The sequence below is a fragment of the Lygodium microphyllum genome, chromosome 9 (genome assembly GCF_053477565.2).
Source record: "Lygodium microphyllum isolate KBCC chromosome 9, Lygodium_microphyllum_v1.1.10, whole genome shotgun sequence".
Classification (NCBI taxonomy): domain Eukaryota; kingdom Viridiplantae; phylum Streptophyta; class Polypodiopsida; order Schizaeales; family Lygodiaceae; genus Lygodium; species Lygodium microphyllum.
In genome coordinates this window covers 74,732,146-74,804,234 of record NC_141143.1, presented here as the reverse complement: position 1 = coordinate 74,804,234, position 72,089 = coordinate 74,732,146, and the positions used below count along the sequence as shown (strand labels likewise).

At 38.8% G+C, this 72,089-nt stretch overlaps 1 protein-coding gene across 3 annotated transcripts; it reads right to left on the bottom strand.

Moving 5' to 3' along the window:
• Nucleotides 1-47,194: 47,194 nt before the first annotated feature.
• LOC148031186 (uncharacterized) lies at nt 47,195-57,158 on the bottom strand. Of its 3 annotated transcripts, none has more exons than XM_087684718.1 (7): nt 55,970-57,158; nt 55,298-55,599; nt 54,872-55,080; nt 54,391-54,592; nt 49,660-49,730; nt 49,178-49,313; nt 47,195-47,915 (listed from the first exon to the last, which is right to left on the bottom strand). In XM_087684718.1, the coding sequence occupies exons 1-7, from the start codon at nt 56,541-56,543 to the stop codon at nt 47,457-47,459; spliced, it is 1,953 nt and encodes a 650-aa protein (XP_087540844.1). In that variant the 5' UTR covers nt 56,544-57,158; the 3' UTR covers nt 47,195-47,456. The 3 variants fall into 3 exon arrangements, with proteins under 3 accessions (XP_087540844.1, XP_087540843.1, XP_087540845.1); XM_087684717.1 differs by having other exon boundaries at nt 48,893-49,313; nt 55,970-57,156; XM_087684719.1 differs by lacking the exons at nt 49,178-49,313; nt 49,660-49,730 and having other exon boundaries at nt 55,970-57,157.
• Nucleotides 57,159-72,089: the final 14,931 nt, after the last annotated feature.

The window sequence follows — 72,089 nt, the reverse complement described above, 5'->3', positions numbered from 1 at the left end:
TGTTATCAAATACTCATGAGGTGAACCAAATAGCATCTTAGCCTGAGAAGCACTAGCAAGAGGTTCAAACTAACTCCCTACCATTTAGGATCCGCAAGTGCCAAAAGATATAACTACTAAGCCAAATATCTCATTTATGAATTTGTTCACTAGTCCATCACATGCATACATACATACATACATACATACATACATACATACATACATACATACATACATACATACATACATACATACATACATACATACATACATACATACATACATACATACATACATACATACATACATACATAGATACATAGTTTCTTTTCTTAGTGGGGATGGCTCAACAACCATTTCTTTAGTTGTAGTGCCCTGAGGAGATCAAGGCATTAGTTCCAGGTCTAAGTCCAACCCAAGAACCTAGTAGAATCTCACAACACTACATACAAATTTTATGATTTTTTTCCATTTCTACTTAAAGCATCATGGCTAGGTTTCATCCCAAAGACGACAAGACATCATCGCTAGGCCTATCTCAAACCCAAGAATCTACCAAGCCCTTGCAAGGTAACAAGTATATTCTAGCACTCTTTTTTTCATGATGGAACTTGCAACAAATTTCAATCCATAGGCTAGGACTAAAGTCCCAAGTCCTTACTCATTAGGGGACTTTATCATGATAGAAAATCAAATTGCACACTCTTATCTAGGCTAGCTTTCTTATAGAAGAAACAAGGCCCCCTATTGACCATCAACCTGATAAGAATGACACCCAACATTATCATGTGAGCATTCGTAAGCAAGAAACTAGCAATCAAGACTTCCACCCACAGCAAGATCACTCAATTCCTAGCCCAAGTTCTAGCCTCAAATCCATGGAAAATGATACATAAGTGATCCTACCCCTTCCACTCAAATCATAAAGCAGTAACCAATAAGAAATAAGGTGATAGAGACACTTGATATTAAAGAAGGATCTATGCTATCATGCAAAACACCTTCCTTGACCAAAATACAACGTATAGACTAATGCTTCCCCATAGACTAGCTTAAATGGAAGTGGCATATTGCTCTTTTGAATGTTGTGTTGTAGGCTCAAATAGTCATGTACAGCTTCTTATCTCAATCTGGTGCGCAGATCGGACGCAGGTAGCTCACGTAGTGAATTCCCAAAGATCCCCAAGAACAAAGCACTCTACTTTTTAGCACAAAAATCAATGTAAAAACAAGCACGACATGAGACAAGAGACAAATTGGGTTGAATCTCCCCCATGCCTTGTGTGAGCGCTTCACAAAGCATGTATTTAATGTATATTTCCAATCTTTTTGCTCAAAAATAGCCCAATTACAAAAATATGACAAGCTTTTAGCTTTTGAGTTTGCTTTCTACCAAAAATAGGAAAATAAAGCTAATGGACGGTGCCCAAAGAGTCTGGCACGCCCAATCTCAATGTCCAAATAAAAATAACATATCCAGGCGCATAAGCGCATACAAAATAATAATAAATAATCGATGTCTCTATAGACATAATCAAAATATAGGCGTGGCGCCTATCAAAATATAGTCCAAAGGTCGAAAACCCGCTAGACTCCAATGCTTTCCTCCGCCACTGCTGCTATCTCTACACATCAACTGAAGCATTCACAATCGTTAGTAAAATAACACAATTAAACCGACAAAAGTGAATACCTAGCAGTCTTCAGCTACATAAATAAATCAACTGGTTAGAAATAAATCCTAACCTTAATTTATTACGAGTGCGCACTCTAAACTCATAAACGTTTATTAATTTAATATGCATTTTGCGGAATCACCCGCTATGGAATCACCCATGTACACACTAAATTAATAAAACGCCCGAAAAGGACAGGCATCCCCATCAACTTCTCGCACAAAGAATCCTCTTTGCGTATGAGCCCCGGTCATCTAAGTTTACGGAATCCACCGTAAAACCTCACGGAATCCACCGTGGAATATGCCTCCTGGCATCATACCCCCGGGGTGGGATAGCAATTGACCTCAATTGCTATTAGCTCAATGTGGAGCTAACAGAGTGGGGAAAGCATTTAGGTCTCTAGCGTGCATCCATTGTGCTTCTTCTACAGGATGATTCTTAAATTTCACGAGATATCTAGAGTACCTTCGGCCAGTTCTAGTGGTCATGTAATCAGTGTCTATGATGGCTTCTGGTTCAAGTATTTCAGTCTCTTCTTCTAGTAAAGGTGGGTTTTCATATACAGGGTGGATAGGTAATTGTCCTCTAAATGGTCTCAATAAACTAATATGAAAGGTATTATGAATTTTCCAATGTGATGGCAGTTCTAACTTGAATGCATTGTCATTAATCTTATGAATTATTCTAAATGGTCCGTAGAATCTAGGGGCTAATTTGACAACTGGATGTCTATCTACACTTTGCAGTCTACGCTTTTCTATTCTAAGCCAAACATAATCATCAACTTTGAAATTCATGGCTTGTCTTTTCTTGTTGGCTTGTTTAGTATATGATTGTTGGGCTTTAGCAATCATATCCTTTACCTCATCAAAAATAGTGTTATGCATAACAGCAATATCATCGGCACTTTGTATTCTATTAGACAAAGATGCAACAGGTGTAGATAATCTATGTCCATAAATAACTTCAAAAGGTGCTTTCTTTGTAGATGTGTGCGGTGTATTGTTGTATGCAAACTGTAATAAATGTAAGTGAGTGTCCCATGTCTGAGGTTTAGAGATAGTGTATGCACGTAAAAGATCTAGAATGGTGCTATTTGTGGCTTCTGTTTGTCCATTTGTTTCTGGATGAAATGCAGATGAGAAATCAATCTTTGTGCCTAGATTTGCAAACAGTGTAATCCAGAAATTATTACAAAATCTAGAATCTCTATCTGAAATAATCACTTTCGGCAATCCATGGTTAGTAAAAACAGTTTTCAAAAATAACTGTGTTGCTTGTGATGCTGTTAAAGTTTTCTTACATGCAATGAAATATGCTTGCTTACTAAATCTATCTACAATTGTCCAAATCATGTCATGGTTAGATTTAGTATTTGGTAAGCCAGTAATGAAATCCATAGATATATGTTCCCAAGGTTTAGATGGAATAGACAAAGGCATTAATAATCCATACTGTTTACCATGATGTCTCTTTATTCTTTGACAAATCAAACATTCAGAAACAAAATTAGACACATCTGCATCCATATGCGGCCAATAAAAATCTTCAGTTAACATGCGTAATGTAGAAATGATACCTCTATGACCTTGATATGGGGGACAATGAATTTCATTTAAAATAAAAGATCGGAATGGAATAGTAACACACAGTCTCTTTTCAAAGAACATGAATCCATCATTATATGACAATGAATCAACAGGAATGAAATTATTTTGAACTAATTTTTGCCAATCAGAATGAAAAGTAATATCCTGGTGATATGTGTCTTTCATAGCAATCAAAGAATCAAAAGATATAATAGAAATGTTATGAATTGCAGGTCTTCTACTTAATGCATCGGCAACTACATTTTCTTTTCCAGGTTGGTATTGAATGATAGGATGGAAACTTTGAATGAATGAAGCCCATTTGATATGGCGGTCAGAAATTTGGGGTTGGCTAAGTAGATGTCTAATGCTTTGCTGGTCGGTCTTTATCATGAATTCCGAACCCATTAAATAATGTTTCCATTGTTTCAATGCTTGTACAACTGCTAAGAGTTCCTTGTCATAAGTGGAATATTTAAGCTCAGAGGGTTTCAGCTTAGAACTAGAATATGCTATTGGATGGTTGTCTTGCATTAACACGGCTCCTATTCCTGATCCGCTAGCATCAGTCACAACTAAAAAGAATGGTCGGTTAAAGTCAGGCAATTGTAGGACAGGGGCATTGGTCAATGCACGTTTAAGTAAATCAAAGGATTTCTGCTGGTTTTCAGTCCATTGATAAACAATGCCTTTCTTAAGAAGTTTGGTCAGTGGTAAAGCAAGTAATGAGAAATTACGTACAAACTTCCTATAGAAACTAGCAAGACCAAGGAATGAGCGTAATTCATGTACATTTTTAGGAATAGGCCAATGCAATATTGCGTCAATTTTCTTAGGATCAACTTTTATTCCTTCTTCTGATACAATATGACCTAGATATTCTATTTCTGTCTTAAAGAATTCACTCTTGTCAGGATTTGCAAACAATTGATTTTCTTTCAGTAATTGAAAAACTAATGATAAATGCTCATAATGCTCTTTTTCACTTTGACTGAATACTAAAATATCATCAAAGAAAACAATCACACAATATTGATATTTTAGAAAAATACGGTTCATCATTCTACTGAAAGTGGCAGGTGCATTAGTTAATCCAAATGGCATAACTAAGAATTCGTAATGACCAAACTGTGTCCTGAATGCAGTCTTAAATATGTCAGATCTATCTAACCTCACCTGATGATATCCAGATTTAAGGTCAATTTTACTAAATATAGAAGATCCTTGCAGTTTGTCCATAAGGTCGTCAACTCTAGGTATAGGATACCTATTCTTTACAGTGATCTTGTTTAATGCTCGGTAGTCAATACACATCCGATAAGTATTATTCTTTTTCTTGACTAAGAGCACAGGTGCACCGAATGGGGAACTGCTAGGTCGAATTAAACCTCTATTTAGTAATTCTTCTACTTGAGTCTGGATTTCTTTTTGCTCTATTTGATTGTGCCTATATGGGGCTTTGCAAGGTGGTTGTGTGCCAGGTATTAGGTCAATCTTATGGTCTTCTGGACGTGATGGAGGTAAACCTGGTGGTAGGTCTTCTGCAAAACAATCCTTAAAATATGCAAGAAATTCCTTATGTCTAGGGTGTATATGAGTTTCTTTTGCGTGCAATTCATTCACCCAAATGAGATATGATTTAGTGTTCTTGCGTAGTGCACGTTTTGCTTGAGTATGCGAAAGCAGTGGAAACATATGAGATGCATGCATACCAGATAATGTAATAGATTTTCCTTGAAAATTTATATTCATTGTGTGTGTGGAATAATCTATATTGGGATTATGTTGGTGTCTCCATGGCATTCCTAGAATAATGTCGCTAGACTGTAATGGGACAACTAAGAAATTTCTTCTTTCAATATATGGACCAATTTGAATTTCTAAATTTTGAACTTCTTGTGTGCCATTGTACCTAGTACCTAAAAATGCAGCTTTTATGCGATAGTGCGTAGGTACTGTATGCAATTTCAATTCCTTTACCAATTTTGCTGAAATAAAGTCATGCGTACTACCGTCGTCATGTAATAAAGTTCTTTCTTTTCCATGCACCATACATTTCATAGTCAACAATGAATGTAAAGTAGGCATACCTGGTAAAGTGTCTGAAGTAGTAGTAGGATCATCTTCTTCTTCAGTGAAATCCGGCATATACTCATGCTCGTCCTCGTCCATAGCTCCAAGGTAGTTGATATGTGCTGATGGCTTCTTTGAATGACAATTTGCTGCGAGATGGCCTGGCTGGTGGCACTTGTAGCATACGATAGGCTTGGCTTTGGTCACATTATTTGCAATGGCTGGGAGTCTGGGTATATTCGGATTTGCTTGTTGGATAGGCTTAGGATTTGGATTGACAGTGGATGGTAATGCGGGTGGTTTAGGCCAATTCTTGCGGAAAGATGGTGATGAAAAACGACCTGAATTAAACCTTCTGAAATTTGAATTGAATTGTTTAGATCCATAATTACCGTTTGCTTGGAATGGCTGTGGTCGTCGATCTCTTCCACGTAACTTATCTTCAGTGTCGTGAGCTAAGGAGATGGCATCTTCAAGAGTAGCAGGCTTGAACATATTCACCTCAGCGTAGTAATGTCCAAGAAGTCCAGACATGTACTTCCGCTTATGTGTCGTCTCTGGTACGTCTTCAAGCATGCGTAGCTGTAGAAGTGCATTCCAAAAACGCTCTGTATATTGTGGAATAGGCTCACGGTCGCGTTGTTGAAGTAAATCCCATTGCTTGATAGCCTTCTCATGAAATTGCGGTGGAAGGAAATTTTGCATGAACTTCTTCTTGAAATCTTCCCATGTAGCAGGACATTCTATGCTCTTGCGGACGACAGTCCACCAAAGTGATGCTCTATCTATCAGATGATTAGTAACACACTTGATTTTATCTTTCTCAGGATAAGTTTCCTCATGGAAATAGTCATCAAATTGGCTAATGAATGATAAAACAGTCTTTCCTTCTCTTATGCCATTGAAAGTGCGAAACTTGAAACTTCGTTTACTTATCTTGGATTCCTTGCGAATGGTTTGTGCTTCAAGAGTGGCGTCGATGGTACGGCGAATCAGATCTTCAGCTTGGGGTTCTTCTTTATCAGTGGACGCTCCTTGTAGCTTTGTCAATTGCACTTGCAAGGCTTGCCTAGCTCTTCGCTCTTCGTCCAATTGTAACATGATAAGATCCAGCTTTTGTTCCATGGTAGGCTCGGGTAGGTCGTCTTCAGCCATAGGATCATCCATATGTGGGGTAGTCATCCTGTAAAACTCAACAAACCTTTCTCACTCAAAATCAGTTAGCGGGATGAGCGTAGCTCAAATTTGGGGTTACAAGGCTATGTATTTTTGGGTATTTTCTTCTTCAATTTTTAGAAATTCTGAAATATTTCTGTCTCCGTTTGCTGAAAGTACTTCAACGAACTTGTAGATAGGTAAAACAGCTTGCTGCGAACAACTTTCCAGTTCTGAGTTTTTGCAAACGAACAAGTCTTCTAGGAGTTTCGAGCGTTAGTCAGTTCTGATTTAGTCTGACTTGCAGAGTTGCAGACTTAACAGACTTGCAGGGTTGTAGACTTGCTGGACTTAGTCGACTTGCAGAACTTGCAGGACTTGATTAGTGTCGACTTGCGAAACTTGTCTTCTGGAGTGCGTGACCCGGAGTATGTCGACTTTGTTGCTCTGTGTGACTTGCAGAGTATGAAGGGTCTTAAGCTTAATTAGTTAAGCTTAAGCTAATAAGCTTAATTGCTTAAGCTTACTAAGGAGGAAATAACGACTCAAAATCAGCGTGATCCGTGGAGGACGAGAGGAGGTATTTGTTGACGTCGCGGATTTCTCGGACGTCCTCAGATACCTCGTGGAGAAGTTTCGTGGAGTTTCCCCCAATCTCTTAAGCTTTTAACTTCAACATTAAGCTTTTTGAAGCAAAAGTTATGGCTTCTTACTGTATTATCCACGATTTTAGTGAAGAAGATGATTGCATGGTCCTCCGCCGACAGAGAGTGGTCCTTCGCGATCTGAGAGTGGAAACAGGGGTTCTTGATCGCCAGAAGTCTGCCTGTATCGACGGTTCGCGACGAGATTGACTGTAGAGGCCGTTTGTTCCTAGAGCTCCGTCTTCGCCCGAGATTGGTAGCGATTGGAAGCCCTTGATCTCTGCTCTGCTCTGATACCACTGGTGCGCAGATCGGACGCAGGTAGCTCACGTAGTGAATTCCCAAAGGTCCCCAAGAACAAAGCACTCTACTTTTTAGCACAAAAATCAATGTAAAAACAAGCACGACATGAGACAAGAGACAAATTGGGTTGAATCTCCCCCATGCCTTGTGTGAGCGCTTCACAAAGCATGTATTTAATGTATATTTCCAATCTTTTTGCTCAAAAATAGCCCAATTACAAAAATATGACAAGCTTTTAGCTTTTGAGTTTACTTTCTACCAAAAATAGGAAAATAAAGCTAATGGACGGTGCCCAAGGAGTCTGGCACGCCCAATCTCAATGTCCAAATAAAAATAACATATCCAGGCGCATAAGCGCATACAAAATAATAATAAATAATCGATGTCTCTATAGACATAATCAAAATATAGGCGTGGCGCCTATCAAAATATAGTCCAAAGGTCGAAAACCCGCTAGACTCCAATGCTTTCCTCCGCCATTGCTGCTATCTCTACACATCAACTGAAGCATTCACAATCGTTAGTAAAATAACACAATTAAACCGACAAAAGTGAATACCTAGCAGTCTTCAGCTACATAAATAAATCAACTGGTTAGAAATAAATCCTAACCTTAATTTATTACGAGTGCGCACTCTAAACTCATAAACGTTTATTAATTTAATATGCATTTTGCGGAATCACCCGCTATGGAATCACCCATGTACACACTAAATTAATAAAACGCCCGAAAAGGACAGGCGTCCCCATCAACTTCTCGCACAAAGAATCCTCTTTGCGTATGAGCCCCGGTCATCTAAGTTTACGGAATCCACCGTAAAACCTCACGGAATCCACCGTGGAATATGCCTCCTGGCAAACGCCCGAAAAGGACAGGCGTCCCCATCAACTTCTCGCACAAAGAATCCTCTTTGCGTATGAGCCCCGGTCATCTAAGTTTACGGAATCCACCGTAAAACCTCACGGAATCCACCGTGGAATATGCCTCCTGGCATCACAATCACACTTGCATGTTGCTAATATACTATTAGATAAAATTCCCACAAGTTGTTTATTAGTACTCTCTACCTACCCATTTTCTTGGGGATTCTTCTTGTGCTTTATTTTTAGAGCTTCAATAAATGCTATAATCTTATCCAAGAAATGTGTCCCATGGTTAGATAAAAGCTCTTTGGCTGGACCAAAATGGCAAATAATTTTCTCAAGAATGAAATTAGTAGTTTTATTGGCCTTATCCTTCATTGTCTGTCGCCATAATAATATATCGCTTCCATGTTGTAGAAAAATGATGTACATGCCTAACGAAATAAATACCCCATTTTTTAAAGGGTAGCGTCACCAAAATGGTATTAAGTGGGATTAAGCAATCACTTATGCTTTTCCCTAGCATCAAGCCTCTGACAGACATCACAAGGCTTTACATAGTTAAAACCATATTGGAAAATTGTTGGCCACCAATATCCCATAAACAAAGCCTTTTGGGAAGTAAGTTGTCTAGTAAAATGATCCCCACATGTTGAATTGTGGCACTCTTCTAAAATAAATGGCACCCCTTTAGGCATCATGCAATGATGGTATATCTCATCCACTCCCTTTCTACTAGATTACTAGTAGATAGATCCTATATGATAGAAGCATACAATGATAGGATTGAGATTGCATCAATCTTACATAGATCCTCGTCCACTGATATTAGCCCACTCTTCCTTAGGCTTACCGCAATTTACTAAACATTCAAAAATTTCTTGCAATTTCAGTGGCTTGCTTCAAACCTCATAATCAAACTCTTAAAAGATATTAACCACTTGGCTAGGTGATTAGGGGGTTGAAGCATATTCAACAATAAGCGTAGCCCCTCAACCTTGGTGAAAAACATCACCTTATTCATAAAGAATATAATGCCTAAACTTCTTGTTTGTGAATACCATAGCCAAGAACAATTTCTCTAAATAAATGTAGCAAAGCTATGAAATACTAACTTTTGATTTAAGTAGTCAAATGATAAAGTTATGCTTCCCAAATCTGGGATAGGCAACAACTAATGCTATGCCTTGTTGTAACTATGATAGAAAAAATGTCTCCTTTTTAAAGCCTTTAATATCAATGTTTTAGATGATTCCATCTTGACATCCTCAAACACTACTTTGCATCGGTTAGTCTCCTGAAAAACATGGCGACAAAAGATTTGTCAAGGATATTCAATACTCAACCGATGCATTGATGAACCTCCTATAATAATCCATAAATGAAACAAAATTATGGACTTCTCTAGGGTTTGTGGGTGGGCTCATTTCCTATAACATTTATCCTTTCAGGATCAGTAGCAATTCTTGCTACACTCACAACATAACCCAACAGTTAATCATAAGGTACCCCAAATACACACTTTTGAGGATTTACCACTATAAATACGCATAGCAATGCTCACAGCACTTATGTAAGACAATAATCTATCTATCAAGGATCATAGTATCCCCCAAATCATCTATAAAGACCCTAAGTTCCTCAAGGGAGACATTGGCAAATATAAAGACCCTAATTTTTTCAGGGGGAGATATTAGCAAATGTCTTATAAATTGTCCTCTGAGGTGGTCCAATAGCATTATACAAACCAAAAGTCATGCAATGGTATGCAAAAGTACTAAATATTGCAATGAATGTTGATTTGAGCTTATCTTTTTTAGATGTGGCTATTTGATTATAGCCTATAAAACAATCCATAAAAGAATATATCTCTTGCCCTACCACAGATCAAGAATTTGATCGAAAAAGGGCAAAGGATAGTAATCCTTGGATGTCTATTTGTTTAGCTCCTTGAAATCCACACATAAGTGGATTTAATTATTTTCTTCTTTCTAATCAACTAGTGAGTACCATTCAGTATGTTCAATGAAAAAGATCAACCATGCTTTTTTAAGATACAACTCCTCAAAAAGAGGCTCCCTTAGCTCAAAAGGCATTTGTTTAACCTTCTACCTTATAGGCTTGTTGCCTTCTTTCAACTGAATAGTATGCACGACAAGAATAAGAGAAATCCCCTTCAATTCATCATAGCTCCATGCAAATACATCCCTAAAATCCAATAGGAGTTTCACATAAAGCTTGCGTGCTCATCATCGGTGGATAATATAATGCTGAGTTTAATTGGGCAAGATCACCAAGAGTCCTTGATCACTCTTCATGATCCTCTCGTTAGATACGAGATATTTTCAATATTGTTTCTTATTCTTGCCTCAGCAGTTCTCTCTCCACTCTTCTGAATAAAGAGACATACACTCTAGAATTGATTTTTAGGCCCTAATTAGGAATCCTAGAGGACTCTCAGCAAATGCACCACCTCTTGAGACCTAAAATGGATCCAACAGTGGCTCTCCCTCTAAGCTCGCTATTGAACCTCAACCAACCAACCCCCATGGCCCTACAACCAAAAGTGACTAGTGAGATAAGCTAGAAGACCTTACTTGACACTATAACATTGTGTTATGTAGTCCATGTCCCAAACTCTAACCTGGAGTGCCCACAATAAAGAGGTGTCTAGTACACCACACATGTCATATAGACGCCTCCCCATAGCTGAGCATTGTGGCCTCTAATAATGAGCGTACTACACATGACCCATCAGCCCTTATATTGTTTCATTTATTCCACTTTTTCTCACGTTAAATCCTTTATGGCCCTTGCAACCTAGATGGCTTGGATATACCTCACACATTTGGTCAAAGAAAAACAATTGTAATGCAACGATGTGTGCAAAAGGATGCTAAAATGCATAATGTGAATGAAGTGCACTCAAATATATTTAATGATAAAAACAAAGTGCATGTGCAACAAATATTCCTTTCACTTTTTCCATGAGTTTTATCTAATTGTTGTGGCATTGTTCCACAAACCCAAAGAGGTGCTAAGTCTTCCTAACTCATGCTATTTTTGAGCGTATACACAGCATATAAATGTCTTACTTATGACATGCATAAAGAATAAGTTTTTTTAAACAAGATTTATGAGATTTATGACTCATAGATTCATTTAGATTATGAGGAGTTGCAACACCAAGGTCAACCTTGTGCTATTGAAACGCCTGATTTGAGCATGAAAATCTTAGTTTTTGTGAATTTTGAAGTTGCATATGAAATGCTTTTGTATTTTCTAAAACTTTATGATATTTTTAGTTTCAATTAATATTTTTCTATCATTTTAACTATTTTTATTTATTTAAATATAAAATTAAAAATTAAAAATTAAGCATTTAAGGTGTTAAAAATTAAGTATTAGTTTTCATTTTCTTTCTTTTAAAATAATTTTTATTTCATTATCATTTGCTACAAAAATTAACACACTTGTAGACTGCTTCCACACTATGATATGTGTATTACCCCATGTGAGAACCAAGGCTGATGACGCTCATACAAGCTACTAATGCTCTAAAAAACACTCCCACACACTTCAACAATGCATCCTAATCATTCTTTATCGCACCCCATTCATCTCTTCCACTCGCATTCCCATCCCCCTTTTCTCATGAAAACAAGCATTAAGGTGTATGATGGCATTCATATTCTAATGTTATATCTCTACATTTTTCCTCTTTTTTGGCTTCTAAAGACTATCTCTTTTGATATTTGGACATGTAACCCCCTTTAAAATTGGGCATTTATTGACCATGTATTGGGTCCCCACCCTTTTCTCCTTAAGCTACGGTCATATTACATGAATTTGATATCTAAATATGGAAATTTTATGTGAATATCATGGCTAGATACTTTCTTGTTGCTACCCAAACTCAACTTTGCACTTTGCTTAACCTTTGGCTATAAAATATCACATGCCTTGAACCTCAATCGCCTTGCAAAACAACAGACTAGATGTGAGACTTCTTTATGTATTTTTGGGCTTTAAATCTTCAAAAACTACTCTCGACTCTTGTAAAATGACTTGAAGTTTTCTCTTAAAATTGCCTCCTACTTTGCTCTGTCAACTTTATTGTACATATATTTAAATATCATTTTTTCTTGTTTTTTCTTCTAGGTGATTGTGGGAGGAAAGAGATGATCACAAAAGGGAGGGAAAATTTGTCACAACAAGGGAAACATAAAGAGACTAGTAGATACTCAAAGGATTAGTTTATTTTTGGTTGGAATGTATGCAACTCAATTTAAAGTGGCATATTTTTTTTTGGCAGGTGTTGATCACATTGTGTAGCCTTCGATAGAGAGACCTCTTTCACCTCCTAGGGTTGACAACGAGGAGGATAGTATGGAGAGTAACCAAGAGGATAAGATCTATGGGTGCCTTTTGATTAGTATGACTCACTCTTTAGAATGATTAAATTTCTCAATTTATGGTATTTTTTGGTTTATGCTATTCTTAACAACATCGCTATCTAATATTTGAATGACTTTTTTGCATGCATTGCACAATTTCTTATTTGTATGAAAATGCAAAATCTCATCCATAGATATATTTTATTATGGATGCTATTTTTACAACAAGAAATTTGCTTTGGCAGTGGTACAAGGTTTAACACTTAGAAAACTTTGCCAATATTCCTATAGTACATTGCTTTGCTATGCCAAGACAGTTGTGACCATCATGAGCATGGATGCATGCTATGACATAGTCCAACTGAGATCTAGAAGCAAATGCAAGCTAGGCCGAATGTATATAGCCGATGAGAGCAAGGAGGGTTCCTCTCATTACCATACTATTAAAGAAAATAATCTTACATCAAGTTGGATCACAAAACCATGTTGATATGTAATAATCTTTGCAACAAATAGTATCTACTAATTCTACATTATATTTGCATTTATCTTGTTTTAATACTTCTACATTTATCCTTCTATCTACAATGGTCTTCAAATTTTAAAAAATTTCTCAATTTCTTCCTTTGCTCGATTGCACAATGCTCAATTTAAAGTTAAACTCATTCAAGAATATTTATTATAGTTGTAGGTACTCTCTCAATCATTTGAGATCTTGACAAGATTGATTTCAAGGTAGGATTACTAGTGGATATCAAGGTCGCAAGAACATTAGAAGGTTCTTCACCTATTGAGCTATTCAAGAAGGTCTTTTTGCTTAAAGCATTTGCCGCTACCACATTATCTTTGCTTGGATGGTACTTAATTTCAAAATTAAACTCTTGTAGGATCTATATCTACCTCCTTTGCCTCATGTGTTGAGATTGGGTTGGGTGAATATCCACTTTAGGCTCTTGTGATTTATTTACCAACATGAACTTGTTTCCAAGGTTATGACCTCAAACTCCTTAGTGATATCTCGCAACTTCAAGATAGGAAGAAATAATTAAGCACTCCTTTAGCTTGTCAAAGATCTCTTGCTCCTTGAGAATCTAGTTAATTTGGGCTTGCTTTTTTAGTAGATCATTGAGTGGGGTGGAAATTAGGGCATAGTCCTTGACAAAGATTCACTTCCACCTTCTAAGACTAAGGAACCCATAAATTTCCTTAAACTTTTGAGGTAATGGAGGATCATGTACATATGGATCTATCACTATTCCTTCTTTAGAGGCTATGAAGCCCAAATATTTGATCTTCCTTTGGAAGAAGGTTACACTCTCTCTTCTTGGCATAGAACTTGTTAGCTGTAAGGGTGTTCAAGACAATACATAGTGGATAGGGCTCTTCATTCTTATTTTAGCATTAAGATGTCATCAAAGAAGATATGCAATGATTCATTTAGGTATGGCTTGAATATAGCTTGTGCTAATGTGTTAAAGGTGGCTAGAGCATTTGTTAGAGAAAAATAAGTAACTGGAAACACAGAGTACCCATATTTCATGCTGGAATGCGATTTTTGAGATACCTTGTTTCTTGATTTGGAGTTGCTAGTACAAAGATATCATATTGCTCTTAGAAAAGACCTAAGTGCCTTGAAGACAATCCAAGAGCTCATTGACCTTGGTGGGAATAGGATATTTGTTATTATGGTAACTTGGTTTAGGCCTCTCTAGTCAATACATAGCCTAAGTGATCCCATCATTTTTCTTGTGGAAAATGACACAAGCACCCCATGGAGAGTTGCTAAGGGTGTAGTTCAACAACTACATTGGTTGTTTCTTTTGCTCAATCACTTAGGAATCAAAATCTTGCAAGGTCTCTTGTTAACAAGTCCAAGCCCTAGTAGTAGATTATTTTTGTGTTCCACTTTTTGCTTTGGTAGCTTTGTTAGCTCCAAGAGGACATCATCATAGTCTCTCATCCATGGTGAGTCATTTTCATTAGTTGATTGTTAACATATCCTTTCATCCATGATGGCTCATTTTCAATGATTGATTTCTCCAACTTGTTTAACTTGATTACGTGAATTGGAAGTCCTTTTCTAAGTTATTAGGAAATCTTACTTGTTTTTGCTAGTTGGATATTCAACTTTCCAAAGTTGTCTTTATTTTTATATTAGGCCACCATGAAGGTTCCAAAATGTGCCTAATTGGTATCATAATGAATACTGGCATCACTAGGGATAGGCCAATCCATTTCTAGTAGGAAATCATAAACTCCTAGAAACATCACTATAAATTTTGTCCCTGTTAGATCATCCCTAGCTTGAGTCCTTTTACTTTATTTTCTAGTTTGAAAGAATCGCTTTCCCATTTTCCATTTGAACTAAAAATTTTCCTATCAATTCTACTTCAAATTACAACTTTTGAGCACTTCTTAGAACATTTAATTGAAATAAATGAAAGCTTAATTTTAAAATAAATGAGAGTTTTGAAGGGTGTACCTTTATGCTTTGCAATAACTTGAATCATAGGAAATTTTCAACTTGCCCCCAATCTACATGCTGCCACCCTCCTTGACCTCATCCTTGAGTGAGGGGTCAACTTCCTCCTTCTCAATGTTGATATTTACATGGGCTACAACTATGTATCCCTTAAGAGCACCCATGGTCCCCATTATTATAGAAAAGGTTTCCTTCATTCTCTATTACATTTGCCTCCTCTTGATTGGTGATAATTTCTATATCTTCTCTTCATAATCTCTCAATGTGTAGTTTTGTTGCCTCCCTATTGTGTGCTAGTATTGGGTGTATCTTTTCCGCTATATCTTGGACTTCATCCTCCTCTCTAACAATTTTTAATGCTATCTCAACCTCTTCTTTATCATTTGGCCTTTTATTCTCACCTTCGTAACATGCAAGTAATAGAGAAGGGGATGATGATATTCCGCTAATTTGCAGACAAAATTGTGATGCACACACTGAGCCTTGACATATACATTGTTTGGTGGTTCATTTGTTTAGGACATTATTTAGAAACTTCTTTTGTAATTGTGTGTAACATCTATGATAGGTGAGCACTGATTTTAACTGGTTTTGTTTCATCCAAACCAAGATAAACTGTGGTAAGAGCATCCTCCTTGACTCAGGTGATATTATACATTTGAGCTTCAAATTCTCTTTCTTATTAGAACACATCCAAAATTTTGGAATCGGCTATAGTTCTAGCTTGAACCTCTTCCACCTCATTGTTTGGGTCATCATAATTTTTCTTGTGGATTGAGTTGGGCTACTAGGCATGATTGAGTGGGGATTGCAAATCCAAGTATTGTTGGATGATTTGAAGTACATCAAAAGCCATAATGACCAGTAGTACCACAAGCAACTAGCAAGGTAGCCATAATGACTGATAGCACCGCAAGCAACTAGCAAGGTAGCTTAAAGGAAGTCCAAATGCAGATGATAGTTGTGTTATTAGACCTACTGGTAGCAAATGCAAAAGTTAGAGAATAAGTCAATAACTCCTTCGACTAGCCCAGCTGTTGGGAAACCAATTTTAACAAATATGTTGGGACTCTTGTAAACAAGTCCCCATGATCATGGCAGATGTTGCCAGGCTTATGGAAGTGGATGCCAGGCTGAGGCAGCAATTGGAAGGCTCCAGAAATTGAGATGTCCTCTATGTAGGAGTGTGGATACTAGTGGAGAGTGCTAAGAAGTGAATTGATCTGAAGAGGAATGAATAGGGGGTTTAATGAATGCCCACAACCACGGGGGGTCCACTAGGGTTTACCGTATGGTACGACGTGAGTGCAAGGGAGGGGGGTTATTTAAGGAAAGGAAGGTACATTTTATAAGGTAAGGTCCCATAAATAGGGGGTAGACAAGGGGTATTTTCATATATTTCTTGCACGCAGGTGAGGTCTCCTTATTACTATTGGTGACTCATGCCCACAACATGCCCAATTTATAGAGGATTTTGGAGAAGTTTTCCTACCATGTGAAATGAGAAAACTAAAATACATATAAAAGCCTCAATGATTCCAAATGGGCTACCATGAATGCAACTTCCTTACCATCAGCTACACATCCATCATATTGACAACCTCTGTTGACCATTAGTCATACAACATGCTATTGATGGAGGTGAAATCTTGTTTAGAAAGACTCGAATTTTATTGTGATCTCAGTGTATCATCACCTACTTATAATCTCAATTGTGATTGATCCATACTTACCATAACCAAGATTGTTCGAGCAAGAGACAATAATCTTCACCTCATGCCCCATGTTGAGAACTACTAGAAAGATTAGGAACAACACTATAGCAACCTCCATTGACTAAGTGAATGATGGTGAGTGGCCATACTTGCTATTGGTTTGCCATGTGGACTAGGAATGGGGTTGGGTCCTAGTCCATCAGCCCAAAATCTATGCAAGTGACCACTGTAATAATGTTGACTTGAGACACACTATCCACCACGACATTGTTGATGACTTGATTTTAGAATTTAAGAGGGATGACTAGAATGGTAGGGTTAGACAGTGGTCCTAAAGGGATGGTGCACCTTCCGAACATCTTCTTCCAATGTGGATGCAGTCACTACTGCTATCTCTAGATATGGTAAAACGGGCTAATTTGGTTGGATTATCTTTAGCAAGTGATCCTTTAATGCAGGGACCAAACTTAATAAATCCTTTAGTGGGATTATAATGGTAATGGGACCCCATGAATTCTAGACGTCTACTGCCTTTGAAACCACTTGGGTAGAGATTGAAGCCTCGTCTTTGTGGGTAGGTTGGTTTCCTTCCACCCTCATAGGTTTGGTTGATTCAAGAGTCAGTGCTGGGTGTGGCATCACAGTCAATACTTCAATGGTGGTGCTTCCTATCTTGGAGGTGTAGGTGTAGAATCCAAAACTGATGGCATTCTCTACTGCAGTGCTAATGTTCCTACAGTCCCTTTCACTCCTATGGGTTCTGAGACCGGTATTGGCAACAGTTGTAGATCTTATAGCACTATTGGTTCTTTTGCCATCCATGCCATCACTTGGTGATAGACCTTCTCTTGTCCAACCTAAGAGATAGGTGCCATGCTAGGACTTTGTATTACCCATCTAATTGTGGACATTATACCAATAACAAAAATTAGTGTTGTGAATAGATGTGTGATAGATGCCAGACCACCACTGATTGAGAGTGCACTCAATTATCAAGTGACTTGATTTACTATACTTGGTATACCAGAGAGTTTTGATCGCAGTTTTTTGAGCACTCTATGAAGGGCTTGCCCTTTCTCTTGGACTTTGTTGGCTTCCAGCATTCCTCTTCTTCAAATTCTACCTCATCATTGCTATGTACTTCCTCTATGTCCAAATCTGTATCAGAGTCACTAGGTTCCATTCAACAGGGTTTGCCAGTAGGTTTGATCAACTTTCTACCTTTTTTGGTCTTGTCCTCAACTAAAAATATCTCTACAATTAATGTGAAGTGCACATTGGTAGAAATAATCTAAGTCCTGATTGGAGAGGTCTTCTATAGCTAAGGCTTTATGGATTTCCCTATTCAACCCTTGCACATACATGGGGTGCACTGGGTGGATGGGGACATTTGTCTTCTCAAGACTTTAAATCAAGCTATATAGCTATGGACTATGGCTATATTTTGTCCTATGCAGTCATTCAAGTTTTTGGGTATTGGTCCTACTCTAGCTAGAATTGTGAATGGAATGCCATTCGGGCATTGTTAAACTTTGCCCAATTAAATTTTTCCCCCACAAGCCAAGCCACTGCCTCTTTCTATAATGATGACTCAAATATGGCCGCCTTGTGGGCGGGATCTACTTGGGTAGAAATATTGACCGTGTGTGCCACTTCAAATTGCCAAAGGAAGGCATCTAGATCCTTATCTATTGAGCGAATAAAATTTAAAAATGAAGCCCTAGATGAGTAGCCATTCGAGTCTTAACTGGGATATCACATGGCAGAATGGGTAAAACCACTATTGGATTAGTTGACACAAATAATTACCTTGTGAGCTTTAACAACGTGACAGGGGTCATTGGTGGACCTGGATGGATATCTCAAGGTTGAGGGATAGAGCATTGGGCTGGTTGATGCAAACAATTACCCTGCAAGTTTTAATGATGTGATAGGGGTCATTGGTGGACCAAGGTGGACATCTCAAGGTCAAGGGAGGGAGCATGAGCACTATTTCTTGGGTTGCAAAGTGGACTATTCCACTCAAAAATCATCATCTCACTAAGAAAGGAAGTTCCCTCAAGAGACAAAATATGACACCACTACTCATGCCTAGATCACTGTGAGAACATAGAGTGGATGTCCTCTGGTGGACCTTACAAGCACATGTGCATATAGAGTGGCATGTGTAGGAAAGATCAGTGTGGTTGCCATGAGTAATCGGGTTCAAATTCTATGTGTGATCGCTAGGCGTAAACCGGTTACACTAGCTCTATGCAATAGCAAAACCTTTCCATACCCAGACTCAACATAGAGGTATGCTGACATTTTTTACTTAACTACAAGGTATACCAACAATAATAAACACCATTTTGAGCTACAAACAATTCAAGTAGAAAATGTATGCTCATATATTCCATAAATATGTATACAAAGGTGGGAATAGAAACATTGGAATATGGAATACATCTCAGAAGTTAACTACTCAAAAGCAATACATATCAATAGAGTGAGTTAACTTGTCTATTCTTAGTAGAGTTGCACTATGGGTGGAAGGTATTGGGAAAATTATTAGGTTTCAAAAAAGGTTAAGACCCAAACAACAAGTCGAAAGAGGAAGTAAAGATGAAGGTAGATGGATACAAAGTCAAGTGAAAAGAGACGAGCTAGGAGTATCCATGGGAGGACAATTGGAGGAGTAGTGGAAACAGCCAAAGAAGGCAAAGGGATAGGAGTGGTTGAAAGAGGGGATCCAACCAAAGAGGCACATCGCTTATTCCTTCATTATTATATAGCTTGTGGTACCCTTGTTACCATAAAATCATCCTAACATAATCCTTGGCTAATTTATTGCCTTGCATTACTATGCCACTACTGCCAAAGTTAATACCTCTTTTTGCTACCTTCCATGAATGTTATTTTAGGCTGCCCTACACTTGACAGGGCAAGGAGTGCCATCCACTAGGGGCCCTATTGCTTGTTGACTTTTGGGAAACCACAATACGAATCCTTGAAATGTTATTTCAAGCTGCCACTCAAGTTGTGCTACACTTGACATGGCAAGGAGTGCCATCCACTAGGGACCCTATTGCTTGTTGACTTGTGGGAAACTATGACATGGATCCTCCTGGCATAATCCTTAGCTAATCCATCACCTTGCATTATTGTGCTACTATCACCAAATTTAATGACCTCTTTTTGCCACCTTCCATGAATACTATTTTGGGCTACCACTCTGGCCACCTTGCACTTGATAGGGCGAGGAGTGTCATCCACTAGGGACCCTATTGCTTATTGACTTGTGGAAAACCATGACATAGATCCTTGAGATGCCCATAGAAGTTAGAGTAAGCCAAGAGAAACGAAATGGATTAGTGTTTTCTAGAATGCAAAATCACACATATGTAACCCAGTTATCCACAGTGCAAGGCAAGCAGTAGCAAGGCCATTGTGCCTTTAGTATCATTAAGTGTATTTGCAGTGGAGATGATTAATTATGAAGATAGTATGCCCATTATAGCACACATAATCACTCATGCACAAAGCAAAGTAGGGGGAGTTAGCATTGAAGGCCCTGTGACAAATGAATGACTCAGTGATGGCAAGAAGAGTGCCATGAAAAGAGAAAGAGGTTTAGACTCGAGCTTAAGAGCAAAGGAATCTCTTCGATTCCACAAACTACCTTGTCTCTAATGCAGAAAGTGTGACAACAACAGCATAAATCACAAAAGAGACTATTGCCAAGGATCATGCCTATCTTTACCTAGTATAATAGGTAGTTTCCATTGATAAAGTCAAGGAACGGGTAAAAGCAACACAAGATGAGTCACACAAACAACAAGCTAATGAGATGATTAGAGGCCATAACATATGTCACATGCTAAATGCATCAATTCTAGAAGGGAGATGGCAATAAGATGAGATCATAACTAAGCCATCAACTAATACACAACTTGTGGAACAAGAGGTTTCTTTCATTCTTGACACAAGTCAATCATAGTACATATAACATTGAACCAACTAGTATACAACCCATGCAACAAGAGAGTTCCCTCATTCTTAATACAAATTTATCGCAATACATTTATGAGAACATTAAACCTTTGGTAATTCTAGCCTTACATCAATCAAAGTCACCATTCCATTCAGGTACTTACTTAAAGGTAGCCCTATGATCTATCAAGGATCAAAAGTATGGGTAGAAGGCACAACAATCCCACCCCTTTCCAAAATGTGGCTTTAGTGTACCTCTAACATTAAGTGCTTTAGGGGTCAACACATTCTAGGAAGGAGCTGAGCAACATGTAATACTTCTCATGGAAAACCTTGGAGACTCCACATGTTGAGGCATTGTAGACAAAGAGCTAGTGTGAGCATAGTTAACCATAGTTGCTTGGGATAATCCACCCGTTGAACCAATGCACTTCAACCTGACCATAGCCGATGGATTCAAAGTTCAATCATTGGGAATACTAAGAGATAGGCTAGTCCAAATTGCAGGAGTGCTATTCAAGGTTAACTTATACATCTTGATATTTCTTTCACAATTCTACAAGCCATGCTTCATCCTCTTCACTGAGGTCCTTAGGAATGGGGATTGCACTAGCTAAGGGATATTTACTTCTTTGACCTTTCTTGGTCCCTCAACAATTTCATTGGATGTACCCTCATATTTAGACCCAAGTAATACGACTACTCGATCACTTTTTTAAAAATTTGTGAAGCCAGCTAGTAGATCATGTGGTTTATTTTGACTCCAAGATTCTAATTCAACACTACTTGTGTCATGTTTTAAGTGTTTTCTCCTCAAATGGATTGGAAGTTTAGTTTTGGACTTTAGAGATTGAGATAATCAAGGAATTTCTAGGTCAAAATCATGATCTTCTTCTTATTAGAGTTAGAGCTTCATAGTGTCCTCTTGGACATTGTCTTGGTCTTTCTTGGCTAAGAATACCTCTGGGCCAAGGTGGCACAGATCATCGATCTAATGCATGGTTTCTTGGTAATCAAGAATATTGAGATACTCAACCAATCCAATTTAGACGTGACTTTGACAAGCCCAACATCAATAATTAAACTCTTAGATTGTAAGGATTTTGGGTCCAAGCATATTTTCTCAATGGTGTGGCAATCAATCATGAAGCAACAACCCTACCCCATGCTATGACCATCATGTCAGGAAAAAGATTGAGAAACTGCAAGAAGAAAGATTAATCTATGAAATTCAATATACTAACTAGGTATCTCTAATTGTTTGGTACTCAAAAAGAAAAAAATCTGAGTATACATAAACTACAAGAAATTGAATGCCACAACCTTGAGAGACCATTATCCTCTACCCTATATAGATCATACAACTTTTTAGATGAATTTTCAAGGTATAATCAAGTACAAGTCTATTTGAATGATAGACCAAAAACTACTTTTTCCAATGAGTGAGGAGTCATTGCATAAATTCTCATGCCATTTTGGGCTAACTAATGCACATGGAACTTTCCAAAGGCTCATGCATACTATCTTTAAGGATATGCTTCAAACGTGGCTTGAGGTGTTCATAGACAACCTATGCATCCATTCTAGTTGAGAGGAGCACCTTGAGAAATTTCGACTCGTATTTGAGAGATGTCAGGAATATCACTTATCTCTGAATCATCTAAAATAACAATTTTAGGGTAAAGCATGGCATCATCTTGGATCATGCTATATCCAAAAATGGAATTGCCACCCAACACAGCCAAGATCAAGGTTATTAAGAATCTCTCTCCCCCCACCAATCCAAAGGGGATACAATCTTTTCTTGGCTATACTAGGTACTATTATCGCTTTGTGCTTAATTATGTAGCAATTTCTTGACCATTTTATAAGCTACTAGTCACCTAGCAAAGCCTCCTGCAAATCATTAAAATAGGTTCTAATGACCATAACTATTTTAAGAGCCCCAAAGTGGAAAATTATGTTCCACATACACAACACTTCCAAGATTACAATTAGAGCAATGTTGTGCTAGCCTAGTGAATATAACATAGATTTCTTAGTGAGTTTCACTAGTGGGGGCAACTAAGTGAGGCCAAAATGAATTATTCAACCATAAAATACAAAGGCTTGGGAATGTTTTATGCTATGAAGAAACCTTTCACTTTCTTTGTATACCATCAAGTGTTACTTCATTTTGTAAACAAGTTTTGTGCTACCAAATGCAATGCTTGTTGACTTCTCTTATGATTAAAATTTAATTTTCTTATTGTTGTGCATAAGGGAAAACAGCACTTCATTGTGGATTACTTGTCACAAGTGACTGATGGTGCAAAGGCCATGGGAGTTGATAACCAACTCCCAGATACTCACCTATTCCACATTCATATGGAATCTTAACTTTTCAAGGCTAACTTGATACCTCAATGGGCAGATGGCATAGCCCATGTCCTTTGAGAAAGGTCTACTAGAATGACCAATCGAGAAAGCATAACTCACACATCTCTTAATTGAAACCCAACCATACCAAGTGATCGCTAATCAATTGTATCGTCTGAGGCAAGACGATCTTCTTAGAAATGCATATGTGAACATGAGATTGAGGCTATATTACGAGAAGTGCATGGTGGCATTGCCAGAGGACACTTCAATGCAACCGCCATAGCCAGAAAAGTGTTTCAATCATAGTTATGGTGGCCCATGCTATTTAAAGATGCTGCTCAATTTGTCAAGCATTGTGCAATAAACAAAGTTGTATATCAGAAATGATAAAATGGAACTCCCACCAATGATTTCCTATCAATCCTTTGATAAGTGGGACATAGACCTTATGGGACATATCAATCCTGCCACTCAATATTCACATGCTCGATACATTATCATGGCCATGGATTACATGACTGAATGGATAGAGACTAGGGCTACTAAAAAACATGACATAAGAACCACTCCTCAATTTCTCTAGGGTCTTTGGATGCCCCATTGAGATCATCAGTGATTGAGGCACCCACTTCATTAATCAAGTGATTTAGCACCTCCTACCCACATTCTTGGTCATCCATAAAAGTCCAACTGGTAGGCTTATAGACAAAGTTCTTGTTAGTGTCTTTGATAAAAAACCATCTTATCATCATGCTCAGATTTAAATCACAAACTCACGATAGCTCTTTGAGCCTATCGCATATCTTGTAAGATTGCTACATGCCAAACTCCATTCCAACTTACTTACAGCACTAATGATAACATGCGAGTAGAATTTTTTATTCCTAGTATTTGCATCACTAACCAAGAATGGTAGGAAGGCACTAAGGTATAGCAACATTGCTTGAAAGAGATGGAGCATTCAACAAAATTTGATTACTAGCCCCTTATGCTCTAGTTGTAGAAAAGACTTGATGTAAGTATTGGTTTGACAAGCATATCAAACAAAGGTCCTTCACTCAAGAGGATCTTATTTTACTCTATTCAATTAAAGGCCATAAGCAAAAAGTAAAATTAAGAGGCGTTAGACCATTTTGTATCTATATTGATTGTAGGACGACAAAGGAATGTTGAGCCAGAAAGTTTGGATGGCCAACCCATTGGCCATTTCAATGGTAGCAAGATTAACAAATTCTATCCACCTAGGCACCCCTTGCACGAACCATTCATGGTGAATCCAAATAGTCCCTTGTTGTGAATAGAGCAAACTTTCTACAAGTAGTTAAGTAATACCAACATTGCCCTTCCTTACCACCATCCAAAACTTTCCCTTACCTTCCTCTTTGCCTCACTGTAGCTAGAATCCTTACCATTGTTGCAGTGATAGATGAGGACTCTGATTAAAATATTCTTTCATCCTAATATTGGAGAAAACTAGGGTAGGCGCATAATTGCACCCCATCGAGGTTGGCATAATTGCACTCCATCGATGCAAAGGTAAACCCATATAGAGGACATCTAGTTTCCTTACTAGGTAAGTGCAAATTGATAGTAATATGTAAAGAAGCTTTGAAAGTTTCAAAGCTTACTTGGAGTTATAGGGATAGAGTTGAACTTGAGGGGGAGTGTTGAGATGGCAAGCTCAACACGTGCGGACATTGATGATGACGGACCGCTTGGCTAGATGGGTCCGCACATCTACACTTAGCACGTAGGTGGTCATTATGATTCTCATATGGCCATTGACTTATCAATTACTATATTTAGGTTGTTGCACCTACCTACACTTGGCATACTTATAGTGTCAATCGATTAGTATAGTCAATTATGAACTATTTGACTTAGTAGGCCACTTTTATTTATATTGTATCTTATTTATACTTTGTGTACATTGTATTGTATGTGAAAGAAGAAGAAAAAACTAGCAAGAGAACGTTTTGGTCTCCATCTCTCTTCTTGTATTCTTGAGCGAGCTTCCTCTTGTGTGTATAGTGTATGTTTGGCATAATAAGTCAAGCAAGTCTCCTTACCACGTGATTCTTGACATATGTGTATATCATGAAGCTATTAGTTGCATGTATACATAAGTTATATCGAATTTGTCTTAGATAGGCTATGGATTGTTTGGGGGTTGGTTTGGCCTAGTCTTGTTGGTTTGCATTATTTCCTACTTTTCTCTCAATAGTGGTGGTCTACCATGAAAATTTGCTCTTTTGTGCCTTCGAGGTCTTTATGCGCATTAAATCGGGCTCCAAAAATCCGCTCTCATTGGTGACCACTAGATAGGATGACTCAGCCTGTCGAATCCATGAATTGATTTGCACATAAAGAACCTATCAAGAGTAGCAATTAGCTACAAAAAAGAATACACAATAAAGTACACAAACAGCTCTCACCCTACCCCCTAACAAGATCAAGGCATGAAAACCACGAGATATAGGCGAAGTATGATCTGAAAAAAATCTAGAGCTAGTCACTAACCAACTGCTCCAACTCAAACAAGATGAAAATAACTATCAAAGAGTTCTAATTCATTACTCGTTGAATGGTTTAGGACTTGACACTCAGGCATGTAAAAAGGAGGAAGCTAAGCATAGTGACCTAAGGAGAATAGGGCATCGGCCTTAGGTCTTGACTCGGTACCCAAGTACCTAACAAGCTTTTGCAAGGCGACACTAAATGCTTCTTCCTTTCGCTCACTTTTATTTTCACTCCAATCTTCCTTATCTATTTTTTCGGCTAGATATCATCCCCAAAAAGACAAGGCCTTGGCTGCCTCAGGGGTTTGACTCATCCCTAGGAACCTAATAAGCCCTCGCAAGGTGATGATAATCCACTCTTTGATTTTTCTTTAGTTTTTTCTCTTTTCCTTTTGTTTAGGAGTTAGAACCCCTTTTTACACATCTCCGTATACTATAGTCTTCAAATATATGTATTATTTCTTATCTTTCTTTTATTTGGCAGGCTTCTCTATCTACCTCACAACTAATAGAAACTCCTAGAAACAACTGCCTTGCAGGCTAGCAAAATAGGGTCACTAGGACTACCTTCAAAAACAGTTTGTAGAGGGCTCGACAATGTCATCACAAGAGGCAAACAATTGATGGGACCTCCCCATACACACCTAACCTAAACTTTGGAACTTCATGCCTCGATCGCCAGTCCGTAACAAAAGAAAGAAAAATCCCCACATACACATATACATATACAACACAAAGGAAAAGAAGTCATAAAGTAAGGATACCACCTGGACTTAGCCACAAGAAGCATCGACGTAGCAAAAGGCTCACTCTAGGCACTCCATCAGACCTATTTGGTATAACACTAAAACAAAAAACCATTAAATGTACCCGCATCAAAAAGATACATGGCCCTCTTGGCCTAATGTGAAATTACATTTCACAACAGATGAGTTGGCCCTCTTGGCCTAATGTAATATAACGTTTCACAATAGACGAGCTGGCCCTCTTGGCTTAATGAAATATAGTATTGTGCATCCAAAACAATTCTCCCTCTTGGCCTAATGAAAAAAAACAATACAGCTTATACACATCCCTCCTTGGAATAGTATCGACATTCAACAAGATGCTCCATATGCATAAAATGTTGTTTGACCACCCTATGGGTCTAAGATAATAACTGTAAATGGGTCTCAGCTACTCTTTGCATTACCCATACTAACCATCGCCTGCCATATAAAGCACGTTTTGATAAAATTCCCCATAATCGACTAGGTCTTGTCTCATTATCAATGGAGATATCTAAACAAGGATCACAATTGAAAAAGAGGTCTTCCTCATAAGCATAATTTGCTAAGGAATTGGCAAACCGATTCCAATATTGTGGAACCAGCTGAAGAGACACTCTCAAACTCATCAATCTAGTTCATAGCATCGTGGTAATACATACGAAGAATGGGATTCTGTACTATGTACATCCCATTCAATTGATTGAAAACCAATTGGAAATCACCTTTTACTAATAGCTGGTGAATACGGCCTTTCTTAGCAATATTCAATCCCATTATCATGGCTTTATATTCAACCATATTATTAGTAAATCCTATCCCAATATAGGTAGCTAATTTCATAGTGATTCTATGGTAAGGATCTCTAATGACTACCCTAATACTCCCTTTCTTATTGGGACTCCTGGATGCTCCATCAAAATATAATGCATATATCCATAAAAGATTCATGCATCCGGCCATCGTCGGCTCCTTTATTTGTAACTATGATAGTCAAAATTTAGCATATTCAGAGGATGAACCAAAGGCTCTATCCCACCTTCTTCATTGAATCCAATAGGGATGCTCGTTAAAATCCTTAAGCAGTGATGGTAGAAGACTTTGATCTCCCAAACAAATGTCATGTCCTCTTGCTCTATCACTTTATAACCTTTGCTCCACCAAACAAGTCTTCCGTGATAGTATCTTTGCACCACATATGGGCATTCTAAGTAGGGAATTAGCCACCTCATCAACCAACTTGTAGCCTCTCTTGTAGGTTTCAAATCAGTCCGACCTTGACCTACAAGACATGTATCTCCTTATTATGCCTAAAGATAATATGGTTTAATATTATTTATATTAACCTTTTTTTAAAACTCCACTCCTTGCAAATCTAGTAGTAATGTGGTGGACTTATTTTTCCTGATTCTAACTATGTTGTAGGGACCATCCCACTTCGACTCTAATTTCCTAGGAAACGGCTCCCTATATGCATAATATAAAACTATCTACCCTTCTTGAAGGTATACTTCTTTGCTTTTAAATCATGAAGCTGCTTCATTCGACGCTTAGCTACTTCCTAATAACAAACTCTACAATTTGAGTTCATCAAGGTGTGCTAAAGTTGTAAAGTGCTCAAAGAGTGTATCTTCATTCCCTAAAGAATGGTTAATTGCAAATCTTATAGTTGGTAACTCGATCTCTAGGGATAGTATGCACTCCTTGCTATAAACTAACTTGAATGGGGTGTGACCAATAGCTTGCTTAAAGGTCATATTATATGCCCACACCGCCACATATCACTTCTTATCCCAATCTTGTTTCTTCTCTGATACTATCATTGATAGAATACCACAAGCTATTTATTGGTACTTTCAACTTGCACATTCACATGTGGATTATAAGGTGTCATTTTATTGTGTTTAATTTGCCATAATTCAATCAGGCTCTTAATCACCTTAATATACTAACTCCTTTGGTGGACCAAATCCGCAGATAATCTACTCAAGCAAGAAGCTAATAGTATCCTTTGCATCATCCTTCATCGTCGCTCGTACTTTTGACCACTTTGTAAAATAATCAATTGCCACTATGATATACCTCTTCTGTGCAGAGAATGACATGGTAATATGCCTCTAGGGTCTTTTTGCGCATTACATCAGGCTCCAAAAATCCACTCTCATATGCCTATTGTTTTTACTAGTTCTCTTTCTACATTACTTTCTTGTACCAATCTATTTGCAGCATAATGGGATGGGAAACTAAATCCTAAAACTCTGTCATTTTTCAATATTATATTATTTGGGCCCATGCTTTCATAGATGGTCTCCAATGTCTAGGCAATACTAGAAACATTAATGACTTCTTCTCTCCAAGCTATGTATATAGAAGTTTATACATCTTTGCAAGAAAATGTGAATTCATTGACTATTTAGTTAAGTAAATCTTTGGAGGATTTAGTATCAGAAAAAGATTCTCTTAGTGATGTCACAAAAAGAAATGACCAAAGGTATGTAGTTGTTGCTGTAGATGTTCAAGCCTCCTTGGCACAAGACTGTGATTCTGGTCTCTCTGAGATTGGGGTTTTAGCTTCTAAGCTAGGTACTTGTGAGGGTGAGTTGCAGCTTTCCAATGAAATTATTGTAGCACTTTTTATTCTCCCCCTTCTCCTGTAGTCTCTTTTGTTCAATCTTCCATAGAGGAGCTAGAAAGCCTAAAGTAGCAAGCCAAGTTAAGTGATGCTCTTTCTCCTAAGGTGAACTGTATTCGAACTGTATTCAATAGTGTATTGATTATTTGTATCAAGACTTCCTTCACTTTGCTAATCTTATATATTTTCCACCTATCTTTTGGATTAAATACCAACAATAGAAGTTTTCCTTGTATATGTCTCTTAGCACTATTCACTTAGAGGTACCAGAAGAAGGGTGGCATAACCTTTATTCTATTGATTTATTGAAATCACTATTTGATTGTGCTCTTGAGGATCTAGTTTGCCATGAGGCATAGTTATTGCCATTCATGTATATCATAGGAGACTTACAGATTCCTGATGAGAAGGACATCAATCTTTATGTGGGAGATTCAATGGAGCTTAGTCTTTCAAATGGATTGTAGACCTCTATGTCCAATGGACTTCATGGTGTAAAGGTTATGCTTGGCATCCACCTTTAGAGAAGGATATGCTAGTTCAGCGAGATGGTGGAGTACATTTTTAAAATCTAAAATTCAACCCTTATGCTCACAAGTCCTTTCTTACATTGGAGAACATGCTTTATTCACAAATGTTTTCTTTCAAGCCTTTACCTATCAATCTTTTGTTTATTTGACTACTCATGTTGATCTCCTTTCTTATCAAAAGATTTCTCAGTGCCTTCCTATTTATATCTCCCTTCTTAACACTAATCCCCATTCCATTCCTGTGCTTACTTTTCACCGTGCATTATCTCCCCATATCCTTGTATTTACCCCTTGGTCCTTTATGAGTAAACCTATTGTTATGCTTATTTCTTCTGACCCTCCTGCTGCTTAGCCTATTCCATCTACTTTTTATATTCCTATCTTCAGTTTTCTCACTCAAAAGACGTTTTGTGAGGCTAGCTACTCACTTCTATTGGTAATTAGATTTTATGCATTAGTAGTTGTACCTAAATACAAAAAAGTCTATCCCTCCTTTTCTTATCAATCCTAATGAGGATATATCAGGAGCTCAGATAGATGTATTGTACTATTTTGCTCAAATTTTTTCTACTAGATTTGTTATCCTGATGGAAAGGATGTATTGTCTCTAATTCCTTCATAATGTTCGTATCTATTTTGTGGATGAAAGCAGATTATTAGAGATACTGAAGCTTAGCATGAATTTTAAAAAGAAATATATTCATCCTCACAAGAAAGTGGATTAACTTTTTGATATATCTTGATTTTTAATGAACAACCCTCTTTTTCCTCTCCTCTTTTGGGAGTATATGGTACTCATACTACATTATCTTGTGAATGTGAGTTCAATGTTTTTGGATGTTTTGCCTATGTGAGTTATGTATGTGTATATGAGTTATCCTTATCATGAGGAGATGAAGTTGGAGTTGAAGATTATCAAAATTGGATGTTGAATGAAGATAATGCTATAGATTTGGCGTAAATGAGAAAGAAAAGCTACTATATCCTTTAATAGTTTACTGGATTATCTTTTGCTAAGTTAAAAGATTGATTAATATTGGGTTAATATGGTTTTTCTTTCGTATATTTGTTTAGATTCAAGTTAATTTGTGGCCTGGATGAAATAACATCTAATAGGTTGAAGCTAATGATTGGAGTGATTGGTTTTTTAAAGCTTTTATTATTCTTTTTCTAAGGCCTCAAGGACGCTTCCTTAGCTAAGTGTGGGAATATGTTGAGTGTTGAAATGACTGTATTTTTAACTTTTTTTGTTGGATTTAGGGTGATTTTTGTTTGATTTTGTGGTTTACTGATTGTTTTTTGGATAGTTTGGAAGTGTTTCGGAGTGTGTTGGAATGGGTTGAGTAGGTTTGAGAAGCTCATGATGATTTTGATTGAGTTATGATGTACTATTTACTTTTATGGTGTGTCTATTTGGTTTTTATGGGTCTGTCTTGCTTCTACTTTGATTTTTTTTCCTGTTTGAGAGGTTATGATTGTGAATGAGTGGTTTGAAGAATGATTAAGAGTGAGTTGAATGGTTTAGTTTGGTTTTAGTCTTTGAGCTGAACGGCTTTTTGTACTTCCTATTGACCTCTGTTGTTAAGCTTCTGTAGATCTTTTGTTGTCTTCTATATGCTCATGTGAGTGTTTTGTTTGTTTGATATTTCTCTTGGGGGAATTTTTTAATCTTGAAAATGAAATAACATTAGCTGAAAAGAGTTCAAAGAAGCAAATAAAATAGCTATTGAAGACTTGAACTGAAGAAGGCTGAAGTGATAGTGATAGTAGTGAGCCTTGAGAGGTCATTGTAGTGTCTCTTCACATCAAACATACCTCTTGGGAGGTGTATCCATAACCAAGAGAGCATTCTTGAGTGTGATTCTTTGTTATTCTCATATACTATTGAGAGAGAGCATGTGTGAGACATAGTGTATGAGAGATAGCCAATTTATATGAAGAAACGTTGTATCTACACGAGAGAGATTGAGAGAAAGACTATGAACACTATGAAGATGATGAAATATGGATACTATGTGATAAATTCCATTCAGAGTTGATCGTTTCTTTGTGTTCCTTTAGTTCTTTGATGGTTTCTATGAAGAATATGAAGAATATGTCAAAGTTTTGTTGTGATAATCCATGGAAGATTAATTATATGATGTGACATACAAAGTTCCTTTGTTCTTGGTGTTCTTTTTCCTTCCTATGGTTTCTACAATATAAAGAATATGCATGTTGGTGAGACAAGATAGATTTTCTTACAGTAGTTTACCTATTTTCTTGGTATATCTCTTGGGGCTCCATGCCTAGAGTCTCATGATGAAATTATCTTTGTTACTTTGAAGTAAGATATCAACAGATAGAAGCTTAGCATAAGAAGAGGAAAAAGTCTACTCCAAATACTCATCAAATTTTCCATTAAAAGATTGTCATTCTATGGCAAATGACGCCTAGATCAAGCTCGAGAAGGTCGTTTATTTCCTAAAGGAAAAGAGAGAAAAATTTAAATTGATTTCTCCACCTACTTTCTAAGCTTTTGGAGCTTGATGACTACTTCAAAACCTTGAGTCTTGAAGATTGGTGATAAATCTCTTTTGTAGGTAGGCCTCCAAAGCAAGAAATGAAGTCTTCTTTAAGAAATTGTAAACTTAAACCAAGAATTTATGGCAGTCCCTACCCTATCACATCTAGGGTTTCAAGAGAATGGAATGCTGAGAGATCCCTATGATTAGTAAGATGTGATTGATGAAGCTTAGTACTTGAAATAGAACTCATGAGCCATATCAAGAAATTTAGTGGTGGCTAATTTTTATAGGAATTTGCTTTGGAGAACAACACCAACAGCTTGAACCTTGCAAACTACTCACATGGTCTGATGCTTATTAAAATGGTTCTCTACATAATCATTATGGTGCCAAGAAGATCTCTCAAGAGTCCAATGATGAGCATAGATGAAGATCAAAGAGGTAAAAATAGATTTCTTGCTTTAGAGTTATAGATTTCTTGTTCTAGGTTTCATGGAACGTTAAGAGAATGAAGATAAAGAAGTGCTCTTCAAAAAGTAACTACAGTTAAAACCCTTTCTAAGTCTTGTAAACCTTCTTTAACCAAGATACCTCCAAAATTTACATGAAATTTCATAGATGAGGTATAAAATGGCATGGTTACCCCCAAATATGTCCAATCCTCTTGTGACAAACTTCAAAAAAGCTAGCCAAATACTTGTAGAAGGTCTACTATCTCCCATAGTACTCCTACACTTGTATCTTGTATACCTATTTGAAATAGAATTTTTGATTGAAAATGAGGCTAGATATGAAGAAAATGAAAGAATAATGGATCAAAGGCTGAAGCTCTAATACCATTTGTCATAGAGTGAACTGAGAGGAGAAAGAAAATAGGAAGAAGACATAAATAGAGTGCAAAGGAGAGAGAAGACTATAGAGAAGAGAGAAAAAGATGATAGAGGTGAGAGAAATGAAGGATAGCCATGAAAGCTATGTAGAGAGTTCAAAGAGTTGAAGATGATGAAAGAGTCTTTGTGTTATCAATCACTGGTATTTGAAAAATGACCCTTACACCTTTTATACTTGGGCCAATGTAGCAACAAGCATTATTAAAATAGCCCTAAAATATATGCCCCATGCTTACTTCATTATAATAACTTTTTCTCGAATGTGTGATTTTCACCTCTCCTCAAAGGGATTGTGGGTTATTGGCCATGATGTTGTGAATCTCAATTTGTGTCCATCTATATAGGCAAAACATTTGTTGCATACCGTATTGCATCATGGCATTACATGCACCCCTCAATGGACGGAAGCTTGTTCGAAACTGAGTGGTCAGTTGGAGACTATTGGCCCCATAAGAGGCATTGGCAAAAATTTTCAAGCGCTTAAGAGTGGCAGCCACTATGTGGAGGAGAAATTTTAGCCAAGGAAGACATGCCAAGAATCTTGAAAATCAATCCTATCAAAGAGACAAGGGGATGAGCCTTGCCACACTCTAGGTTACATTTGTACCCAACTCATCCTTCCATTCCCTTAAGGTTACTTTCAAACACCATGTGATTAGTTTTCAAAAAAATCCTCTAAATATTGTCTTTTTCTCCAATTATATATCCTAACCTTTCTTGTAATAGAGATACTTTTATGAATGAGAGTGCTACCTCACCGTATTTATAAATCTTTATATTAATTCTTAATATGAAAATGGTACACATATTGTTTCCATACATCCATTTGCAAGAGGGACTGTGAGGGAGGACGAGAGTGTGAATCATAATGCAAGTGTCTATGTTATTAAAACATCATGTATGCATTTTGATGGCAAATTTTTTATGCAATGCTTTGCAATTGTTTGTTCTTTGAACTCTTTATGGTGCAAGGCAAAACCCAAAATACATTCTACAATGCTCATTTTTTCTAATTCGGATACTAATATATGGCTCTATACATTTGGAAAATATCCAAAATTTAGGAGAAAGAAGACAAGGCTATCATTGTATATTTCACGAACAAGTGAACAAATTATGATAAAGCAAAGCTAGAGCCATATATGTTATTGTATGACATTGCTAAAGCTTTCTATACAATTATGATTCCGACGAATGAATTAACAACAAATGTGGATAGTGTAGGGAGTAGCTAGCATTTTTTGCACCATGTATCCTTTTTCTTTGATTGTATAGAGTGCATACATTATACTTTTTGGGCTACCTTTGATGCCCTAGGATAAGGGGATTGATAAGCTGATGGCTCCCCATGTTTGTTTTGTCACTTTCTCATCCTTGGTTGTTACCCAAAAATTTTACAAAGCATCTCCTAACAAATAACCATGATTTGTGTTGGCAAACATTTCTAAGCATCCTTATGGATGGAAAAGTTGCATCCTCATTCATGTCCTTGTTGTGCTTATGATAATCTTTTTTTTGTCACTCTAATGGCCCCCTTACCCTATGCATATTAAAGATGAAGTGTTTAATAATACCAAAATGCATTATTCTCATCTTGAACATGATGAGTTATGCCAAGGTGATTTATGCAAGAGATGGGACATGAAAAAATAAACCTGAACTTAAATTGACTTGGATCCTCACAAAGCTAGAATCTTCTATGTTGAAGATGTCTTTCTTTCCTATTGGGCATGAGATGTTAGGAATTGTCACTCTGAACCCATGAATGTTAAGGATAGATATACGAAAGTTGATCCTTGTAGATCTATGGTTTGGACATGTGAGGTTTAGTTTAACTATAAGATCCTTCAATCATAGTGATAATGTCTATATTATTGCATATTCCATGAATAAATTATTTAGAGGTGTGCATTGGGGATTCCAAACCAACCAAAAGACCCCCAAGCTTATGTGGCATAAGAAAGAGAAGTTTGGTATTCAAGAAATAAAGATGACTTTTTCTTGAAGGGTAAGTGGGGGTTATGATCTCTCTCTCTCTCTCTCTCTCTCTCTCTCTCTCTCTCTCTCTCTCTCTCTCTCTCTCTCTCTCTCTCTCTCTCTCTCTCTCTCTCTCTCTCTCTCTCTCTCTCTCTCTCTCTCTCTCTCTCAATACATGCATGTATATGTGCACACATGTGTGCAAACACATATGCACATATATGCATATATACGCACATGTATGCATATGCGTATACATGCTCATACACACATATACACATGAGAGTGAGAGAGAGAGAGAGAACAAATGAAAGAGAATGGATACACACATAACATATGCACTTAGAAAGATGCACATATGCACATAAGTAAACACACACACAAACACACACACACACACACACACACACACAGAACTATATTAGGCCACATTCTATGATTCTTTTTCCTTTACAATTTCTTTTCTTAAGATTAGTATTTTGAATATTTATTATACATATAAAACCAAGTTTTGTTGAAATTTTTGGAACTTGTTGGCTCGAGTATTACAACATTGTAAGGGGTAGGTAGTAGGATGATCAGAGGGTTTCAAAGAAAGAAAATACATTTTGACTTATCTCAAACACCTATTATTATAGTAAACTAGAAAAAAAGGCCATAGCTATTGAAACCTCCTATCACTAAGATCAGTGAATCCATGTAAGATAATAATGGAATCTCCACCCTTTAAAAATTGAATGAGATTTAGGTCCTTCCATTAGATATAAATAGGGGACATCATTAGGCGAACAACTACAAAACTACATTGATTATAACATAGAAAAAACAAGATGTAAAAAGAAAAAAAAAATATATATATGTGTATCATTCATTCATATATACATGTGTGTGTGTGTGTGTGTGTGTGTGTGTGAAGAAGAAGAAGAAGAAAAATAAGACAATGAAGAAGATAGATAAGAGAGGGAAAAGAAAGGAGAGACAAGAGAGAGAAAAAAGAGAGAGGAGAGAGAACGAATACACATTATAAAATACACACACTTTCAAACATGCATACACCTACATATGCAAACACACACATCCACACAAATATATATATCTATATACACATACAATATATAGACACATATGCATACATATATACATATATGTGTATGACATGCACACATTACGAGATGAAGAAAGATGAGAGAAAAGAGGAAGAAAATGAAAGGAGAGAGAATAAAAATGATGAGAGCAAGAGAGGAGATACAGAATTATGAGACCACACAAATAGGCGCACATGTATTGAAGACACATATGTATACATACACACATATATACACATATATATGCACACAAAGACATATATGTATAGAGAGAGAGAGAGAGAGAGAGAGAGAGAGAGAGAGAGAGAGAGAGAGAATACAAAAACTAAGAAGAGAAAAAAGGAAAAATATGCGTGCATGTTTAATTCATTTATTAATACACACAAATATACATATATGAACATGTATGTATTATTCATACACACACACACACACACACACACACACACACACACATATATAAAATTAGAATGTAATAAGAATATCTATAAAATATATCACAATAACACATGTAGTTATAAATATATTTATTATTATATTAAATATGTATAATATTAAATAATAATGATAATATATATGATATACTTGTATGTTAATTTAAATAATATATATTAGATATAATTATTAAATATTAATATATTTATTACTTATTAATAAAATTTATAATATATATAAATCTTATGCATGATGTGGTATTATTTTAACTAATTATTATTTATGTACTATATATTAATGATAATTATGATATATGTATTATAATGACTAATACTTTAATATACTTGATTGTATATATATATATATAATGTTAATTATTAATCATAAATTATGAATATGTTAATTAATCATTACTAAAAGATATGTAATTATATTTTAATTGAAATATTACACACATAATTATGCATATATATATCTGATTAATGATTAATTATGAGAGAGAGAGAGAGAGAGAGAGAGAGAGAGAGAGAGAGAGAGAGAGAGAGAGGTATTTCTCAATATAGTTTATGGGTTGTTGAATTTTTGTAATGTTGTAAGCTTAGTGTGTGAGGATAATAAACATGCCATGATAGGCTCAATATGAATAGAAATCACCATTAAATATGTTTGTCTTTGAGAGACTTTGAGAAATGATCACAAGGGTTCTTTGGAGATATAGTTTAGGCTTGATCTTGTTAATTTTGGTCTTCCACTCCCTATATATTAGTTGAGTGCCACATCTTTATGTATTAGACTTGCATGCATTCAACATTCACTATAAGGATATGAGGCTATAACGACGGGCATTAGCGACGACAACAAATAGCGGCGTCGCTATTAGCGTCGCAAATGCAACGCTAATCACGACTTAAATAGCAATGCAAATAGCAATGGTACCCAGAGCAAAAAAACGAGGGCCGAAACCCGAGCGCGTCATTTTTCGCGCATTCACGAAAGAGAGAGTGAGAGGGAGAGTGACCATGTTGCTGAGAAGGAGAGAAAGAAGGCTTCTCACCGCCATCGCCGCCGTTGTGAAGAGGAGCTGCCAAACCCTTCTTGCTTTGCTTTTGTGTTTTCTCTCTCTCTTTTACTTGTTTTTGGTATAATTTGTGTATATTGAGAGAGGGAGAGGAAATAAGAGAGAAAGAGAGGGAGAGGGAGAGGGAGAGGGAGGGAGAGATAAAGAGAGGGAGAAGGAGAGGGGGAGGGAAAGAAAATGAGAGAGGGAGAGGGAGGGAGAGGAAATGAGAGAGGGAGAGGCAGGGAGAGAGAGAGAAAGAGAGGGAGAGGGAGAGGGGGAGGGAGAGAAAATGAGAGAGGGAGAGGGAGTTTTCTCTCTCTTTTACTTGTTTTTGGTATAATTCGTGTGTATTGAGAGGGAGAGGAAATGAGAGAGAAAGAGAGGGAGAGGGAGAGGGAGAGGGAGAGGGAGACATTAAACATAATAGGGAAATGAGAGAGGGAGAGGGAGAGGGAGAGGGAGAGGGAGAGGGAGAGGGAGGGAGAGAGAAAGAGAGGGGGAGGGAGAGGGAGAGGAGAAGAGAGAAAAAACATTAAACATAATAGGGAAAGAGAGAAAGACAGGGAGAGGGTAAGGGAGGGAGAAGAAATGAGAGAGAGAGAGAGAGAGGAAGAGAGCAAAAGGAAATGAGAGAGGGAGAGGAGAGAGAGAAAAAAGAAAATGAGAGGAGAGAGAAAAAGAGAGAAAAGATGTTAAACATAATAGGGAAAGAGAGAAAGAGAGTGAGGGTGAGGGTGAGGGAGGGAGAGGAAATGAGAGAGAGAGAGAGGAAGAGAGAAAAGGAAATGAGAGAGAGAGAGAGGAGAGAGAAAAAGAAATGAGAGAGGGAGAGGAGAGAGAAAAAGAGAAAAAACATTAAACATAATAGGGGAAGAGAGAAAGAGAGGGAGAGGGTGAGGGAGGGACAAGAAATGAGAGAGGGAGAGGAAGTGAGCAAAAGGAAATGAGAGAGGGAGAGGAGAGAGAAAAAAATGAGAGAAGGAGAGGAGAGAGAAAAAGAGAGAAAAGATGTTAAACATAATAGGGAAAGAGAGAAAGAGAGGGTGAGGGTGAGGGTGAGGGAGGGAGAGGAAGAGAGAAAAGGAAATGAGAGAGAAAGAGAGAGAGGAGAGAGAAAAATCATTAAACCTAATAGGGAAAGAGAGAAAGAGAGGGTGAGGGTGAGGGAGGGAGAGGAAATGAGAGAGGGAGAGAAAGAGAGATAAGGAAATGAGAGAGGGAGAGGAGAGAGAAAAAAATGAGAGGGAGAGGAGAGAAAAAAAGAGAGAAAATTCATTAAACCTAATAGGGAAAGAGAGAAAGAGAGGGTGAGGGTGAGGGAGGGAGAGGAAATGAGAGAGGGAGAGAAAGAGAGAAAAGGAAATAAGACCTTACAATAAACTCATCCTAGGCTCATAGGGGTTAAGCCGATCCTCAACAAACCTAAGGGATATATGGCTAGAGAACCCTAGCACACTTGCACCTCCTAGCATAATGTTCTTCCTACAAAGAGACCTCTCATACATGGGGCTTGTCCTAGCCTCTACCACGCTTGGACTATCCCTTTGGTGAAGGGATCTAGCCATTAACCTTGGGGGAGGTTTAGTGTGTAACCAAATATCCACCTATGAGGGCGCAAGAACTTTTGTAGAAGTATACAACGAAGGCAATCAGCCTTTCAGTCAGAAGAACATTCATTTTTCATAATGTAAATCCAAAAATAACTTTGGATATTCCATAAAAATCAATCTCTTCTTAAAAAGACAAATACAAAAAACTAAAACAACATCATTCATATGCTTTGCAAAAACTAAAACAGCATCACCACAAGATCTCTTAGGAAACTCATCTTCAACTATCAATTTTAATTTAAAAATATAATATAAAATCACTTGCAAGGAAGGATACTCTTTTATCATTAAACCTCTTTCATCCTTAGAATAGTCTTAGGAACAAATTTCTGCTCTAACAAGCATATATTTGAGCATAATAACTATTTTAAGGTTTCTTCCATGAGTAGTAGTAGTATATATGCAACCATCAAGCTAGAGATTATGCTTTGGTATCTGTGGAGATTCCAATCTCATGCCCTCATAGAGATTGTAGTGTGCAATAGTGTGGAGAGAAGGTGGGTGAGTTGTAAATGGTAATGGGAAATTCTATTGATGATGGAGAGAAGATGAGGTGAATTGCCAATTCTATTTTTAGTGAGTGCAATCTACCCATAGTATGGCATCCATGACCGATTGAAATCAGTAAGACTTTGAAATCCTACCTCGAGTATTATAACTATTGTTTTGTGGTGGATTTTCTTGCCATAATTCAATGTCAATTTGTGCCATGGTGTGTTGGCTATGGGTGTCAAATGCTCTAGTCGGATCTCTCTCTCTTTCTCCTCTCTCTTCTCTCAACCCTTCTCTCTCCCTCAATCTTTCCTCTTTCTCTCTTCCTATACTCTCCCTAAATCCTTCTCTCTCCCCCTATCTCTTTTCTCTCTCTATCTCTCTTTCTATTTCTACCTCTCTCACTTCTCTCCTCTTCTTCTCTAACTTTCTCCCTAACTCTTATCTCTCTCTTCATCTCTATATAAGTAGTCGTAGTCGTAGTCGTAGTCATGGTCGTGGTCGTGATCGTGGTTGTGATCGTCGTCATCGTAGTCGTAGTCGTCGTCGTCGTCGTGGTTGTGGTTGTGGTTGTGTTCATGGTTGTGGTCTTGGTCGTGGTCATAATCGTAGTCGTGATCGTGGTCGTGGTCGTGGTTGTGGTAGTGGTCATAATCGTAGTCATAGTCGTGGTCGTAATCGTAGTCATAGTCGTGGTTGTGGTCATCGCAGTTGTAGTCATAGTCGTGGTCGTGGTCGTGGTTGTTGTCGTGATCGTGGTCGTGGTCGTAGTCGTAGTCATGGTCATGGTCTTCATCATAGTCGTAGTCGTGATCGTTAAAGAAAATAAGAGAGGGGGAGGAAGAGAAAAAAGAAGAAGGAACGAGAGAGAGAGAGAGAGAGAGAGAGAGAGAGAGGAAATACATACATCATAATAAAGAAAGAGAAAAAGAGAGAGAGATAGAAGGAGAGGAGAACAATTTAAGAAAGAAGAAAAGAATGATAACAAAAACAAATTGTCTGTTGTAACGTAGACAAAATGGAAAACGATGAAGGTCTTGTTGTTCAAGATCGCGAGGTGTATCTTAATCAGCGTGTCCCATGTCCTTGCTCTCAATGCAAGCTGGCAATTAGACGAAAGTGTCGATTGTCTATAAAACACATACGACGCTTCGACGAGTTTCAATCTGAGATCATTGATCAGGCGATTGCGGATTTTTAGCAAACGGTAAGAAAAGTTAATATCAATCATGCACTGTACTCGCAAGCTAATTGAATATCATATACAAGAAGATTGGATGTGGCTGGCAAATTTTCTATCCAGGGAGGTGACGTCTCATCCCAAGGAGGAGTGCACTATTTGCGGCCAATTAGAAGAGTTCGTGGGCGTGCGATGGATGGAGTGCATAAGTCAATCCACCACTTGCAAGGCACTACCCAATCTATACCATCAATGCCAAAGGAGATAGGCAGCCTTCCAGACCTACCTACAATCTTGGAGCCTGAGATGGATTGATTCCCATGGATGTCGAGACTTCTAATCCGCTTAGAGAGGAAGCATCCATACCATTATATGATGGGTGCCGAGTATCTTGCCTAAAGACACTGCTTGCACTCCTAAGTGTGCAAGCAAAATATGAGTAGAGCGATGGGAGTGTGACTGAGTTGTTCAGGTACCTTGTATGTACACTTCGTTGATTTCTTTTCAGCACTATTATTAAAAACATTTGTGCTTTTTCAAGGTATTTTATGATTTTTTTAAAGGTTATTCAAATATCATATATTACCACCTGCAAATACCATGTCTGAGTCTCGTGATGATACACGACATGTTTCACGAAAGTTGGCATGGACTACAACAGCATCCATGTATGTATCAACGATTGCATACTATTTCGAGGAGAATACAAGACTATATGGAGACATGTCCAAAGTGTGGTGCTCACAGGTATCGATAGGACTTGCAAGGGCAAACCATTCCTCAAAAAGTTCTCAGACACTTTTTGCTTATCCCTCACATAAACTACATGTTTTGTACGTCCGGCATGGCGAGCTTGACAATGTGGCATGTGCAGAATAGGGCCATAGATTGAGTTCAACGAATATCAACGGATTCGCGCGCATGGAGCCACATTGACTTTACCTTCCCAGGCTTTGCTCGAGAGCCAAGGAATCTTTGGCTCGGTCTTGTAATGGATGGCATGAACCCATTCGGTCTGTGCTTAACTTCTTACAGTGTGTGGCCTATAGTCATTGTCAACTACAATATCCCTCCATGGCTTTCTACGAAGAAAGGACATCTCATCCTTAGCTTACTCGTTTCTGGCCGCTACAAAGTCAAAAATATGGACGTGTATCTTCATCTATTAGTCAATGAGCTTAAGATTTTGTGGGAGGAGAGGGTCACTGTGCAAGATATGAGCAAGCGCAATGGTCGACGGTCTGCCAATATTCGAGCCATTCTCATGTGGACGATGCATGACTTTCCGGGATTCAAAGAGTGCTCAGGTAAATAGATTTCCGTTCTCGTTGATAATATCTATATTTTATCATGTTTAAGTTTGTATTCACTGGATAGAGGTGTTGGAACAGGTCTGCTTACCTCAGGTTATCATGCATGTCCATTGTGCGTGCCATAGTTAGACTCCCGAAGGTCACGAACCATGAAGAAGATGGTATATCAAGGACACGCTGCTTTCTTGCCAGAGGGTCATGAACACATGGAAGGTTTTCTTGGACGACCTCCAACACGTATGAATGCCGCAAGCTGGTACGAGCTGAAAATGGTCCACGTGGAGTCACATCCAAACAGAATACGGCGGTTCTTAGTTTTCTAGGAGTTGCCATATTGGACCCACTTACAGATCAACCACTTGTTGGATCCCATGCATATTTTCAAGAATGTGGATAGCTTGCTATGGGACCACATCATAGAAAAGAGAGACACTATAGGGGCACGAATGGATTTGAATGAGGTAGGTAAGATGGAGGTGCTTTGGCTGCAGTCGAGTACTGATGGTCGCATGCAGCTACCTCACACTTCTTGGGTTTTGTCCACTAAAGAAGAGCGCATTGTGAAGCAAGTAGTCAAGTCTATCCGCACTTCGACGGGTATGATGCGTTCTCTCAGATTTGCATTTTCTAAAGATGACTAATTATCAGGGCTAAAATCCCATGATTGGCATAAGATATGTCAGGTTTGTACTACGAATGGATTGTAATTCGCATGCGCATTTTGCTATTTGGAGTGTAGCCATTGTTCAGAATGCTTTCTCATTTGTGGTAGTTTGTACTATCGATTGCGATCGCAAGATGCCTTACTCCAGAAATATGCGGGGCCATTTACAAGTTGTCGACTTTGGTGCAATGGATCTCATAGAAGGAGATTAAGATGTCCTCTATTGAATAGGCAAGGTGGGGAGTAGTGGAGACAGTCTGTCTCTTTGAGAAATACTTGCCTACTAGCATACTAACGATACAAATCCACCTTCTTGTGCATCTTGTAGATGAAGTGGAGATTGCTGGACCTATCCATACGCGATGGATGTTCTTCTTGGAGTGCTTCATGAAAACCCTGAAAGGCTTTGTGGGACAACAAGTTCGGCCAGAAGGTAGCATGGCTGAAGATTGGTTGGTGTCTGAGGCGCTAGTGCATATTTCACAATGACTACCAACGGTGGATCTAAACAACAAAATGCCATGATCACTGAAGGACAATGATAGACTGACTGGAGATGTGGTGGTTAAAAATGGGATAGAAAAAATAATGGATGCTGCAATGGAGGAGAAGGCAAATAGCTTTTGTATGTTGTACCATGCCTCTATGGAGACATGGCTCGCCAAGTACCAGATCGCTAGGTAAGATCGAGAGGAAGCGCGATCTGAATTTCGACGAAGTACATGCCATCGACCGATGCGATATCCTGAGGGCATGGAGGAGATGCTAGGTTCATGTCAACGCGATGATTGCATGGAGCTTTGACACCACAGCGTCTTGCGAAGGGGCGGAGATCTCAATGGAGGAGTGGAAATTCTCAAGGGGATGTAGTCCAAAGATGATGACATGTTTAGGATTTGTCGTATCTATATTTTATATGCGACAACTAATTTGAGTGTTTCAATATACAATGAAAAATATATAGTGCAGCATAGTCATGCGGACGGCATTTTCGTGTGGAGCATATTGACAAAATGCACTCCACAATGGACTGTGGTATTATGGCAAGGTTCGAGCAGGAGAGCCGACGACGAGCAACGGATCCAAACACGGTTATAGATGAGATGGAGTATTTTGAAAACTTGTAAAGTATTGTTACGGTGGATTACCGTAGCTTCTCCATGATACTATTCGATGTGCAGTGGTTCAAAGTGGTACTTGAAGGATCTAGAGCAACAGTTCAACGAGGCCCATTTGGATTTCTCGAAATAGATTCCAAAAAAAAAAGGACGGATTTGTGCGACACCTTTGTGTTGCCGGCCCATTGTGAATAGGTGCATGAACTCATTTGTTTGTTAATTGTATTATGACATCGTACATATCACAATAGTTTAATCTCTCTTGTACATATTTGTGAACAAGTAATCTTCTATCCAAACCCTCGACAACCTCGATGGTGGTATGTTATACCTTCAACTCCCCGAAGTGCGAGAGTATATGATCAAAGCGATGTTTCGAGCATAGATAAGGACAATATGCAAATAGAGGAGTCGATATTGCAAGGGGTGGAGGCCACTGAAAGCTTGGAGTATATAGAGGAGCCAGCATCGGCTAACAATGATGAAAATATAGGAGTCCAAGAATTCTTTGAGAACGAGGTGGACTCATTCTTTTGTGGTGACATGTCTATCGACCTTCTAGTGTATGCGGAGTTGTGTTAGGAGATTGACATGGGACTTGACATGGGACCATAAGATACTTCATACTTGGAGTATCCACTTACTCAATCCGTTAACTAATCGCTTATAAGGGTACATAAGATATGTATTTTAAGTGAGATCATTTTTTTAGGATTTATATTACTGTGCTTTGTATGATTTAAATTGATTATGCTAACATTATTTTTTGTCTGTGTAGGTGACATTTTCAAGATGAGTCGAGGGATGAGCAATGAGGAGTTACATGATATCTTCACACACATGTCTCTAGATTAGATCGGGATACAGGTATGACTCCTCGCTCTCGTGGCGATTCCAGGGAGCGTGGCTCAGATGGATGCAGTGGAGGTACGGACATGGTGTCTCCGTCTCGTGGTTCTGCTGGAGTTGCATCACCTCCTAGATTTGTTACACCTATGGGGACGTCTACTCCAATTACTTCGGCTTTTGCTCAACCGTCTGCAGAGCAGGTGGCACCCCTATGGGTGCTACTCTGATACTTACTACCCCGGTCGGTACACCGGATGTACAGGGATCTCTTAGATATGCCCAGGAGCATGGACGTAGGTGGGAGAGGACCCATCTTAGGCATACCGTAGAGGGATATGCCTATCTTGTCGATGATAGGTCAGGAGCCATCATTATGAATGATGAGGGGAGGAGGGTGATGGCTCGCATGAGAGAGTTGTGTCAACAAGTTTTTCGGCACAATGACTTAGATCATTGGAAAAACATACCGAAAGGGAGCAAGGACTACATAGTAGCATCCTTGCATGAGGAGTTTTCGGTTCTAGCCACAACATATAGATTTTCTACGGGTTGGATGATGGACTGCATGCGTGCATATATGTCACATAGACGATCGGACGCACGCAAGGCACTCAAGAGTGGGGCTGCAGAGCCCGAGTGGCTAGACACGGACGATTGACGCCGACTGAGGGAGGAGGCTACAAATTCTCCAGGACATTGGAATCAACAGCACGAGGCGGCGAGAGCATGATTGGAGACCAGAGTGATCCATTATCTTGGGAGTGGCGACCACAGGACATATCTGGAGGATTTTATAAGTTTTTCTTTTGTTTTGCTTGCTTATTTTTTTGTAATATCCTTTGTACTGACAATCATGTTTCTAACAGTTAGTATTTTGTTTTCTTTGTAGCACTCCATTACAAATCGCGATCCAACCGTCCTTGAGACTCGATATGTAGAGAGGCACGGTCTCATGCATTGATCGACCGATTGTATAGATGCGTCGGCCTTGTAAGTCACTCATCTTTTTTTTCTGTAGTTACCATGTTTAATTAGAATACATTATTGTATGGTGATTGATGTGTTGTTGTTTCTTTTTTTGCAGAGTCCATTCGATGCTCCTTTGCGGCGGGATGAGCTTTCGAATGGCGAGGATATGTAGCTCGCCCTTGGATCCCTGGAGCTCACACACCCTTCTTTTTTGGTCTCCTGATTTGTGTAAACATTTTCTATGTAGTAGTAATATCTTGTCATGATTGTACCAGTCACTTTCATTATGCGATCATGTATTTATTTCATGTATCAGTGTTATGATTTCAGTATACTTTCTTTGTTTACACGAGTATTGTACACAGAGCAGAAACTATTTTGCATGGCCCAAATAAAGCACACAGTGCTAGTGCCCTATCACAAAAAAAAATTCCCTGTTACTGTCGCTATTAGCATCGCAAATTTACCTATATGTGTTGTTATTTGCATCGTTATTAACGTCGCAAAGCATTGTTATCAGTGTCGCAGAGCGTCGTTATTAGCATCACAAATATCGACGCAAATAGCGACACTGATAACGACGTTGATACCGACTGTTCTATGGTGTTGCCAATAACGACACTTTTTGCGACAACGGGGGCAAATTTTGTTATTTACATTTTCATCGCTTTTAACATCGGTATAAGGCCTATATCTTGTAGTGATTGTATTAGTCTAAGTTGCCAAAGCTTTCAAAGTTCAGATTATGTTTCTTATATCAACCTTCCATGAACTATCTTGTTGCATGAAACATGTTTTCATACCTTGGTGTGAAGCATTAGTAGAATAGTGGCACAAAGTGAAAGTAGAATCTAGGCGTGGAGCACCTAGTTCCATGAAGAAACAAAGTAAGTATGATGAAACAAAAGCTAGAGACATGTTAGTCTATGACATTGGTGGAAGATTTCTACATGATTGCAATCTTAATGAGAGATAGCAACAAATGGGTTGAAAGATCAATACCTAGATTTGGCGAGTGGATAACATTGCTTGCACACATGTCCCTTTTTTTAATCCTAAATAGTTCATACATTGTCTTATTCGGGTCGTCTTTGATGTAGTATTAATATTAAATATGAACTGTTTAATATTACTACCTTGCTAGGATGCCTTCTCATCTTAAACATGATGAGTTATGTCAAGGTGCTTAATGCAAGGGAAGACATTTCAATGTGCCATGAGAAAAGGGATCTCAACTTATACCCTCTATGTTGAATATGCCATTTTCTTTTGGTTGGGCATAGTGCTAGGAATTGTTTGTCTAAGACCAAGCAAGAACATTAAGGATGGAGATATGCAAATTCATCTTTTTAAAGTTGTGTTTAATTAACTATAAGAGCCCTTTAATAAAACGTAAATCATTATTAATCTTGAGAATGGAAAGTCCATGTAAAGATAAACATTAAGGGCATAGTCCCTAATTGCTAAACCTCCTTAGTAGAATCAAAATCCACACAATCCTCAGCTTTTGGGATTTTCGTGGAATGTATTGGAGCCACGAGGCATTACAATTTTTGTTACTCTATGATGGATAGATATAGCTCAAGTTGTCAACGTTACAGGTACGCCACAGAGAGAGAGAGAGAGAGAGAGAGAGAGAGATTTTAGCAGACGCGAAAGAGGGGGGCAGACACGCCAACCGGGATGTCTTGGTGGGGTGCTATGACGTCCTGCATGGACGAGCTGGCGGCTGAGGGCAGCTTATGGACCAGCGCCTTGGCCAGCTTCAGCCAGCGGCTGAATCTCTGCCGTCGGGTAACCCTCCCATCGGACGGCCAATCGGCGGCAGCTTCAGGGACAGCGCCGCCTCCCGCCGGCCACTCGCTGTAAATCTCGTCGTCACGATACTGGCTCGGGTGGCAGAGAAGGAGGTCCTGGATGCGCGATGTGGCGGGCGACCATTGGCCGGTGTGCCAGTCAAGGTCGTAGAGGCGCGCGGCCAGGAAGCGGTGGGCGTGTCGGGCCAGAAAGTCGATGGAGGAGAGCAGGTAGTCGGCCTCCTCCTCGGCCATGTCGTAGGAGAAGCTCACCCTTGTCCAGCCTGGCTTCATCGCTTCGTACCCCTACCCACATCAATCAACATATTTTCCACACACCTCAGCCACTTGTTAGAAGAAAGAAAGCAAAAAAATAAAACCAACACTAGATTCATTAACTTCCTTTAAAATGCCTCATAGGCATACAAACCAGCACCTTGCATCATCAAATATCCAAATGTTATTCACTTCACGCACTACTAAAAGAGAAAACTTGCTGATGAGGTTGTGGCTCATGTGGTTTGAGCATGTGGGTGTGCACGTGGGGCCTATGAGTTCAAACCTTGGATACACCCTTGGGTGTAATATAAAAAATAGACCAATGTTTTCTCAAATAAGACAATCATTTGGCGAGCAAGAAATTGGGGCACCGATAATTCCCAGAACTATTGCCAAGTCATCTACTTGCCAATGGTCAATTAGCCCTTTACATCCTCCACTTACTTGGAAAATTGACAATTAGCCCTAGATTACATCCTCCACTTACTTAGAAAATTGACAATTAGCCCTAGAAAGCACTTGCAATGAAAGTACTAGCATCAACAAACCCTAACTATTGCAACAACTTAATAAGTGATGCACTCAAAATAACACACATCAACATGTAAGTGTGCACACATGCATACACATGTGCACGGCGCGCGCGCGCACGCACACACACACACACACACACATATTTCCATTTGCCCTTATTGACAATATCCTACAAAGTGTCGTGAAATGGAAGTTTGTGATGAATGTGATGCACACAACAATTGTCGTATGTTGAACCTCATGAAGAGATCTAACCGAATGTTATGATGAATGGACAAGAAAAAAGTAAAAATGTGTAGCACCTACAATATCATGTATGACATTCACATGCTACAATTTGTCAGCAATAAGATTTAGGTGAACAAGTCATACCTAACACATAACACTCATCATACTTACAAAATAGGCTTAACCCAAACATACTTAAATTACAACAATAGTTCAAACATGTGAAAGAGTTTAAAAATTACCTTCTCAATGGCACTCCTTATGGCAAGTGATTGCTCTCTTCCTATGCCTAAAAGTGTGTGCCCATATGGACCAGCACATGCACACCCCCCTCGTGCTTGTATGCCAAATAAATCATTGAGCAACCGAACAATAAATCGTCCATGCAATGGTAATGTACTCTCATCACGTATAGATGTTTGAATGCAATTTAATTGTCTCTTGGCCCAATTGTGGAGTAGAGACTTGGTGTTGTCATCATCAATCATAGGTTTCACAATGAAAGATAGAATTGGTAGTCTCTTAACTGTCTTAGGGCCTAATATCTCAATATTAGGATTGGTAGATAACTTGCTTATGGCTTTTTGAATGAAGTAAGACTCTTGAGACCCAATAAGCTCAGTTCCCATCAATCCATCCTTCACCCAAAATGCCAAAGCGCACCTATAGAAAATAAAAATAAATGTGACATTATTAGTGAGATGTAAGCATTTGACCAATTTTTTCTTTGGAAAGAACCCATGATAAAGAATTCTAGTTAGGTATAAAATATTAAAGAAACATAATGCAAAGCAATGAGAGGAAAGGCTCCAATATAGGTGCCCTCACAAATTTAAACTTCAAACATGTACATCATTAAAGTTCAACCAGATAAGTTTTGGATTAGTCCAAAATCTTTATTGAACATTCACCAACGTAAGTGGCAAAGCTCTAGCACATGGGCTATATCAAACCATTAAGATTCAAGAAAATAGACTATGGCCTATTCAAGTTTTTCACCTCAACTTACCTTATTTTCTGCACAATTGGTGGTGTGCCAGCATCCTCTCTATGTTCAACTCTCGTATGGTACAAAGTATCCTAATGTCAAAAATGTAAATGGTTAAGTGTGCATGCATCTTGAGACATATCCATGACATAAGGCTTTTTGCATCTCAATTAAGAAAAAATAGTCAAACTACGTGCATGATTCTTCCACAATTTTTCTAGAATGAAAAATGTATTATGGAGACACCTACAACATAAAAAGATGGGATTTGAAATGCCAAAAAGTATGGACATCATAAAATAGTGGGACTTGAAATATCAAAAGCCAAATACCCTACAAGCTGGCCCTTTGCAAAAGTCAATAGGCCACCTTAATTAATGGGCACTTTGAGATTATTTCAACAACAATGACTTTAAAGGCATAGGGTAATCTTGATTGCAAAATGCCCATCACCATGTTATGAAACAACATATGGTATCATCTAAGTAAAAAGTGTTTAATCTTGAAAGCCAAAATTTTTGTTGACAAGAAACCTAGCACATTTTTAAATTTCATGTGGAAGAAGACTTTCTCCATGTGTAAGAAGGAAGATCTTAGCAAAATAGAGCTAACACAAGAAGATGGAAATTCATGACATCTTTGCAAATGGCATAAGGACTATCAAACTAACAAACTTTTGAGTCTTACAAAATTTTGTAACTCCCAAAAACTCTATCTCTAACATAGACTCAAGTTTCCTCATGATTAATCTTTGTAATTCTTGGTTATGTGCTTCCTGTTGTCACCTTCCCATGGTGTTCAAAAACATAGTTCTCACCACTTGAAATCCTAAAATTTTGTATATCCTCTCACATGATCCCAAATATGAAAGCCTCAAATGATCTATCTAATCTAGCTCAAATTTTCTTCTCCCATAACGTAGCAACTTTTGGTAGCAATTCTAGCGCAAGCACCATAACATTTGTACTTCTCTACAAGAGCATTTACTATGTCCTAAGCCATTTTTCACCTACAAGTATTTCTTTTAGTAGAAGATTTGTGCCTCAAAGTCCTTAATTCCACAACGAATCAAATTTTCTTCATAAGGGACTCCCTAATTTTTTTGTAGCCTTGAAGATAAGTTATGATGTGAGTTAGATTTCCACTAAAAAAATTCATATGGAGTGTCTAAGTAGCTATCTAAATTGTCCAAGATCTCTCATTCAGTATTTAACAATTTGCTATAATCAATGTAGTATTGTAGTTATTCGCCTAATGATGTCCCCTATTAATATCTAATGTGGAAGGACCTAAATCTCATTCAATTTTTAAAGGGTGAAAATTCCATTATTCTCTTACATGGATTCACCAATCTTAGTAATAGGAGGTTTCAATAGCTATGGCCTTTTTTTCTAGTTTACTACAATAATAGGTGTTTGAGATAAGTCAAAATGTATTTTCTTTCTTTGAAACCCTCTAATCATCCTACTACCAACCCCTTACAATGTTGTAATACTCAAGCCAACAAGTTCCAAAAATTTCAACAAAACTTGGTTTTATATGTAAAATAAATATTCAAAATACTAATCTTAGGAGAAGAAATTGTAAAGCAAAAAGAATCATAGAATGTGGCCTAATATAGTTCTTTGTGTGTGTACACACACACATACATGTATGTATGTATATGTGCATGTGCACACACACACACGCACACACACACATGTATGTATATGTGCACACATACACACACACACCATGTATGTGTACATGGTGCACAAACACACACATGTATGTATGCATACACGCACGCATGCACACACACACACACACCATGTCAAATGGTTGTGTGCGTGCGTGCGTGCGTGCGTGTGTGTGTGTGTGTGTGTGTGTGTGTGTGTGTGTGTGAGTGAGTGATACATCTAGCTAAACTTGGCTTGCCATTGTAGCTTCTTTTGTAACCCCAGTACTCGTCATTCCATTTGTAGTGATTGTGTCGGTAGCGTTATTGGAAACTCCTACCTCCACAACCTTTGTAACTTTCCTCTTCAGAGCCATGGTATTTAAGCGCGAGATTGAAAAGGGGATTTTTGGCAAAGGAGCTTGGGGATAATTAGATTGACAGAATTTTGATTGATGGGGGAAGGAAATCACCAAGAATTTAGAAAAATTGAGAAGATTCTTGATTCCAACAAGAAATAGAATAGAAGGGATGGATAATTTGATTCTAAGAGTTCGGGGAATATCGTTCTTGTCTTCGTGAAGAGGGTTCCCGTCCTCACACTTCTTTTTCCCCACTTCCTCTCGCTCTATACTCTTGAGAAGAGCCTCTCCTCTCTTTTTCAGACTGCCCTACACCGAACCCCACTATAAAGTTGCATTCTACTCACTTTCCCACTAACAAAAAAATGGAACCTTGAATCCTACATTAGCCCTCCCCATAAAGTTTGGTGAATATAATCCATTTTTGTTAGGTCTTCTGTGCTTATCTTTGTCAAAGAAGCCCATACTTTTGTCAAAAAAACCCTTGTTTTTGTCAAATAAACACTTCATTTATTTTGTTAGGTTTTGTGCTTATTTTTGTCAAAAAATCCCTCTATGTGTGTGTGCGTACGTGCGTGCGCGTGTCATAAATCTAGCTAAACTTGGCTTACCATCCTTTGAAATTGAATACACCGAACCCCGCTATAAAGTTGCATTCTACTCACTTTCCTACTAACAAAAAGATGGAACCTTGAATTGTACATTAACCCTCCCCACAAAAATTGGTGAATGTAATCCATTTTTGTTGGTCTTATGTGCTTATCTTTGTCAAAGAAGCCCAAACTTTTGTCAAATAAACCCTTAATTTTGTTACATTTTATGTGCTTAGAGAATTTGAGGTCTATTATCAAGAAATTTTGAAACTTTGTAAAGAAAACTTCTAAAATTTTCCAAAGGTGATTTGAGGTCTGTTATCAAGAAATTTTGAAACTTTGTAAAGAAAACTTCTAAATTTTTCCAAAGATGATGGCCTAGAAACTAATGGTTAGACTCATAATCATGAGATTGTGGATTCAAGTCTCGCCAAGTTCATCACTTAGTTGGACACCTATGCTTAGATGGTGTGCTTATGTAAATCGAGGCTATTGTCCATTACAACACAATTGATTCTCCTCCTTTATAGGGTCATTGAGGAGGGTCTCAATTTGATTGAACTCTTTTACTCATCTGGGCTTTTTATATCATTTAGAAGAAGGGTCCCAAATTGATTGGGCTTTTTTACTCATTTGCCTTGCAAGCTATCTAATGTGTTCATGAGAAACATGCCCATGTTTCTCTTCCATGCTCTATCCGGTAATATTTTGTGAAATTAAATTTGTAGCTTCAAGTTTGAGGTTTTTGCATCAATCGTCAAAAGTGTTTTCCATGTAAAACTAGCCACAAATCGCAATGCTCATGTGTTGCAAATACGAAAAGATAAAGTGAAAAGGTGAATGAAGTATATGATAAAAAAAGGCCTTAAATAAATGAGAAGTGGATAAAGTGAGAGCCAAAGATTAACTGTGGTCTTCGGAGCCAAGCCTTGGTTGTGAAGACTACATAACCCTTCTCAATAGATTGTACTTTGTAGAGATGGGTGTAAATTTCCTACAAGAGGAGTTAGAGTTTTAATTTGTCAATAGAATATTATGAAAAGTTAGTTTATGTTTCCCAGTTGCGAAGAAAAAATAAGGTTGCCCTTCAAACCAAGGGCTAGTAATATATAATTACTAAATAGTACTACAATGTGGATGTTCAATAAGTGATGTATAACATTTTATCTTTATGTGGCCCATAGTGCTGACAAATTGTACTTAAAGAGACTTTAAGAAGTCATTGACTCACTAAACTATACATTTCTTACAAGGCGCCCTTTGCTATGTGACAAAAGGAAGATAGCCTTTTGGCTCCAATGACTTTGTGGAAAGATATAGGTTATCTAAATGGGTCAAGAAGTAGTTTCCTATTTGAACTTGTCTATTCAAGTAAGTCACATGATATTTTAATTGAAAGTGTCTATCCAAGTTATCACACGATATCTTAAGATAGTCAAACTATATACCTCATATTTGCCTAAAATTTCTATAAGTCAAACTTAGTTATAAATGAGAGGTTCACTGAGTGGAAAAGAGGAGTCCATAAAGTGACACTCAAGGATGTATTGAGGTGAAATTTTTTAGAATCCAAAATATCAAATAGTATGGATATCATAATTGCCTTATTGATATTTGACTTATATTTGACAAATGGCTAAAAATGATGCATCTTTTGTGCAAAAGTGTCACTAAATTGGGGTAGGGTTCACTTTCCTTTTGGGAGTGCCAATTTATTAGACCCTTTACCCCTATCTCTTGCTATTGCTTGAGTGAGGAGTTTTGCAAACACGCACACATTTGCTACAATTTGTGAAAGTGATTTCTCAACTAATCACACAGCGAATTAGCTTTGGGGATTTCCTATTGGAGATAAACCCAAAAATCCTAGCTTATCAAGAAAATTTGTGAGATAGTGTAATGTGTAGATGAAGAAGTAGTTGTAAGGTATACACACTCATGCTATTGGTAAGGCCATACATGAAGTATATAATGTGTAGATGAAGTAGTTGTAGGTGGGCGTAATCGGTTTGTCGCTTCGGATTGGACCATTGAATGCTCAAAATATAGAGAGGTAGATTATAGATATATCTTGGGATCGTTCCTACCACGTAGAAGGCGACATTTTCAGTTTGGAAGATTATTTATAATCAATAATTACCTGCTCGTTAAAGCCGTTGACGTAGTCGACAGTCCCACCGCCACACGTGGAAGGCGCCGATTCGTGCAACATGTAGAGGCTCCGCTTCATCAGCAACAGCCCGGGCGTGCCGGGGCCTCCCAAGAGCTTGTGCGGGCTGACGACCAGCGCGTCGCACCCGTCTTCATCGCCAGACCGCATGTCTATCTCCACATGAGGCGCACTGCAATATGCCATCGATATATGTATATGTAAGTATGGCAGGTTACTGCGACAATCCCACTGATGATCCGCGTTACATAATGAGAATATGATATGATGACAACGATGAGTTATGTCTTCACCTAATGCGATGATAACGTTGAATTATATCTTTACGTAATGTGATTGATGTTTACGGTTAGGTGTATCTTTCGGTTATTTAGATGATTAATATGATGAATCGTATACAGCCAGATTAATCATTATGTCGATGATAGTGATGATGCTTAAGTGCAGCTACCTTGCCGCAAAATCGAAGCATGCGAAGGCCCCGTGCTTGTGCAGGAGGCGGGCTATGGCGCGTGTGTCGGTGACGAGGCCTGTCACGTTGCTGCAGGCCGAGAAGCTCCCCAGTTTGAGGCGCCTGCGGGAGTAGAGAGGCGACTGCAAGGCAGCCTCCAGAGCAGCCATGTCGATGCAGCCATCTTCGCCTGCAGGTATCTCCACGACCTGCTCATCAACCCAACATATCACACGAGCATCATTAATAACCATGATTTCAGTAATTAGGTGTGTATCATCTTTCATGTTCTCGTAAACAGTATCTAATCAGTCATACGCGTAACGCATCATATGGACGCGTCACGGCCTTGTATTCTCGATCAGAAATGGAGCACATGAATTAGATGTTTGTCATTTCCCATTAATTGTAGGTGCAAAACCTTACATCTACCAAGCTCTGGCGCCACGACAGGAGATTGGAGTGATGCTCGTAGGGACCTGTGAACACGACCCATCTGTCTTCTTCTCTGATCAAGCTGCTGTGGCGGATGCTGGTGCGGAGTGTCGACGGGACAGCGATCCCCATCACTTCCTGCAGACGTTTGATGGCTGCTGTGCATCCCGAACCGCAGAACAATAGCGCATCCTGGTCGCCTGCCCCTAGCCTCCTTTTAATGTACTCCTCGCTCTCTCGCACCATCCTACTCGTCTTCCTCCCAACAAAGCTATCCTCTGTGTGCGTATTGCCTGCATCATCAGATCATCAGAAAACACAGTCAACGATCGAGAAATCCAAGCAAACTGACGGCCAGACAAGCAAACTAGTAGCTTCGTGGGTTGGTATTGTCGTTGATACTGGTCATTAATCCGTGAAACAACCGTAATGTAAACGGTAAACACACCATATGACTGCTATTGAACAGAGAAGATGATTAATCATGAGGTGATCATATTTAGCAATCAGTCACCGACATTGATCACAATAGGTTGAATAAGCATGCCGCATGACTGGCCATCAAAAAATCACATTTAACACTCAACGATTGTAAGGCTAGACGCATTATCATGGTACTAATTTGATGCGTAGAGCAAGGCAGATGATGGATTTGTGAATTACCATAATATGGTAGCACATGCCGTATGATGAAGTTCTCAATGAACAACAGGGGCCTCCCCGAGGCTGTGTGGTCTGCATACAGCACCCTGCGCAACCCAAAGGGAGTCTCAAATTCTAGGTCGTGCCCAATCACCTGCGATCGCAGCCACCGGATTTTGTCGTCAACGGTCCAGATCGACGACAGGCTGTGGGTGCGGAGCAAGGAAGACAGTGCATCCTCGTGGTTTCTGAGGGAGACAAATACATCGAGCTCGTATGGCCGTGTGATGAGTAATTCTGCCGGGCGGCTTGCAGTGCAATCACGACGAGCAACAGCATTGCTAGCATTATTTAAACTCGGATCTGCTGCAGATCGACTACCCCGGGTGATGCGCAAATCTTGCTGCGCAGGAGTAGTTCTGGCTTGGTCCGCACTGCAGGGAAATATTTCCTGATCGGTGGATTTTCCCTGGTCCGTAGTTTCTGATGCAGTGACGACCGATAATGTCTGCAGCTGTGCCTTGACCGACTTCTTCGCCCCTCGTCCCGACCATGGACGTCCATGCAGCACATATCCGTTCACTCGAAGGACCATGTTCCTATTCCAAGCCTTGTAACTAGTAGATGAGTGAAAGATCGAGGACTTCTTGCACCACTGATTCTATGAGAAAATATGGAAAATGAAAATGCAAATGCAAACGCGAAGATAAAAAGGGGGTTGAGCGGTCCGAGTCACTGAGAGACTGGGAATGTGATTTGCTGTTATGATATTAGCGGTCGAATGGAGTGATGTTATGAGTGGATTGATTGAATCTATATCTAATTGCTGTTTGATATCCGTGTATAATTGATTGCTGATGTTGGATCTGAGTAGGATACACCTACGGTCCTACACAGAACAGGCCACTAGCCAGTACCTAGTCCACACGTCGATTGTAGATTGGTGGCGGGCAAGTGGCTGTAGTGCTGGAATGAGAATACATTCAATCGATTTGCCAGAGTAAATTCTCGCCCACATAATCTTTCCAATGGTCCATTGGCCGTCTTGCTTCCAGCCTCCAAGAGTGGACAGCGCACACAGTCGACTGGCAACGAATAGGTTGGGACTTGTGATGATGATCGCTGAGATGGAAAAGATCCCTATCAGCATTCAAGAACTATACGACATGGGTATGAATGCTTGCACCGGCGAAGGACGGTCGTCGACTCGTCGGTCCCTGAGATATTACAAACTCACCCGCCGCGCTCTGCCGAAACTGGTAACTCTTTGGGCTGTGTAATAATATAGTTATTAAAACTCTGAAAGCCAACAGGATATTAGCAGGCGGAGCGGTGGGACTTACAAAGTCACCCGCCGCGCTCTGCCGAAACTGTAACTCTTTGGGGTGTGTAATAATATAGTTATAAGCTTCTGTACAAGGAAGCTTCCTTATTAGCCTTATACAAAAAGGAGTATTAGCCTTATACAAAAAGGAGACGACGGGCATCCTTTTATTAATACAATCGCGCATCCTTCAAAAACAATTCAAAAAAACCAAAACTCTTCATGCATCCTTCAAAGAAAAAATAAACCTTTTAATTCAAATACACTAGTAAATATTTATTCTTTTAAAAAAATATTATTGCCTTTCTTTTCAAAAAAACAAAATTTACAAATCCTCTAAAAAAAACAACTAATTCCTCAATGCTGATAGCTAAAAACTAGTGACTGAATCATATGCTAATAAAACTTGTGCTCAATCTTTATAAAGTACAAGTCTATATGTAGTCATACATGACATATACAAGGAGGAACTTCTCCAAAAAAAAACAACTAATTTCCCAAATTTGTTGATAGCTAAAAACTAGTTACTGAATCATATGCTAATAAAACTTGTGCTCAATCTTTATAAAGTACAAGTCTATATGTAGTCATGCATGACATATACAAGGAGGAACTTCTCCAAAAAAACAACTAATTCCTCAAATTTGCTGATAGCTAAAAACTAGTTACTGAATCATATACTAATAAAACTTGTGCTCAATCTTTGTAAAGTACAAGTCTATATGTAGTCATGCATGACATATACGAGGAGGAACTTTGTAAAGTATTGACTTGGTAAATGCAATCTAGTGCGCAAATCAGATGCTATATGTGCGCAATGAACACCGGAAGGTCCGCAAGAACAAAGAACTCTACAAAAGCTCATAAAGCAAGAAGAAAGGTTTCACGACATGAGACAAAAAAGACAAATTGGATGCAATCTCCCCCCATGCCTTGTGTGAGCGCTTCACAAGGCATGTATTTATAAATTGATTAATCTCCAAGCTCTAAAATAACCCAATTTACAATTAGTATGCTTTTGGCTTTTGTGTTTGCTTTTGCCTAAATAAATAATAAAGCGTTTGGGCGTCCAAAAAGTCGGGCTATATCCAAATACAATGTCTAATAATGAAATATTTAAACCGAGCACCTATACGCATACAAATTAATAAATGTTTGTCAAGTGCTTTTAAAATAAATAAGCGCACCTAAATAAATATTAGCACCACGTATTTAGTGTTGGAGGTAAAGGCACCTCTGCCTAACCGCCTGTGTATTACTACACTGATAGTACTCGCCACTGCACACTATAGGTGTCGGTCACCCATCACCGTCACTTTATTATTTATTCTTTTAGTGACAATTTGAATAAAGGAAGGCCCGGTCACACATTGTGACTGTTGGAGTTTCCATTTGTGTCTCTCTCTCTTCTTGCTCTTGCTCTTTGCCATTGCTCACTTCCAAGCAAGCTTCAATCACCTTTCAATTGGTATCAGAGCTTTGGATTAGAGCTTGATCATGGAGCTTTGCCCAACATTACTTCAGCCCGGATTGAAGACCTAGAGCTTGGAGCTTCAATGCCAGCCATGGCTTCTTTCCCCCGAGATAAGATTTCATCTCCTGTCTCTCCTCGGCCCTCATAGGCTCTTTGCAGGTATTCCTTGGCTTCATTGGGCACCTTGTATGTCCCTATTTTCCCTCTTATCCTTAGCATAACCAGCAGGTCCCACAGTCAACTCACGTTTTCTTTGCGCATGTTTTAAAATCTGGCTCAAAAATCCCAGTTTTTCTCATATCTCGGGCATCCGAAACTTGATTTAGGCAAGGTAAGAGTCTAACTTCGGGTTTTGGTACACTTCGGATAATAGGCATCATTTAATTCAAAAATAGAGTTGGAGAATTCAAATAGATAGTTTGATTGAAAAGGCATTAATCCGAGAAAATCACAAAAAAATATTTGTCTAGCACTTTGTTGATTTTTTTGTACATTTGGAGGTTTGAAATAAAGAAGAGGGTGGGAACAACCTCTTGGGAAATCCAAGAAATCACTGGATGGAAATATTTCATGAACCGGTTTACCAGGGGGGGTAAAGAGTAAAGATCAATGGAGGAAGGTGAAGGGAAAATGTGTAATGTGAAAAGAAAAGACATGAAATAGATTTGGAGCCATCCAAAGGGCATGTGAGGCTCATATGTCATAGCTTTGGAGCCTTATAATAAATTAAACAAATGGGACCCTTCTTGGAAGCATTAGTGGAAGAAAAATCAGGCATATGATTTTGTAAGATTTTTTTAAAAATACTTCCACTCCGATCCAAAAAAACTTTTCAACATGAAAGTTGTAGTGCGTGAGCTGAAGTCTTGGTTGGTATTTTTTTATAATTTTTTTGAGCTACGAGCCGGGAGATATGGCCAAAATGGTGGATGCCAACTTTTTCCAACTGCAGTAAAGACCACCTCCCAATTTTATACACACCCACACTTTCTTCCCCACACTTAACACTTCCATAAAACATCATTCATTAGACTCCCAACCCTTTCCCCTCTCTTCTCCTCTCTCTCAAGCTAATAAACAATTAGAATTTCCCTCCTAAATCACCCTCAAATCATCCTTAATTGTAGTAGTAATGTATGATTTCTCACTACTCTCTCTCCATTATTTCTAGATATGATCTTATTTTATGAAGATTTTCTATATTTTTTTATAGGAGAGCTGTTGGACTCAAGCTATGGAGGGGAGAATTTAGACAAATCACCTATGGTGGAACTTGATTAAGTACAAAATTGGTTAACAAAACATCTAGATGGAGCTTCCACATTGGTGGAACCGCCTTAATGTAGCTTTGGTGGTGTTAATTCCTATTCTATATTAACCTCCTCCCTAAACACCCTCAAGGCCTATATAAAGAGGCCTTCTCCTTTGTAATTTGCAAGAGAGAGCCAAGAGGCCTTCTTCAGCCCTATTAAGCCTTTCCTATTCTCTCTCATGAGCTTATGCAGTTCATTCCCTTACTATAGCTTATGCATGTTATACAGTGTAATAAGCCCATGCTATTGGTGTCCATATTGTGTATATTGGTTATGTCTTGAGGGTTCTCCATATCTTGTGCCCTCTTAAGTTTTATTGATTCATCTATTTTTTGTAGTTCTCTCTCTCTCTCTCTCTCTCTCTCTCTCTCTTTGTTTTCCTCTCTTCTCCCTCACAAGCTCCTCTCCCTCTTGCGTAGCATCCTAGTCCGCTCTTCTATGACTAGGTGGTGCCCTTATCTCATTCACTTTGTGGCAGAAGGAAGTTTGGCATAGTATAGAGGCTGTCATACCGAATTTCATTCGTCATAAATTGGTGCCCCCACTAAGGACATTCTCACCCACAATTCTCTACCTTCGTATGTGGGACGATACAACACATAATGGTGCGTCCTCTACAACAAGTGCTCCAAATGGCTCTTCTCCAATGCCTTTACCAACTCTTTTTGAAGCTGGTCGAAGTCCACGACTCCCAGAATGGTCTCCCAAGGAAGCCCAAGAAAGAAAGTATGCCTATCGGATGATTGCACGTATGCGAGTAAAAGGTGTTCACCTTAGAAATTCCATTCTCTCACAATAGAAAAAATCATGTTGCCATCAATTGCTAGGTTCTCATAATTGTGGTGAGTATTTTGCAAAAAAAATGAAGGCCCTTTCGGGAGGTCCTCGTCTCCAAATCATCAAATCCCTCTCTCTCTCTAGCCTAATCCACATCAAAGGAGGACAACTATGCATGAACCATGTGGAGTTTTGTAAAGGTGCAAAGTATGGAGACTACCTTCAACTGTTGCTAGCTCGAAGGTTGGGTGTGGTTGAAAAGGTGGCCATCACACCTTATGAAATATATGTCACCGAGGATGGACACACTAAGGCAAGAAAAATCGCTGGTGAGCAAATTCTCTGTATAGCAAAGTTGGTGGTTTCCAAAAAGAAACACTCTGGGAATATCCTTTATAATTCAAGAAAGTACATTCCCCCTACTCCCTTAAGTAGTCTCCACTTATGAATAATAATAATGGCCCAAATTTCTACACCTTCCACTCTATACAAAACATCTGAGTTAATATATACATCAGTAGGAAGATTTTCTTCCGGCAGCATCTTGTCATGCACTTTGGGGCTGAAAGATTAAGGGAGATTCTTGTATCACGAGAATCTATAATCTTCCCAATGCTAGACTACAATGCATCCTTCAATGTACATGTCTTTATTTTATTATAATAGTTTCTCATGAATCGCCGCGAGTTGTATGGACCAATCCAACCTCTTGCTATGCAAACTGTGCATATTGTAGCCAGCACAAAGCTTAGATTCCAATGCATTATTAGAAGCATACCGGGGCCTAAACGTCTTGCTAAAATCAATGCATCTGTGAACCCATTCATCCTTCCCCTCATAAAATACAACTTAAGTCTAGACGTGTTCATCTTTGTACTCTACTAAGGCAACATGGCATTTCCAAGCTTCTTTGGGCGCAATGGGAAAAATGCAGTGGATTTTTTGGACAACCTTGAGATGGCCTTCCTTGTCTCTGGGAGGGATGATGAAGCATTAAAGTTGAGGGCTTTTCCTTTGGTGCTCAAGGAAGAAGCTAGAATGTGGTTCCAAACTCTAAATTCGTCCCAAAGAGCTGAATGGGAGGGATTGAAGGCAACTTTCTTGCAGAGATTTCAACAAACTAACTCGGCTAAAGAGTTATGGCAACGGCTTTTGGCCCTCCATCAAAGTGATCCTTATGGTTATGCAACTTATGAGAAAGGGTTTTTGAAGCTTTGGGGGTAGTGGTCAGACTCACTGAATCCTGGTGAGAGAGCTCCAAACTGCCTTCAAAAGGATCGATTTATTTCAGGTCTGTACCCCTTGCCCAGGGAGAAGGTAAAGGTGAAATTTCCAAACACTTTTGAAGATGCTTTGAGAATCACTAGGGAAATGTCATAAAAATAGAGGAGGTGGTCAGGGATAGAAGGCTCTAAGAAGAAATAGTGAGAGGTAAGATAAAGGTAGATGTAGTAGAGACCATGCCTATCAAGCGGGTACATGTCCAAACTGAGGCAAGCAAGGAAGCAATCAATGAGGCAAGTACATCACGGGCACCTAGAGATGAAGGGAAGAAGAGAAAGACTCGACTAGGTCTAAAATTGATATCTCCGTCTTCCCTTTGGGTTCTCGGACACAACCTTACGATCTGATATCAGATGTGAGCTCTCAAGGGCAAAAAATTACTTGGCCACAACTACTTCATGCCTCTCCAAAGCTACAATGACAATGGTCAAAAATTGTAAGCACAAGGGCAAGGCAAGGTAAAATGGTTAGTGCAATCAAGGCATATGGCCTCAAAGATATAGTGCCTTTAGTGGAGGCTCAAATCAAAGGTCAATGGATTTGAAAAACATACATCGATAGTGGAGCAGAGGTTTGTGTCATGATAGAAAAGCTTATGCATCAATTAGGCTTAGAAGTAATGGAATCCTCAACCTTTAGGGCAAAGATGACCAACAATGATGCGGTCACATGTGTGGATGTAGTGAAAGCTTTGAGAGTTTCTGTTTTTGGAATCACTGCAGCATTGGATGTTTATGTGATGCCAGAAAAGGGAGAAGGATATCCCCTCATCCTAGGGAGACCTTGGCTTATGGGCATCGGAGCTAGGAAAGATTGGGCAATAGGGGATCTGGAGTTGAGGCCACGTAAGGTGGGTGGCCATGATCAAAATGTGGTTTACAACTTGAAGAGTGGGTGTCAAGAGAACCTTGAACTAGAAACATCTGCCGATGAGTGGAGCTCAAGTGCCTCATCGGTAGAAGAGGAAGAGAGTTCAAGTGGAGAGAGTGATAGCACTCTTGAAGTTATGGGCATCACCTTAAAGGAACCTACCTCATTAGAAGACAACCCCAAGAATCCAAGGAGAATATGTGTGGGATGCTAGCCTAGAGAAGATAATATCCAAGGATATAAAGGATGAAGAAATGGAGGGTTATGTGAATGTTCTCAAGAAGCATGCATCATTGTTTATTTCTGATTATACTCACATTACAGGTATCAGTGCAGTAGTGAAGCATCACATCCAACTCAAAGAAGGAAGCAAACATATAGTACAAAGATTGAGAAGACTGGGAGTTGTGCAACAGGATGCACTGTTGACGAAGGTGAAGAGACTCTTGAATGCAGGATTCATATACCCAGTGGAAGATTCAGAATGGGTCTCCCCAGTAGTAGTCAGGCCAAAGAAAAATGGTAAGTGGTGAGTATGCATAGATTACAAGCCACTAAATGCTACAACAAAGAGGGACCACTTCCCTCTCCCATTTTAGGATGAAATCTTGAATGAAGTAGCGGGACATGAGTGGTATACAGTGTGTGATGGCTACTTTGGCTACTTCCAGATTCACATTGCAGAGGAGGATCAAAAGAAAACCACTTTCATCACATCGTGGGGTTGTTTTGCCTTTCGAGTCATGCCCTTTGGTCTCACAAATGCCCCAACAACCTTTCAACGATTCATGAATGTGGTCTTCCAACCTTACTTTGGTAAGTCCATAAGGGTTTTCATAGATGACTTTTATATTTATGGCTCAAGGAACATACATTTATGCAAGGTTGATGAAGGATTTACTCCCTTAGCTAGGTTGGGTGGACAACTAAATAAGGATAAATGTCACATTGGGGAAAACAAGGTTACACTACTAGGGCATGTAGTGTCAATTGAAGGAATTGAGGTAGACCCAAAAAAGGTAGAAACTTTGCTAGCTCTACCTTCCCCAACCTCCATCAAACAATTAGTCTCCTTCTTACAAAAGCTAAGATATTTGGGTAGATTTATACACTTACTCTCTCAGGCCATATATCCCCTGCAGCAACTAACACATCAAGAAACACTTGTATGGAGTGAACAAAGTGAAGGAAATTTTAAGGAGATAAAGAAAATGTTGGGGTCACTTCCTATAATCCTCCAGCCTTGTTGGGAAGAAACATTCTTTGTAAACCCTAGCATGGGAGAAGAGGCCATTGGTGCTGCTCTCCTACAAAAAGATCCAAAAACATCCTTCATGAGGCCTGTGTATTTTGTCAACCGCCTCATGAAAGCCTTAGAGAAGACTTACACCTCCATGGAACAACTAGTGTTGGCCCTCATGTTTCCAATAACCAAATTTCGGCCATATTTGCTTCCAAAGAGATTTGTGATCATCACTTGGAGGATATGTTTCCCTATGCACTGTGGAGGATATGTTTGTGATCATCACTGTGGAGGATATGTTTCCCTATGCACTACAACATATGGAAATATCTGACAAAATAGCAAAGTGGGTGGTCCGACTTCAAGATTTTGATTATACAGTGCAGGTTGAAAAAACAACTCGAGCATGCCTGGCTGATATTTTGACAAACATGTGCTATGAGAAAAATCTCTGGGTGAAAAGAAAGGACCTTCCACCACCCCCATCCATAAAGACTCTTGTAGATGCTTATAGCCTCTACTTTGATGGTGCATACAAGAGAACTAAGTATAAGGCAGCCACAGGCATTGTTGTTTTCTCTCCTTTAGGAGAGAAAATCTATGGTGAAGGAATCATCTTGGAAGGTGTCCACTCTAACAATGAGGCAGAATATCAAGCTTTAATTCATGGTCTTTTTTGGTGTCTTAGTAATTCAATAAAGAGGTTGAATGCTTTTGGAAACTCCATGCTATTGGTAAGGCAGATGCAAGGTACATGGGCATGCAAAAATACAAACCTCTCTAGTAAAATGAGAGAGGCCAAATCTCTTATGAGAAGATTTAGGGAGGCACAAGTACATCATGTGCTAAGAGACCAGAACAAGGATGCCGACCATCTAGCATCATCAAAGCTGAATGAGTCAATGGTGGGAGCAGTGGCTATCAAACCCCCACTTCAGCAAGGCAAGGAAGACTTAGAAGATATTCTACACCTCTTAGAGCATGGAGAAGCTCTCACACACCTGACTAAGGGAGAAAGACAGTGGCTAGCTCAGAAGGCTACAAGATATCACATGGTAAATGATAATTGGTATTGTCTTGGTAAGGATGGTGTGCTTAGGAAAGTGCCTTCAAAGTGGAAAATTAAAGAAATCTTAAAATCTTGCCATGATGATGTGTGTGGAGGTCACTTTGCACACGACATCACAAGTAGAAAGGTTCTACAAGCCAGCTTTACTTGGCCCAGCCTACACTGAGATGTCAAATATTGGTGTCAAACATATGAAGAATGTCAGAAATCAGGACCATGACGGCTCATAGCAGAACCCCGAACCCCAATCAAGGTCTATGGACCCTTTGAGAAGTGGAGAATTGATGCCATAGGGCCTCTACCACACACTCCATGAGGAAAAGAGTATATTATCATGGGGGTAGATTACATGACTAGATGGACCGAGGCTATGCCAACTAGAAGAATCACTGCTAAGGAAGTGAGTAAATTCATCTTTGACCACATTTGTTGTAGGTTTGGTATCCCTCTTGAAATACTATCAGATAGAGGACCAGGGTTTAGAGCTAATGTGGTGGGTGAACTCATGCAAAAGCTAAATATTCAACGACGACACTCTACCCCTTACTACCCTCAATGCAATGGATTGGTGGAGAAGGTAAATGGAATGATTTGTAAAATCATTAGCAAACAGGTACATTCAAGGCCCTGGGTGGAGCCCTAAGAGGAACACCAAGGAAAAGGGAATTCTCTTGCAGGAAAATCTATCTTGTAACACCAACAAGCTTTTATTTAATTCTTTTGATCATCAAAACAAAGAAAACAACAATTCTTCACGCAGCATCATAGTAGATTTCTCCCATGGATTTGATAGAATCAACCATAATCTTCAACATCTTCATAGAATCCATCAATATAACAAAGAACACAAAATAATACACCATCTTTGAATGGAAATCAATCACATATAATTCATCTTCAATGTCTTCATAGTTTTCTCTCTCAATCTCTCATATACAGTTACACTGTTTTGATAGAATTTACTATCTCTTACTCTCTCTCTCTCTCTCTCTCTCTCTCTCTATCAATAGTACATCATCTCCTCACTACAATACTCTCATAATAACTCTCAATAATCCTTCTTAGGTCATGGATGTACCTCCCAAGAGGTATGTCTGATATGAAGAGTCACCAAAGCCACTACAGTGTCTTTTCACAACTCATTACTATCACTGTCACTTAGTCTTCTCTTCAGTCTTTAGCAGCTGCTTCTTCCACTTGTTTTAGCTCTTTTGAACTTAGATTCATCCTTTTCAAAGGTTAGAAAATTTTTCCAAATTCACACATACATTCTACAGAACACTTATAGAAGGTCTACAGAACAGTTACAGTACAGTACCAAAGCAGATACAGTACAGTTACTGTACAGAGACAGAGCAGTTTTACAGAGGCTCTATAGAAGGTCATCAGAACCTCATAACTCATACTCAAACCATTCCAAACTATCAAAAACTATTCAATAGGCTTCCAAAAGATCTCAATCTTCATCAATCATCAATCCATGCTTCATACAGAAGATAATCAAAACAAAATAAAAGCTATACAGAAGGTATACATAACCAATCAGAACCTCAATAGAACATCATAGAGCTTCACATCTCTACTGAGAATCATCATGATATAATCAACATCATAGAGCTTCATATCTCTACTGAGAATCATCATGATCTTCCAAAACATAATCAATATCATCCAAAACACTCTCAAATACTTTCTTTATCAACCATACATCACTCTAAATCCATCAAAAATTAATCATTCAATCCTCAAAATCAACAAAAATTAGTCAAAAATTCAATCTTTTTCCACTCTCAACATATCCCCACACTTAGAAAGGAAGCGTCCTCGCAACCTAAGGAAAAGAAGAATATAAGTTCATTAAAGAGCTCAATTTTATCTTCCTTAGGATCTTCAATAATCTTCCCAAAACACAACCCCAACTTATTACCTGTATCTTTAGAAAAAACTACTAAAGAAAAACTTCCGTTATTCATTAACTCATCTGATTAATCATTTAAAAATCATAACAAATTTGTAAAGGATATAAGAGGTTTTTCTTCAACTTTCCACCATAGGCTTTTCCTCCACCATCAATAGTTTGAAAAGAGCTCCCGAACAAATTATTCTCAAGCAGCACGAACTCATCACATACAATTATTACAACACACACAAAAACACTAACACAACCATCTGAATGACACCTCCAAAAAGAGAGATATATATCATTAAGAATCATTCAAAATACATTGCAAAGGCATCAATGAAGATAATCCCTTTTGAAGGCTTGGTGGTTTCAAAAATGATCCATAGAGAAGGATTCATCTACAAATGTCTTTGGAGGATTTTGAAAGAACTGCAGGCAGCACATCCTTTCTAGCAAAACAAGGTATATGCTAGGTAGACATAGGGCATGAAAATACAGGACATCCAACTGGTCGGAGTCAATCTCACTAAAGGATCTAGAGATTCATACAAAGCTTTGGAATGGCCTTTTGATCATTATGCTAGATACCAAGCAAAATGAGCTGTCAATCTCACTAAAGGATCTAGAGATTGTGAATATTGGTGAGAAAAATGAAGGTAGTTTTGGTATGCTTGACTGGCAGTTGTCCAATCCCCTAGAATTATTGGCCGGTTAATCTGAGGTCCTGTAAGAAAATCAATCGAGGTCCATCCTCTTCTTCTGGAAATCTGCTGATCAAACCTTTCATATTCACTAACCAACTGAGGGGGTTGAGAAATAGAAGTGGCAGGAGATGGAAGTGGAATAAGTAAAAGTGGATGAAGAGATGGATAGGAAAAATCATAAAAGGAGGAATAAGTTAAAGGAGTGACTAAAAATTTAAGGGAATCAGTCAGGAAAGGTGTTAATTGATAAATAGGAAAAGTAGAAGGTATATGGATAGATGGAGAAGGGCATGGTGGAGAAGGGGAAAATACTCTATCTTTGATAAAAGAGCAATAGATAAATATGGGAATTTGAGGAAAAGATTGAGGGTGAAAAAAAAGGGGTAAGATTGCTGTTGAATTGGTTTGATAAAGGGAAAGATAGGTATCATAATGATAAGCCATTTGTTGGTAGTACAAGAGGCTAGGAACAGAGGGACCTAAAACAAATCTTCTCTTATAGGCATAAAAAAAGGTGGAATCAAATGGATGGTTTTTGGAAAGGTGAGCTAAAAGATCTACCCTCAGTTGGTTAGTGCTCTGTACATAGGTAGAAGCTGTGTTCTAACATTGATTCAGGACCACAGAATCAATCATTGAGTGCCAGGAATTATCAGGGCGAGTAGCCACTTTTGAATAATAACTCTAAAACATGTTATCTATCCGCAACTCCAAACCATTGACATATAAAACAACTTGCAAAACCACGTCTCCCACATACCAGGCCATATCTACTTCATCTGGAATCAACAGATCTCCCTGTAGATACATGTAAGACAGCAACATGGTATCCATCGTCACAAAATCTTCAAACACCATACGAACCACTTTTGTCAGCAACTCAGGAGACCAAGCCCCACTCCAACCATCCTCTGGAAGAGGAAGATCCATCATTGAAAGCTTCATATAAAAGGCCAACTTCTACAATTCATAGTGGACAAAGAAAGAATGGGGTCCGGAGGAACATATTCCTGAAAATGCTCAAATGCCGACCATAACAAATCCATCCTGGATTGCAATCTTTCCACTTTATCTTGGAACAAAGGACACAATGTGGCCTGTCTCTGGAGAACTGCCAAGTCCTTTTTGTCTCTGGAGAATTGCCAAGTCCTGCTTTGAGATAGAAGGAATCAGTGGAGCATTGGGGCTTGGAGGAACATACCGTGATTGCGTCAGTTGGTCTTGCAACTGCTTGATTTGGGAAGCTTGTGATTCCATTGTGTCATGAGCAGTCTGTAAGGCTGAGAGTTTTGCATCTAATTGAGTTTGAAACTCTTGAGCTTCTTTGGACATCCTCTCCTTCTCCTCTGAGATTTTAGTGACCTCTAACTGAGCCTCTGTTAACTGAATCTTCAAAGAAGATATCTCTTCTCTTTGAGTCTCAATCATTTGGGTTTGTTGGATGTAGCAGGAATTGTGACTGAAGGAAGAACTGAAGGAGTTTTATCTGCCACACGCTTCAAGCGCTTTCGCTGAATGACCAGTGGAGGAGGAGAATCAAGAGCATCTATATCAATAGGTTCTGACTCTTCTGAAGGTGGTGGAGGAGGTACTGGATCAGATGGAGGAGGTGCCGGTCCCCAACAAGAAAAGAAAACCCCCTACAAGTACACAGACACATAAAGCATAAAAACACGTTACTCGTAAAGGAGAGATATCACCTGGATAGGGCCACGAGAAGCCTCCACGCAACAAAGGCTCCTTCCAAGCTCTTCTTTAAACCTGTCTAGCACAGAACTAAAACAAGAAACCATTAACTGCACCTGCACTAAACAGACAACTGGCCCTCTTGGCCTAACAAAATCTGGACGTAATATCCAAAGCAGTTAGCCTTCCTAGCTTAAAACTAGATAGGCCATTTTAGTCCACTTAATGCTGATATCCTTGGCATATACATCACACCCTATCAGACTACCCAAGGTGCCGAGGATAGCATATCATAGGTCGACTAGCCCCATGCTACTCATGCAAGTTAGCTAAAAGCTTGATCTTGTATTCTTTGACCTTAGGTTTTTTGTAGAGCTACAAGTCCAAGCCTTTCGACAAATAACTCATCAATAAGGCCGATCCCTTCTTGGGCACTATGAGCTGAATGAACGGCCTCAATGGACTCGCATGTCCCACATTTATTGTCATCCGAATAAACTGGTCATTCAAGCGGCTAAGTGGATCCTTTGGCAGAAATAATTATAGCTTTGTACTCATTCGAACCTCCCCTATTTGGGTTTTCACATAAATCAATGCTGCGACCCAAACTAGGTAGAGCTTCAATCCTAGGCACATCACATGGGTGTATCCCAAGGTAGTGTATATTGTCAGATGTATATCCAATCTTATCCTCTAGGGGATTCAACAAAATATATCCAGGTGGGATCCTTGGCCTTGCATCTGACACTTCTGCTCTACTTTTGGAGATTTTGGTTCTCCAAACCCATCTCACATTTCCCTTAATATTCTTGCATTCCCTCAATTTGCTGCACTGGTCTAACGAACTCAATGCAAACTTATCCCTATGGCCAAATGGCCTCACATCCTTATGACCTTTGTGAAGCATAGGTGGACTTTTAGCATTTTGCATCCTCTTTACAAAAGATGCCTTTATTTGTTTACGTCCATACTGCAAATTTTTTTCCATAAGAACCTTGCTTTCACTGAAGGGAATAAGATCCACCCGGAAGCATGATTCCGACACCAAAGGTCTCTCAAGAGCCTTACTAGCAACAAAATTAGAACCACACACAGAATGCTTATCAACACTCATAGGCCCATTGGTTCTATCCATATTGCCATCACAACTACCTCTCGTGGAAGTGTTGCAAGCCCTAATGGGACTTACATGGCTTGGAACCTTTTCACTGAGAGGCATGTCATTACTGCTCGTAGGATGGCCATTTTATGCTTTGAGATTTTGGCCACCAAGGTTCCCCTCATAGGCTGCCTTGGTATCAACAAGTGAGCTGTCTCCTTGCAAAAATGGTTGGAAGCTAGGATGCACTTGTACTGAGCGGGGAAAACTCCAAAAGTTTTCCCAACATCTCTGAATATGACCCTCATAATCAATGGCATGCATTTTTGCTTCCCTTAACGACTTAGGATTCCGCAGTCCCACTTGGATTTGCGTATCAATCTCTAAGCCATTCAGAAAGAGCTCACATAGCACATCATCTGGTAGTGCACGGGCTCTTCTTGGCCAAAGCCTAAGAGTACTATCAAAGGCTCTAGCATACTCTTTAACAGAAAGATAAGACTCCTGTCTAAACTGCATAAGCTGCCCTAAAACCTGAATCAAAGGGAGCTTCTTTCCATACTCATCTAGAAATCTATCACAAGACTCCTCAAATGATTTGATCGACCCTCTTGGGAGGCTCCAGTACCATTTTCTTGCCTCTCCCTTTAGGGTACTTGGGAATATGAGCATCCGATGTATATCGTCGAACCCACTTGCAATGCAAGTTAGGTCATATCCTCTTAAATGAATCATCGGATCCTCATTTGGCAACCCATAAAACACTGGGAGATCCCTATAAAGAGGAGGACATTTAGGCCTCCCCTTGGGGATCAACACCGGGTCATTAAAATCTTCATATTCATCATGATCTGGGTCCAGCCTCTTAGGATCTTTAACCTCTTCCATCCCCACCCTTTTTGGTGTAGGGAGGTTAATATCCTCATTAACATCCCTTTCCGCTAACTCACTGAGTGGTCTAGGGAGTCCTATAAGTTTCAACATGTCATTTTGATCCCCTCTTAGAGGATCTTCCATACCTTTCCCTTTAAAAGGAAAGTCCATAATGGGTTTATATAAGAGCTTTTGGTCCTTATCTAAAGCAGATTTATCATTACCACTTCTTAAAACTTGGAAACTGTGCCTTTTAAGCAATGGTTTTCCCTTGATAGCTAGGGCTTCTAACATCCTTGTGATGCCTACTATGTCGTCATGGTGGCCCATTACACGGGATGTTTCAACCACAAGCATATTCCATCGTATATCAGCACTTTCCCATGGCATTATGGCTTTATCATGATGACTTATTGATGCCATGACTACCATAGTTTCCAACATGCTTGTTTCATGCCCTCTAAGTTGATGGATGGTTAAACATGATTTCTCTTGGGTAGAGACCACACCAAGGCGAACCTC

Bases quoted from the DNA above. Each gene is read 5' to 3' on its own strand.
- LOC148031186 (XM_087684717.1), bottom strand. From the start codon at position 56,543: ATGGTCCTTCGAGTGAACGGATATGTGCTGCATGGACGTCCATGGTCG. The intron at 55,600-55,969 runs GTAATTCACAAA...CTGATGATGCAG, and splicing joins GCATGTGCTACCATATTATG to GCAATACGCACACAGAGGAT. The intron at 47,916-48,892 runs GTAATTTTTAAA...TGATGTGGGTAG, and splicing joins TAAGGAGTGCCATTGAGAAG to GGGTACGAAGCGATGAAGCC.